This window comes from Chlorocebus sabaeus, chromosome 8 (genome assembly GCF_047675955.1).
Source record: "Chlorocebus sabaeus isolate Y175 chromosome 8, mChlSab1.0.hap1, whole genome shotgun sequence".
Classification (NCBI taxonomy): Eukaryota; Metazoa; Chordata; class Mammalia; order Primates; family Cercopithecidae; genus Chlorocebus; species Chlorocebus sabaeus.
Genome location: NC_132911.1, coordinates 9575093 through 9645578, shown reverse-complemented (window position 1 = coordinate 9645578; position 70486 = coordinate 9575093). Strand labels below are relative to the sequence as shown.

At 52.4% G+C, this 70486-nt stretch overlaps 1 protein-coding gene across 1 annotated transcript; it reads right to left on the bottom strand.

The window, feature by feature from the left end:
• Positions 1-37855: 37855 nt before the first annotated feature.
• Positions 37856-57098, bottom strand: RP1L1 (RP1 like 1). Its single transcript, XM_073018630.1, has 8 exons — positions 56490-57098; positions 48772-48913; positions 42750-45889; positions 42384-42542; positions 40338-41852; positions 39918-40289; positions 39552-39758; positions 37856-39488 (listed from the first exon to the last, which is right to left on the bottom strand). Exons 1-8 carry the CDS (start codon positions 57096-57098, stop codon positions 38343-38345), a joined length of 7290 nt encoding a protein of 2429 aa, XP_072874731.1. The 3' UTR covers positions 37856-38342.
• Positions 57099-70486: the final 13388 nt, after the last annotated feature.

The window sequence follows — 70486 nt, the reverse complement described above, 5'->3', positions numbered from 1 at the left end:
CGTCCTTAGATGTAAAACGGGGATGTTAGAATCTATCAGGGGACTTTCACAGTGGTTGATGAGACAAAGTGAGTAAACTGTGAAGCACAGCTGGAAACAGATGTGGCAGCCCCTCCTTGCTTCCTTGACCTTTCAAGAGGGCAGGTGGACAGCCCAGGACCGCAGAGAGCAGAGCTGGTCTGCAGAGGCCTCTTTGCTCAGCTGTCCCACCCCAAGGCTGGCTCTAATCTGACCCACTGAGGTCTGGGACTAGGAGTAATTAGGGTTATCAGTGTATTTTCTTTTCCATTTTTCAATTCCAGTGGCTGCCAAACTAGCAAAACCCCAGATAAGAGCTAAGAAGGCAGTCAAGGGAAACCTGGACCTTTCTCAGAAGCCACGGTGGGCCGAGGGTCCCACAACCTCACAAAGCCTCACATTCCAGGGACCTGCTCATCCTGCGTCTCCGCTCCCGTCCCGTCTGCTCCTCATTCGCTCACTCCTGCAGGCACTGTTTGAGGAGTCTCTGCACAGAGAACAGGTCCTACCCCAGGCCTTTCCTCCCAGGCTTGACAATCCCTGTGGCCCCTCCCCTTGGCTATAGGCAGCTAAGTAAGGAGGAAGAAAAAGAGACAAAGAGAAATGCCAGCTTTGCTGGGAGCAGTGGCTCATGCCTATAATCCCAGAACTCTGGGAGGCCAAGGCAGGTGGATTACTTGAGGTCAGGAGTTTGAGACCAGCCTGGCCAACATGTCGAAACCCTGTCTCTACTAAAAATTAGCTGGGCATGGTGGTGGGTGCCTGTAATCCCAGTTACTTGTGAGGCTGAGACAGGAGAATCACTGGAACCCGGAAGGCAAGATTGTAGTGAGCTGAGATCATGCCATTGCACTCCAGCCTGGGAGAAAGAGCAAGACTCCAAACAAAAACAAAAACAAAAAACAAACAAACAAAAAAGGCCAGCTTCCTGCAAGCTACTTGCACTGGGGAGGGACTGGTGCACCCAGCAGCCCTGGGGCTCTCCCCATCATTCCCAAAGCACTTCTCCCATCGTGGACTCGGAATCCAAAGGCAACTGAGTCAGGATCCAGACCCAACTGCCCCCAAGGACAGGACCCTCTCCCTGCCAGGAGAAGAAAGGAGAGAACTCATCAACTGTAGGATTATCAAGACCCAGAAGAGAAAGGTGTGGTTTTTCCCTGGAAAATCTATTTCCCATGTTTGGGCAGGGGCGGGACCAAGCCTCTTGCTGTGGTCAAACATGAGACACGCTCTTCTGTGCCCTCTTTTCAGCACAGGCTCCTCCTTGGGCCTCCTTGACTGTCCTTATACAGTTCAGTTTAATTAAGAACCCCGTTAGTCACCCTTGACAGCAGGTCAAATTCCTCCTCCGCCCCATCCCCTCGGTGATGTCTGGTCACCCTGGCCTGCCTTCGGCAAGAATCTGGTAGGTCAGTTTTGCCAGAATCCCTCCCTTTGATATCTCCCCTTAGTGATTTTCCACCTGCTCACCTGCTAACCTGCTCTTTGGTGGTAAGTCCCCATTTATTCTTATGTTCCAAGTTGGGCCAATCTCTTTCCTCTATTGTGACAGTCTTGAAACCTGCCCAGATAGTCCTGAGTAAAGCCTTCCTTACCCTTTAAACACACATCAAAATAATGTTTCCTTTAACAGGTGATATTAGGAGCAAACACAAAGACAAACAAATGCGTATCTGCTCTGGTCGGGTGCTCTGCTGAATACGGCGCTTGCCTATGAGTTGCATAAGCTGTGGAGCTGACTCAGTGACTCGAGGAGCCATTATGGGGCCTTATACCAACACTGAGTTGTGGCAGGTGGAAAACCCAGTTGTGCGGGAGTTCCCTTTCGGGGAGGAGAGTCTGAGCAGCTCCAGGCAGCAGCCCTGGAGGGGAGCCCTAGCAGAGTGCCAGCTACTGCTCTGTTGGTGGTTACCAAGGCTGGATGCCTCTTTATTGAGGGTCTGACTTGAAAATGGAGCCTCTGCTGAAAGCCACCCTCATCCCGGAGACAGTCTCCCAGTATCATGGGATGCTGGCCAGGGTCTGTGTTTCCTGGAGCTGTGGCTGACTCTTGCATGCAGATGAACAACCAGGTTTGTGTCCATGTCTTGCCGAGTGTGTGTGTGTGTGTGTGTGTGTGTTGTGTGTGTGTTGAGACAGGGTCTTGCTCTTTTGCTCAGACTGGAGTACAGGGGGGTGATCATAGCTCGCTTGCAGTCTCAAACTCCCGGGTTCAAGCAATCCTCCCACCTCAGTCTCCTGAGTAGCTGGGTCTACAGGTGCACACCACCACGCCCACCTAATTTTTTTAATTTTATTTTTTGTAGAGACAGATTCTCCCCATGTTTCCCAGGCTGGTCTCAAACTCCTGGGCACAAGCGATCTACCTGCCTCAGTCTCCCAAAGTTCTGGGATTTCAGACAAGGGCCACCGTGCCCAGCTTCCTGTGCTCTGAGTGGAGCTCCTCTCCACGGGCCACATCCCAGCAGAGGATTTCACCCTTCGGTGCACACTCCATGTAATCATTAGCATTTAGGAATCGAAAGAGATGCTAGAGATCTTGCTCACTCCCTCATTTGACAGTTAGGGACTGAACCATTGGGTTAAATCCCTCACTCAATGCCAAACAGAGACTATGTGGGCACGGCCAGGATTGGATCGGGGTGGAGCTGTGGGGAGCTCCCCTCCCAATCAGTGGGATCCCACAGGGTGCCTGAAAGGGACTTCACTTATTTTTCACCCTCAAAGTTGGGACAAAACTACCCATAAAGTTTTCTTTGTGGGAGGAGGAAAAAATAAGAATGGCAACTCAGCAGGGAAAAGATTTTAAAAATAAGTTTTGGGGCTGGTGTGTTTAATGCCCGCCCCATGGGGCTCCTGGGCCCATAACTCAGGAGCACAATGGCCTTTCTTGTTATGAATGAGTGTGAGGTGCCAGCAGAGGAAATAGGAAGCCCCCAATATAGTCTGAATGGACCTGTGAACAGGGATAATAAAAGTTGTCCTGGATTTCCGTCCCCACCAGGTGTTTCCGCCGGGACTTCCATCCATTCAGGCTCGGGATGGCCGCTGGGGCCAAATCATCCCCCGCCCAGCCCCGGCCCCTTGCCCCATGCCCCTGACCTCACCGTGTCCACCAGAGGCTCCTCGGGCCTGGGCTCCCGGGACTCTGTGATGAGCATGGCTTGATCCCTATGGCACCAGCTCTGTGGGATCTCTTCTGAAGGAGATGGTGAGGGATGGGGAAGAGAAGGTGGACACCAGATGACAGCCAGGTCTGCCACCCCCTCATTCTCCATAGGAGACACTCAGGAGAGGGGATCCAGGTGCACATGGAGACAGGTGGCCACAGGTGATGGGAGGCAGAGACACTGGAATCAGGAGGGCCTCGGCAAAGCAGGGAGGACTGGGTTAGAAGCTGAGGAGCATCCATCCCCCTGCAGGAGCTAAGGCACAGCCACTCCAGGGGAACATCACAGCAGTCAGAGACAGGAGCCTGGAGGCTGCCGCCTCTGACTCGCCTTGTGACCTTGAGCTCATCACTTTCCTCACCAAAGCTGGCCCTTAGTTCCCAAACAAGGAGGTAGGGATGGCCTGCTCACCCAGTGCTACCTGAAATGATCCCAAACCAGATTACACACAGGATGCAATCTGTGGAATCGCACACACATCTGTGGAATTGCACACACATCTGTGGAATTGCACACAGTGAAAGGGAGGCTTTGCTCATGTGAACCAGGCAGGACACACAGAGGAGCAAAGTCGACCTGGCACAGACCTTAGGGAGGAATGGGGGCTGTGGGGCACGGGTCCACCACCCTCCTACAGATGTCCACGGTCTGTGTATTGCAACACCACGCAGGCCCCGGAACATATACCTGCCTGCTACCAGGTGAGGGGCCCACTTAGACAGCCTTCCTGTCACTGAATGATGAGGAGGCTGCTGGGGTGTGAAGTCTACGCTATGCTTTCACTGTTTCAGGGGAGCAGATTTGTAGACACGCTGCCCTGTCACTCTGAAAGAGGGAGTTCATTCTCTAGAGGTAGGAAATATCTCATGAATGACTTGGCTCTTTACACAGCAGATGGTTTGCAACACACACTGGCTGAATGGACAAGAGATCTTGGACCAGCCATAGTTCTGACCCGCTCAGGGAACCAGTCACTTATCCCCCATCCCAGGTAAGAAGGTTTACCTCTAGAGAACCTGTCTTGACTGTTCCACCTGGGGTACTCTGCTTCGTGTATATGGACAGCTCACCCCAGTCATAGGAACATTTTATAGGCACACCTCGTTTTATTACACTGCACTTTATGCACTTCACAGCTATTTCATGTTTTTTACAAATTGAAGGTTTGGGGCAACCATGCATCGAACAAGTCTATCAGTGCCATTTTTCCAACAGCATGTGCTTACTTCATTAGCATTTTTAGCAATAAAGTATTTTGAAATTAACGTATGTGCATGGCTTTTTTTGGGCACAATACTATTGCACTCTTAACAGACTACAATGGAACATAACTTTTTTTTTTTTTTTTTTTGAGACAGAGTTTTGCTTTTGTGGCCCAGGCTGGAGTGCAATGGTATGATCTCAGCTCACTGCAACCTCTGCCTCCTGGGTTCAAGCGATTCTCCAGCCTCAGCCTCCCGAGTAACTGGGATTACAGGCGTGCCACCAACATGCCCAGCTAATTTTTGTATTTTTAGTAGAGACCAGGTTTCACCAGGTTGGCAAAGCTGCTCTCGAACTCCTGACCTCAGGTGATCCGCCCGCCTCAGCCCCGCAAAGTGCTGGGATTACAGGCATGAGCCACCATGCCTGGCTGGAAATATAACTTTTATATGTGCTGGGAAACAAACAAACCAAAAAAAGTAGTGTGATTAGCTTTAGCTTGGTAGTCTCTTTATTGCCATGGTCTGGAATGGAGCCCGCAATGTCTCTGAGGCGTGCCTCGGCCTGGAACGGAGCCTGGAACGGAGGCTGCAGTGTCTGGGAGGCGTGCCTCTACCTGGGGTCTGTCTGCTGTTCCAGCTGTTGCAGTATTGCTGGGGCTGGTGGTACAACCTCCAACCGCGAACCCTAAATATAACCACCTCCATGCCCAGCCTCTCTGGGTTCCACCTTCAGAAGAGGTTGGTGAGTCAAGAAATCAGTATTTACAGAAACTACTGGGAGCAGAGCAGTCCTCTCACTGAAATTGTTCCCAGGCCAGGTGCAGTAACTCATGCCTGTAGGCCAAGGTGGGTGGGTCACTTGAGGCCAGGAGTTCAAGACCAGCCTGGCCAGCATGACAAAACCCCGTCTCTACAAAAAATACAAAAATTAGCCGTGTGTGGTGGCACGTGCCTTTAATTCCAGCTACTCAGGAGGCTGAGGCAGGAGAATTGCTTGAACCTGGGAGGCAGAGGTTGCAGTGAGCCGAGATCACACCACTGCACTCCAGCCTGGGTGACAGAGTAAGACTGTCTCAAAAAAAGAAGTTGTTGGAAATACAAGCTCCAACTCGGGCAGTTCAAGTATCTGATCGGTATCCTCATTGGTCCCCTGAGGGCTTTGGTAATCACTAATTAGAGTTGTGCATAACGACATCCAAGATAATGCACATCTTCAGCTTCCCCTGGCCATGATCAGGAGGAGGAGACACAGACCAACAGTTTGAGCTGAAGCAGAGCTATGGACTTTTCATAGCAGACATTTTATTTTTGTTCTAGCAACTAACTGATGTAAGAAAAGTATAGATTATTGTACAGATAAGAACACGGGGGCTCATCGAAGTCAGAAGTCTTGTAACTAATAAGTGGAAGAGACAATCTTTTGTCTTTTCAGCTAAGAAGTCAGGTCTGCAGAGTGCTGCCTAGCACAGTGGCACTGCCCGGAAGATGCCAGGCCAGCTGAATATTGGCCACACTGGGGGAGTCCGTTGGGCTCTGAAACACCATTGGAACTGGACGACTTCAGTTTCTCTTACAACAAGTATGGGAAATTGGCTGTGCCTCTGGGAAGCCAAGTGACCCAGGGCCTCTGCTGGACTCTGCAGGATGCCAGGCTGTCTCTCCTCCATACTGCAGTCTGTAGATGTGTCAGGCTCAGGGCTGCCAGGCGTAAGGCAGATGAAAATTGTGGTAGAAAAAAAAGCCACCAAGCTAGATACCAAAACTCTGTGTCGAATCACGGGACAGCCACAGGACAGCCACTTTCTACCCGCGTGATCTTAACTGAGCGGCACTCAGTCTTACCCGTAAAGTGGAGGAATTCAATTACATTCTCTGTTGTGTTTCCAACCAGTTTTATTATGAGCGATTCTAAAATGGCCCCAGGGCCCTTTGCGGGCCACTTGCACCTTCCAGAAGTCCACCCAGTGGATGCCACTACAATACCATCTTCTTACCTGGAGGAAGAGAGAACTGAGAGCGGGAGGCAGGTGCCATCCCTGAGAGAAGGTTCTCCTCATCTGCTCCAGCTGCCCAAACCCCAGCCATCCTCCAGGTCAAGACCCTGCTCTGAAACACCAGATCCCAGAGCCACAACCCAGCCTTCCTTGACCTGGCACTCCCTGGACCCAGCGCACTCTACCCCCAGGACAGCACCTCCCCTCCCATTCCGCTGCCAAGCCACACCCCTCGCACTTTTGTAATTTCCAAGTTGAGGTCTAAGTCTTACTTTCCAGAATGCCCCAAAGGTGCAAACCAGGAGAGCCCCACCCCCCATCCCTCCCAGGCTCCCCGTGGCCTAGAATTCACCGAACTTTGGGTATGGCTGTGTTGGCTGTGGATGACTTTCTAATCCTCGTATTTTGGGGAAGGGTGTGGAATGGGAGGTGGGGAGAACTGGCTGCCTGGCGTTGCCTTGTGTTGATGCAGATGTTGTGGTTTTGCACCTGGTTTCTGGACTTTGCTTGCGGTTGCTGCCAGGGCTGTGAGGTAAGTGAGCCAGCCACAAAACAACTGTCCCCAGAGCTGAAAATTCTATCCCAGCAGCAAAGGAATCCCTTTGGAAGGAGGACTGGAATATGACCACCAGCAAAGCTACTGCTTTCATGTTCCGGGCAGGGAAAGGGGGAGGCAGGTGGAAGAAACATAGGATGGAGATGTTTATGCCCAGGGCAAATCACCCATGACTCAGGCACAGGCTAGAAAGCTCAGTCCTGACTCCGGCTTGGTGGGAGTGGGGGTGAGGCTCAGATTCAGCAGGGACAAGCTGATACCATCCCCTCCCTCCCTCTCTCTCTCCCATCCCCTACCAAATCTGTTCCTCTTCTCCATATCAGTTATCAGGTTATCACTATCTGCAAGCATCTTGTTTGTTACTTGCTCACCATTTCCCTTTCTGCTTCTTGCCGGGAAGAAAGTAATATCGTTTGAATGTATGTCCCTGCCCAAATCTCAGGTTGAAGTGTAGTCTCCAATGCTGGAGGTGGGGCCTGGTGGGAGGTGTTTGGATCCTGAGGCAGATCCCCCATGAATGGCTTAGGCCATCCCCTTGGTGATAAGTCAGCTCTGGCTCTGAGGTCACATGAGATCTGGTCATTTAAAAGTGTATGGCATCCCCACCCCCCTTTCTCTTTCTCTTGCTCCCGTCCTTACCATGTGACATACCCACTCCCCTTTTGCCTTCGACCATGACTAGAAGCTTCCTGAAGCTGCCCCAGAAGCAGATGCCGCTGTGCTTCCTGTACAGCCTGCAGAACCTTGAGCCAATTAAACCTCTTACAAATTATCCTCCCCAACTTCCTTAGAGCAATGCAAGAACGGCCTAATACACCAAATTAGAGTTAAAGGAAAAGGAGGCTAAGAGAGGTTAAGTTATTTGCCCATGACACACAGCTAGTAACAGAAGCAAGACCTCTTCCCAGGTCTTGGGACCCTCTGGTTAATTGTTTCCTGCATCATATGTGATGTGCCTCATTGTCTCTTGAAAGCAACGACAAGCTCCTCACCTCCTATCCTCCACGCAATGAAGCAATGGGAGTGCCCGCAGGCCATTGCAGGCTTCCACGGTGAACCTTCCCTCCATCCTGTCAATGGCAGCAGAGTGGACCCAGGGAACAAAGTCCCTAGGTCTGGACTTTCACCCCAGCTCCACCACAGGCAAGGGCTAGTGGCTGAAGATTTTTGAACTCCAATTTTGCCAACTGTACTATAGAAATAACACCTCACATGGTTATGAGAACAGGCAGAAGTGTGGGGAAAATGCCGAGCTCTGGCGGGCTTTCTAAGCACCGTGTCTTCCTCTGAATGTGGAAATAATGAGACCTCACGTGAGAGGTGGGGACGGGGATTAGATGGGGCGATGCGCTTAGAGTCAGCAGAGAACTCCAAGGTGGTTAGCACTTGGCAGTTAATACCGAGGTCTTTCCTGGGGGGGCTGCCTGTACCCCCAAAGTGTTCTAGGGGGTGGAGAAGCAGATTCTGAGCTTCCCATCCCTATGTGAGGGGCATGGGGAGCTCACACAGTTGCAGTGCCTCATGTTGGGTAGTGCACTAAAGACACGTCCCCTGTCCTTCCCAAGGAGGCAGGGCTTCGCGGAGAGATGCCGGATTTTGGAGTCCATAAGAGGGAGGAAACATCCAAAAGAGGAAGATCCAACAGATGAAGGAAGCCAGCCCTTCCCTACTAGCTGCAGAACCTCGGGGAGGTTCTTGAAACCTGCCATCCCAATTTCCTCCTTTGCAAAATGGGATCACAAGGGAAGATTTCCTAAAGGAGCAAGCATGTGGGTGGGGCCTGGGAGTGTGGATGAGATCTGGAGGGGTCCAGAGGAGGTGGAGAGGCTGTGGGAGGAAGGTTGCAGGGGAGGAGGGTCAAGAGCAGCTTTGCCCACCTGGGGCATGAGACGAGGGAGCCGAGTCGGGCAGGGCCTCCTCTGAAGCTGAGAGGGGCTGCTGAAGGTGTGGAGCCCGGGAGGCGCCTGCGCTGGGCCTTTGGTCTGTGTCAGAAGCGACCCAGTGGTATCGTGGGGGAGCCGTCTGGGAGGCCAGAGACCAGCACCAGCAAGGGCAGAGAGCATGAGGAGCCTGGGATCCAAGCGTGTCTTTCCCTTAACCCGGCAGGTCTGGGGGGCTTAGATGTGAACTTGGCAGCCTGGGAGTTTTTTCTCATGATTCCCACAATGCCATCCATGCCAAGAAAAGGAGGGAGAGGGAGACAAAGTCACTGACAAGTCCTGCTCCTGAGAAAGTGCGATGAATGGGTAGGAGGAGTGAGCCAGCGGCGTCTCTTAGGATGGAAATATGGGATCTGGTCCTTCTGAGAGGTGGGGACCAGAGGCCAGCAGGGCAGGAGAAGACTGGGCCAGGAGTGTGACTGGAGCTTCACTGGGTCAAGAGGAGGAAGGGCCTAAGACTGCGGGACTCAGGGATGGGGTATCGGGAGACAATGCGTGCAGAAAGGAGCACCAGACCCACGCCTAACAATCCAGAGTCCAGCCTCTGCTGCGGCTGCTGCTCCTCCACGGAGTCAGGGGCACCATCGAGCCGTCGTGAGCTCCGCATTGCATGGGGTCACTTTTGGGCAGTCAGGAGAAGCCTGGGAGATGGTGTGAACTGGCCCAGGTGCCACCCAAGGGAAGTTCTAGGTGCATGTGAGCCAGGTTTGGGAACCACAGGAAGACACAAGACCACAGGGGACACCAGATCAGAGGTCCACAATCAGGGAGACCTAGGAGGGACACAGGTGTGAGGGGCTGGTGCAGCCCAGCCAGGGGTCCTGTTAGGGAAGAAAAAATAGGACCCCAGGAACAAAGCTAAACAGCACATGTTCTCACTCCTATGTGGAAGCTAAGAAAATGATCTTATACAAGTAAAAAGTAGAAGAGGGTATTACTAGAGGCTGGGAAGGATGCGGGGAAGGGAGAGATAAGCAGAGACTTGTTAAAGGATAAAAACTTGGCCAGGTGTGGTGGTCACGCCTGTAATCCCAGCACTTTGGGAGGCCAAGGTGGGAGGATCAGTTGAGCCCAGGAGTTCAAGATCAGCCTGGGCAACATAGTGAGACCCTGTCTCTACAAAAAACCAGAAAAATTAGGCAAGTATGGTAGTGTGCACCTGTAGTCCCAGCTACTTGGGAGGGTGAAGCAGGAGGATCACTTGAGCCTAGGAGTTCGAGGTGGCAGTGAGCCATGATCGTGCCACTGCACTCCAGCCAGGGTGACAGCGAGACCCGGTTTCAAAACAAAGAAAAAAATACAACCCACAAAATCACAACTAGGTAGGTGGAATAAGTTCTAGTGTTCTAGACCACTATAGGGTGGCTATAGGTAATGATAATGTATTATATAGCTTTGAACAGCTAGAAGGAGGATATTGACTGTTTCCAACACAAAGAAATGGTAAATGTCTGAGACGATGGACATGCTAATTGCCCTGATCTGATCACTATATGTTACCTGTATCAAAGCATCACTGCATACTCCACAAATAGGTACAACTAAAAAATGTTTTAATTCAAATTAAAATTTTAAAAAGTAAAGTATAAATTAAAAGAAACACAGACCCCTTGCCCCAAGTCCTGGTTTTGTTAGTCTGGGATAGACCCTGGGCATCATGATTTTTCTTCCTAGAAAACTCTCTGGAGTTTTTGTTGGGATTACAAGGAATTTATAAACTTATATTTGTATTTATTTATAAATTTATAAACTTACAAAGTTAAAGTTTATAACTTTATAAACTTATTTGAGGAGTACTGCCATCTCAGAACGTTTCAAGGGCAGCACCATAAATATGTGATACCTTCCATTTATATAGATTTTCATTTATAGAGATTTATATCGATTTTATATAGAGAGATTTATAGATTTCCATTTATATAGATTTTTTTTTTTTTTTTTTTTTGAGATGAATTCTCGCTCGGTGGCCCAGGCTGGAGTGCAGTGGTGTGATCTCCACTCACTGTAACCCCCGCCTCCCGGGTCCTGATTCAAGCAATTCTCCTCCCTCAGCCTCCCGAGTAGCTGGGATTACAGGCATGTGCCACCACATCCAGCTAATTTTTGTATCTTTAGTAAAGATGCGGTTTCACCATGTTGACCAGGCTGGTCTTGAACTCCTGGACTCAAGTGATCCGCCCGCCTCAGCTCCCAAAGTGCTAGGATTACAGGCATGAGCCACCATGCCCGGCCTCCATTTATATAGATTTTTTTTACAGCTTTATTGAGGTATACTTGATGCACAATAAAAACTACACTTTTTTTTTTTTTTTTTTTTTGAGACAGAGTTTCATTCTGTCACCCAGGCTGGGGCACAGTGGCATGATCTTGGCTCACTGTAGCTTCGACCTCCCAGGCTCAGGTGATTCTCCCACCTCAGCCTCCTGAGTATCTGGGATTACAGGCACATGCCACCAAGGCCGGCTAATTTTTTGTATTTTTAGTAGAGACGATATTTCACCATGTTGACCAGGCTGGTCTCAAACTCCCGACCTCAGGTGATCAGCCTCCCAAAGTGCTGGGATTATAGGCATGAGCCATGGCATCTAGCCAGAACTACACATATTTAACGTAAAAAAAAAAAAAAAAAAAAAAAGGACCATGACTCCCAGTCCCAGGGCAGAAGCTGGTTGCTCTGTCTTCCTAGCTACAGAGCTGATTGTGGTCAAAAAGAAGCAATTCTAGGCCGGGGGCGCTGGCTCACACTTGTAATCCCAGCACTTTGGGAGGCTGAGGTGGGTAGATCACCTGAGGTCAGGAGTTTGAGACCAGCCTGGCCAACATGGTGAAACCCCATCGCTACTAAGAATACAAAAAATTAGCTGGGCTTGGTGGTGTGTGTCTGTAATCCCAGCTACTCGGAAGGCTGAGGCAGGAGAATCGCTTGAACCCAAGAGGTAGAGGTTGCAGTAAGCAGAGATTGTGCCACTGCACTCCAGCCTGGGTGACAGAGTGAGACTCTGTCCCAAACAACGACCCCCCCCCCCCGCCAAAAAAAAAGCAGTCCAGAAAATACTCTGTTTCTGGAGGGAGCTGTATGGACAGGTTTCCTTTCACTCTGGCCTCTTTGCCTAGTCCACATCTTTATTATTACGTGTACGTAATTGAAAGCTAATTTCTTCACCATGGAGAGATGAGGTTCACAGTAAGCCAAGCTCCATTCACCTCATTTGAGAATCAGGGTGGATTTTTTTTTTTTTTTTTTTTTACTTTCAAGAACTTGAGATTCTTGAAATGAACCAGCAGCAGTTGAACAATGGCATTCACCTAAGTTTGAAAGTTATCAGCTATAAACAAAGTAAATGCGCATCCCTCCTGCCACTGAATTCCATGGGTGATGGTTAAGCAGGGGTTTTGTGGAGGTGAGGTTTGGGGAGATTTAGCGGAATGAGCACGGGACTCAATGTCACAGGGCCTGCCTGAAATCCTGGCTATGGAACTCACCAGGTGTGTGGTTTCAGGTAAGTTACTAGCCCTGCGGGTGCTAGTGCTTCTTGTTTGTAAATGGAATAATGGATACTGTGAACATAGGGAAACTGTCAAGGGTGTGTGAACCCAAAAATGCTTTAGACACCTTAACGGGTATGTAGGGCCCCAGAACTGCTTTATGTGCTGTAGAAATAGGAAAGGTTGTAATATGGGGGTCTTAGGATTGATTTTCTTGGCCTGAGTTCCCTCTTGCTCAAAGTTGTAAACCAAAAAGTGCTTGGACAAATCTCGATCAAGCTAAAGGCTTCTTTTGCCAAGGTTGAGGATGCGCTCAGGAAGAAGAAACACAAGTTACTGTAGGATCTGTGGCCTATGCTTTTTTCCAAAGACCGTCTTGAGGACTTCAACATTTAAAGGGGAAAGGATGGGCAAGAGAGGAAGGGGGAAGAAAAGGGGAGGGTAGGAAATGAGTAAGTGGTTCCCTTCCCCCGAGGCTCTGGTTAGCACTCACTGAATCCTTTTTTTTTTTTTTTTTTTTTTTGAGACAGGGTCTCCCTCTGTCACCCAGGTTGCAGACAGGAACAAAGCTAACAGCACATGTTCTTACTTCTTTGTGGAAGCTAAAAATAAAAAATGATCTCATACAAGCAAAAAGTAGAACAGAGTATACTAGACGCTGGGAAGGGCAAGGGGAAGGGAGAGATAAGGGGAGATTTGTTAAGGGATACAAAGTTGGCCCAGCATGGTGATTCATGCCTGTAATCCCAGCACTTTGGGAGGCTAATGTGGATCAGTTGAGCCCAGGAGTTCAAGACCAGCCTGGGCAACATAGTGAGACCCCGTCTCTACAAAAAAAATAGAAAAGTTAGCCAGGTGTGATCTCAGCTCACTGCAACCTCTGCCTCCTGGATTCAAGTTATTCTCATGCCTCAGCCTCCCAAAGTGCTAGGACTACAGGCATGTACCACCACGCCTGGCTAATTTTTGTATTTTTTTGGTAGAGAGGGGTTTTCACATGTTGGCCAGGCTGGTCTTGAACTCCTGACCTCAAGTGATTCACCCACCTCAGCCTCCCTAAGTGCCAGGATTACAGGCATGAGCCACTGTGCCCAGCCGATCCATATTTTACATGTGAAAGTAAATTTACATTTCACATGAGATAAAGTAAGAATGTGCCATTAGAGCTTTGTGTTTGGGAACAAAAGGAAGACTGTTTCTGCGTGACTCAGTTCCTAGCTGAACTTTTCCCTTTAGCATAGTGAGTTTGGTGTCCTGGGATGTGATTTTTTTTTTTTTCCATGTCATCCTTGCTAGCATTCACCATTGTCTCCCTCCTCTCTTTGGACAGTAGGGAAGGCAGAGCGGCCAGGGGTGAGGTCCGGTGGCTGGTCACCGGCTTCTCCTGGTCTGGATGGAGCCTCATTCTCAGGCAGGGATGGAAGGGTGCACCCAGCAAGCCTGCTCTCCTCCTCCCTGTTGAGAGGTTGCCGGGGAGGCCCTGTCCTGTGAGCTCCTAGGAGGCAGGTAGGGCCGGGGATTCAGGGAAGGATGAATGCAGGTACTCCCTGAGCAAGGCGCTGGGTCACGCCTCTCTCTGGGGTTGGGAAGCTGGGAAGCTCTCAGGACATCTGCTGCCATCTCAGGCTCTGCGGGGTGGGAGCTGTGAGGTGTGGAGGGAGGAAGGCCAGACTCGGAAAGTTCAGGCTCCCACCTCTGACCCATCACACTCATGCTGCAATCATGGCGAAGTCACACCCTCCCTCTGAGCCTTAGCATTTAGCCTGGAGTAATCTCTGAGATGTATACTAGCTCTAAAAAGCCAATTCCTGCCCCTTGAACACTCAAAATGTATTATTAGTCCACTCCCATCTGAACTGAATTTTGGGTAGGGATCCATGGGCTTCTAATACTAATCCTTTGTATCTGATTTTTTTTTTGTATTTTGAGCATTTTATTTAACTCTTTTTTGTACTTCCTATCTCTCTGCCGAAATTCACCATCAGGCATGTTGCATACCTTTTCTGGTATATCTTTTAATATAGTAATTATAGTTATTTTTAAAGTTGCTGTATGATAGCTGCAACATCTGGACCATCTCTGAGTCTGGTTCTGTTGATTGCATTACATATTGACAATTTTGTTTGTTTCATCATTTGAATGGCATCTGTCATGTGTAGAAGAAAAATAGAGACTGAGTAAAGTTGTATTTATACCTGGAAAAAAAATGTATTAGTCCACGCTTTTGTGCTTAGATTTCAGAATTTAATGCTACAGGCAAGCACTCACAGACTGATTCTCCCCTCTGACCCCTGAATAATTCTGAGAGTTTCCCAGACCCCAGGCCAACCTCCTCTGTCCCTCCTGCCCCTACAATGTCCTACCCAGGCCCTCTGACTCCCCAGGTCCTGTCTGACACCTGTTGTCTCTTCCCAAACAAAGAGATTGAGGCCCTACATCTCCCTCACAGGCTTATGTCCACCCCAACAGGGCTTTCCTGATACTATGCCCCAACTTGCAATGCACCCCAACCTTTGGTTTAGCCGAAAAGAGTCAAATGCTGGCCACTTGCTTTCAGACAGATGTTGGTAGCTAAAGAAAAGATTCGGGGGTTGTAAGATCTACTCGGACCCTCCAGGCCAGAACACATGGGTGATCAGTGATACCACTGAGGTAGAGGGATTGTGTCATTCTCGGTGTGAATCTGATGCCAAGGGCAGATTAGCCAGCTGGACATGTGTTGACTAAGGGCTTATCAGGGAGCAGGACTCTCTCAGTGTCAGACGGCACAGTTTGGAGGACAGGAGATGGGTCTCGCTGCACTCAGCCTGTCCGAGGCATTTGAAGCAGAGCAACTCCATCTTGAGTAGGGGTTGGGTAAAATGAGGCTCTCAGCCTGTCCAAGGCATTTGAAGCAGAGCAACTCCATCTTGAGTAGGGGTTGGGTAGAATGAGGCTGAGACCTACCAGGCTGCATTCCCAGGAGGTTAAAGCAATTCTTAGTCACAGGATGAGACAGGCGGTTGGCACAAGATACAGGTCACAAATACCCTGCTGATAAGACAGGTTGCAGTGAAGAAGTCAGCCAAAACCCACCAAAACCAAGATGGCCACGAGCGTGACCTGTGGTCATCCTCACTGCTACACTCCTACCAGCGCCATGACAGTTTACAAATGCCATGGCAACGTCAGGAAGTTACCCTATATGGTCTAAAAAGGGGAGGCATGAATAATCCACCTCTTGTTCAGCATATCATCAAGAAACAACCATAAAAAGGGGCAAGCAGAAGTCCCGGGGTCTTCGTCTATGGAGCAGACATTCTTGTATTCCTTTACGTTCTTAATAAACTTGCTTTCACTTCACTGTATGGACTTGCCCTGAACTCTTTCTTGTATGAGATCCAAGAACCTTCTCTTGGGGTCTGGATTCAGACCCCTTTCTAGTAACAAGCTTAGCAACTGGGAAAGGGCCAAGTCCAGAGTTCAGACACTTCCTATAATAAAGCTTCCCCGGCCGTCCTTTCTTCTCTAGTCAAAGGCGTGGCTATGTGTGCAGCCCTCAGAGGAGAGAAAGAAGAAGAGTTGGACACATCGTTAGGGTGCTCCTTCTGCAGATAGGGAAGCTAAGAACGGCATTCAAGGCCTGGCTTGGCCAAGCTCACCCCACAACTGATGGGACCTAGAGTGTTGTCTCCAATCTCAGTGCTGGCAAAGATGGGACACCTGTCCCGACCCAGTACCCTACACAGGCCTTCAGAAGGTCACCCAGAGAGCCAGACACAGGGCTCCCAGGGCGCAGGCCTATAAACAGCATCTGGATCTGGGCATGCACACTCCCGCCCGGCGTACAGGGCGGCGTGCACAATCCCGGGCACAATGAATGGTCCTGTTGGCCAGGAGATGGCTTGTATTCATCTGAATTGCTTGGGTCTGAGCCAGCCCCTTGTCCCCAAGCAATGCCATTTTGGCTATTGTGCCGATGATGGCTGATGATTATCTTGGTTGTTTATCCAGTTGCTGTATAGATTGACTTGCTGAATGTCAGGGTTTGACTGTTTCCATAACAGGAAGCTGCTCACTGTCTCACTGTATTAAGGAACTCTAGTCTACACAATAGAATCCCAACAAAACCCTAAACACTCCATTTGCTGGGGGAGCCTCATTGAATCCAACTCTCATTGTTTCTTTTATAGGCTGAATCCTGTATTTACAGTGAGAGGGGTGTGTGTGGTTGTGTGCGTGTGTGTGTGTGTGTGTGTGTGTGCACGCGCATGCGCATGTGAGTTTAACAAGATATGAAGTCTGGCTTGTCACCTTCCAAGCTCTCCACTTGAACCTAAGCACAGATCAGGGGGCCACGATTCCCCAGACAGAGACCTACTAGGGTGGGAGGGGGTGGGGGACCAGCAGGACCCTGCCCCTGGGGAGTCTCTCTTCAGTCCTCCCAGGGTCACCATGCAGTCAGAGGAAGTTGGAGTTTTTGTTTTCATACCGAGGCACAGTCAAACAGTAGAACAAAACTCCCAAGTCAGCGTTGAACCCAGGCGCCAAGACCCTATGGGGAAACAGAAGATGAAAGGGGAGACATTCGGCGCTGGTTTCTGTCACTGTTATTTATGACCTTCTGGGTGGTTCCATGCTCCTGGGAGTTTCCCAGAAGCTCTCCAGGCACCTGGTTAAATTGCATGGATTCCTTTTTGATTTTTATCTGGCTCTCTCCTCCCATCCTTAGCTGCCAAGGAGCTTAGAGGAGAAACAAATGGAGCATGACTGGAGGAGTCTGATCTCCACGAAGAGCTGCCTGCTTCAGGACAGAGGCTTGGTGCACCCGGCGGGTGGGTAACTAGAGCTGGCCGGGCGCTCCTGGCGGGTGCAGGCCTCCCAGCCTAGTACCTGGCACAGGGCAGGCACCCGATTGCCTAACAACCTGAATGCCAAAAGATGCTTCTGAGCGTGCAGTCCCTTGGGGTGCAAGTCCAGATAGAAAATAAGCCTGGGCTGGGCGCAGTGGCTCACACCTGTAATCCCAGCACTTTGGGAGGCCGAGGCGGGTGGATCACAAGGTCAGGAGTTCAAGATCAGCCTGGCCAACATGGTGAAACCCTGTCTCTACTAAAAATACAAAAAATTAGCCGGGGGTGGTGGTGAGCACCTGTAATCCCAGCCACTCGGGAGGCTGAGGCAGAGAACTGCTTGAACCAGGGAAGGCGGAAGTTGCAGTGAGCTGAGATCGCGCCACTGCACTCCAGCCTGGGTGACAGAGCAAAACTCCATCTCAAAAAAAAAAAAAAAAAAAAAAAAAAAACCAAGAAAGAAAAAAGAAAGAAAGAAAAGAAAAGAAACCTGAATTCTTGGGGTATGAACCCTCCTGCTACTTTTAAGACTTGAAAATATCATAAACTCGGGTGAGTTTTGGCATTTTTGCCTGACGTAACCATTTAAGTCAGTGAAACAACTTGTCAAGTCATCCACAGTGATTAAGTGGAGGTGTGAGATGTGCCTGTCTTCCGCAGCATGGAGGCCATTCCTGAACACCATTCATTCTCATACGGGGAGGGGGAGAGAGCTACTCTACTCAGATGTTAACACACAGATTGTACAGAGGGTAGTGGTGTCCCAGATTGCAGAGGCTACCTGGCGTTAGACGTCCACTACTAGGACCCTTTCTCCCCTTTGCAGTGAGGTGACTGGTCTACCCACAAGGAGGGTGGTGGCAGGCTGGGGGAGAAAGAAGGGGGACTGTTGGTTCTCAGAGGGAGCTGGAAGATACTACAGCCATCATCTAGTTCAATCCATTTTGCAGGACAGAAGAATGAGGCTGAGCAAGTCAAGCAAAGTGCTTGAGGTCAAAGGAGGCTGGCCTGCTCCCTTGGCCTATAGAGAAGGGCCAAAGAGAGAGGTAGCATTCGCCTGAAAAGCCCAGCTAAGAAGGGAGTGACAGCTCTGCCACCCAGGGAACCAAGGAAGCCAGAGAACATGGACACAGGGCTTTTGTCACCAATGACTGAGCCCGGGTTATTTTAAATTACCATGTACATTGTGGCTTCAAGTGTCTTTCAAAGAAAATTCAGGTTTCCCAGGGAGACATTCAAGTTACATAAAGCACAGACGTCCATGCCTTCACCTCTCTTAAATTACGTAAAATTGGAGGTCCTGGAGAGATAGGTGTGCTTGAATCTTGCTTCTTAGAATAAGCTCCGAATTGACAAAGCCTCCCATTCTGTTTGCAAAGACCTGACCTGGGGAGATATAGACACCAGCCAATCCATTAGATCTAAACAGGCAGAAAAGTGTTTTGCTTTGCTTTTTAAATTATCCAACCAAATTCGGAGAGTCTTGCATCCTGGTGCTGACACAGGTAGTCAAACCTCACCCCGATGTTTCACCCTAAATACGTTGCTGAGATGGAAACCTCTGCTTTCACGGAAGGTGCTCCGTGTCTTAAGGATCAAACTCTCATGTGCACCTTGCTCCACTTGCCTTGGAGGGTTCCCTGCAGACAGAGCTCCCATGGGAAAGCTGTGCAGCCCTCCCAGTTGTCATGCTAGCTGTTTAGCAGTAGAGGGCATTGTTTACTTAAAATCCAGGCATGAACCTAGGCCAAGAGAAAGTTAGCGTTCTGACATCTTAAGAGTGGTCATCTGACCAGCTCCCCAGTCTCTCCCAAACCAAGTCCACCCAACCCGATAGATGAGAAGCCCGTAAGTTCACAAAGACCTGTCCTGCCTTACTGAGGAACTCGGTGTGGGTACAGCAGATCCTCCCTATCAAGAAACCCTTCAACCAACCTGCACCCATTGTGTTCCATTTCCTCCCGTTCTGTTCCACTGACTTTGAACCTCAGGTTCACATTGCAGCAGATCAGATTACTTCCCCAAAATGCCTTCCCTCTATTATTCTTGTTTACCGGGCATTCGCTACCATGTTAATGTCTCTAGGGTGGAGGACGGGGTAGGGTTGGAACAGGACAAATTGGGCCTAATTTAAACATTGGCAGATTCAATGTCACATTGTCTGAGAGTTCAGGATAAAGCTTGATCTTATAAATGGTAAATAAAGAGCATTTGATTATTTATTGGGCTTACAAGTAGGAAGCCTGGTTTCTATAAACACATGCAAAAATCAGAGTCACTCTTACCAGGCTATGCTTCTTGGAAAAATGTCCCTAAAACACTTGAAACACTGATAATTCTTTCAATATTAGCCATTTCTTTGTGGCTAATGTTAACATGATTTGTGTTGAGGTTTGGCCTTAGTGTAAGGTGTAGTGTGGGAGGTCTGTGGGTAAAGCTAGCAGAGGGGAAGACTCAAAGCACCCGAGTAACGTGTTCCCACAGCCATCTGTTCATGAAATTTGCAAAAGTAAATTTCATCACAAATTGGTGAAGACTGTTGTTTGTTGTCCCTCTGACTTCCTTTCCATCGTACTTGCCCTATCATTGGGTGGCACTAGAGTGGTCAAGGACATTTTTGAAATCTGCCTAAGGGGATGTTGAGTCGAAGGCTTATTTAGGCGGGTTTAATGGGATCTCATCTGACCATCCATCCATCCATCTATCTATCCATGTATCCCTCATCTATCCGTCTATCTATTGATCTAACCATCTATCTAGCTATCTAATCTATCTCAGTCATCTCTGTAGAATGGTAAACTGTCCTGCTGTGGACATGGCCTGCAGACACTCACTGGGGACCCACCAGTGCCACAAGGTGAAGGTACAAGGCTGGTCACGGGGCCTCTGCGGGAACATGCCTTAGGGCTTCAGTGCATATCCAGTGGAAGAGAAAGAAGATTGGAAATGTGCAGACCCAGAAGGTTGTAAGGATAATTTTTCTGGTTTTGTGATATTTGTGGAGTTTTTTAGCTTTCAAAAATGCACTATTTGGGCAAAACTATAGAGAGAGTATAAAGCTCAGTGGTTGCCAGGGGTTGTGGGGAGGCAGGATGAACACACTGAGCACAGAGGATTTTTAGGGCAGTGAAATGCCTCTGTATTATAATGTAATCAGTGGGTACAGGTTATTATACATTTGCCAAAATTCACAGAATGTTCAACACCAAGGGTGAACCCTAATGTAACGTATGGACTCTGGGTGATGATGAAGTGTCAGTGTAGGTTAATTGATTGTAAAAAATGCACCACTCTGGGGTGGGGGCATGGTGATGATGGTGGGGGAGGTTGTGTGTGTGTGTGGGGGGGGCATATATGGAGATTCTCAGCACCTTCTGCTCAATTGTACTGTGAACCTAAAACTGCTCTAAAATATAAAACCTATTTTAAAATCTGTTATTTGTTGTGATTAACTTCCTCATGCCTAATCAATATGAACTTCTGAGCCTAATTATGCATTCACTGTCTTGGACTCTGCTTCTCCCAGTGTCGAGGTTGTTGGCCACCACAAACCCTGGATCTGTCCTGTGTATGTAGAACATCCTTTCGGTTGCACGGCTGGTGCTGACAACCGAGCCACTTTCCCATTCAGATTGTAGCTGTCTTTTTGCTTGTTTTTTTGAGATGGAATCTTAGCTCTGTCACCCAGACTGGAGTGCAGTGGCGCCATCTCGGCTCACTGCAACCTCTGCCTCCAAGGTGCAAGAGATTCTCATGTCTCAGCCTCCCGAGTAGCTGGGATTACAGGCACGCGCCGCCACGCCTGGCTGATTTTTGTATTTTTAGTAGAGACGGGGTTTCCCCATGTTGGCCAGTCTGGTCTCGAACTCCTGAGCTCTGGTGATCCTCCCGCCTTGGCCTTCCAAAGTGTTGGGATTACAGGCGTGAGCCACTGCGCCAGGCCCAGATTGCAGCTGTCTTGACGGTGAAGCAGTGTCTCTCATTCCAACAATCAGCACAAGGCGGGAACGCGTTCTGCGGCTAGAGGCTGGAGTCGCTGGCCCCTCTCCTCGCACGCCCCGACTTCTCTGCAGGGCTGGTGCCGTCGGGCCTGCCGGGCAGGGTTGGGGAGCTTCGTCCTGAGATCGCTGGTCACTTGGAGGTTTCGGGAGAGGGCGTCCTGCCCTGCCAAGCTGGGTCGCCAGGAGCCAGAAGTTTCCCTCAGTCTGGCCGTGCCCGGTCTGGTGCTTCCATCCTTTTAATGTCTGAGAGGCCTTACTTCCCAGCCTGTTGGGTACGTTTTTGTTTCTAGAAGTTTCTGAGTTTCCTCCTTCTGCAACACAAAATGAATGGGCTTTATATTTTGATATCTCTGAGTTCCTGCTTGGCTAGAGGGAAGAAAATAGTTTTTTTCAGTAACCAAAATTCATGAGGGTGAATTTTTCTTCGCAGAAAAGCTGCCATCCAGGTTGTCCTGGGGGGACGAAGCCCTGTCGTATCCGCACTGGCCAGCAGAGGGCGACACACAGCTGCCTGCAGGGACAGAGCTGGAGAAGGCTCCAGGGATAGGTCCGGGACCAGCGGGGCCACCAGGCAGCGTTCCCTACTGCACCCAGTGCCCCCTGACAAAGTGGCCCCATCTAAGAAGACAGCAAAGGTACCTGGGCCCAAACGTCTGAGTCAGGCTGTGCCGGGGGCGTCAGACTCGGAGCATCCCCTGAGCCCCGGAGAACCAGCCGGGCCCTCAGGTCTCCCCTAAAAAGCCCAGGGAAGGATGCAGGGGAGAAACTCCAGGGAGGAACAGACCCCCCGCCCACCTCCTTCTGCCAGAAAATCCCAAAGACCTCCCTGCAGCGTTCTAGACCCTACACGGGGGTCTTAGAATAGGGTTGCCCAAGAAAATGCAGAACTCCCAATTAAATTTGAATTCCAGATAAAGAACAATTTGTTAGTATGCCTCCACCAAATATTGCACGAAATATGCATATATTTTTAAAAGCAGTCTTTCTTTATCTGGAAATTCAACTTTAACTAGGTGTCTTGTATTTTTTATTTGCTAAGTCATTACCACTCTCGTCGCGAGGCTCCTAGAATATTCTAGTCCAGCACAGACCAAAAGTGGAGTTCCTTCTCCCTTACACCAGCCCGTTCTCCCCAAAACTCCTTGGAGGAGCTTCCATATCAGGCCCGCTCCAATCTAAACCCCTCACTTCAGAAAGGGCAAGGAATAGTGGATGCTATAGGCCACTCGGACCGAGCCGCCCTCATCTCTCCTCTTGTCTGATGGACAGTCCACAAAGACTCGTATTTCCTCGGCCTTCTTTGGTCCTTTCAATAAAGCAACAGGCCTCTGCTTAACAGAGAGGGAAACTGAGGCACAGAGATTCCAACCTGTGCAGGGCATCAACTCAACAGACACACCTCCCAACATCATAGCTGGAAAGTGGGTGCCTGGGCCGGAGTCTCCTTTCCCCCACCCTGAGCACCGAGGTCAGGATCCCACACAGAGAGCCCAGCCATGTGTTCAGTACCCCACTGCCCAGCACACCAGATGGCCGGGACTCAGGGAAAGGCCTGTGAGACTGCCTGTGTGGCTGCCCCCGCCAGCAGGACACCTGGGCCGTCCGTGCAGCCTCGGCGACAGCCCCAGCGGCAGCCTCAGCGGCAGCCTGGCTTTCCTGTACAGCCGCTGCAGGGTGTAGGATGCTGATAACGGGAACAATGCTGCAGAGGAAAAGTGGCAGGAGCAGGACAATGAGCCGGCGGCAGGACTCTCCCAGGCCGGCGGGAGCGAGGAAGGACTCGCGGGTCCCAGGGGCCAGGCTGGAGACTGTGCTGTGGCGGGCGCTTTGGGGACGCCCCAGGCTCCACTCCCCAGGGAGGCAGCCACACATCCCTGTGGGTGGGGCAGGTGCAGACAGGGACTCCTGCCCCTGAGATGGGCCTTTCCTGCCCTCCATGTGCAGAAGGGCAGGTTGCCTGTCGGAGTGAGGAGTGAGCGGCTCCCAGGATAGCCACAGTTCTGACCGCAGGTGATCCAGAAACCTCTCACTCTGTCACTCTCCTGTCCCTCCAACACCCAGCAGGAGGCCTTCTCACTCCCAACCCGTGAGAGCATCTGTGTCCACACAGGACACGAAGGTGGGCCTGCCGGTCACTCAGGTAGGCGGGCCACTGGAGCAGCAGGGAGACAAATAACTCAAGGCTTGGCCCAACATCAGACCATATTGTGGAGATGGCCACATGCCTTGCAGGTGCTGCTGAAACGGTCCCCAAGATGGCCACATGCCTTGCAGGTGCTGCTGAAATGGTCCCCAAGAGCAGCCGTCTCTGCCTTGAGCTGGCTGGTGGCTGAGATGGCAGGAGGGTGGCACGCTCTTTCTATGGCTCATGGTACGCAGTAGGGGTGTGAGTAGGGGTGGATGTGAGTGGCATCTATCATTCCACCCTCCCAGCCGGAATGGGAATCCTCACCAGGGGTGCCCAGGGAGCGAAGGCTAAGCCCCTTTCCTCTGCAGCATTCACAGGGCTGGGGTTGAGACCACGTCTGTGGGTTCACTCCCCAGCTCCACCTCATACTGAAAAGGCCTTAGAGCATCATACAAGATGCAAACAGTATAATGGGATAAAATACATTAATAAGGAACAAAGTTGAGGGGAAAAGAAACACGGAAGGAAGGTAAAATGGAGCCAGGAGTGAGGCGAAGTTCACGAAGGTCACACCATGAAGCCAGCACGGCCAGGTCAGCTGCTAACATAGCAGGAAAGAAAACCACAGCCCGTCGCGGCTGTCCGGGAGGAGGAAGTCCAGGTGTTCTTTTCTGATATTAAACCAAAGGAACTTCTCATGCAAGGTCCTCCTGCAGAGGACGTGGTGTAAACCCGGGAACACCTGCCCTGGGGTCTCACTGTGACCACAGCCTGTCCCTCCCAGGGCTGACTCTGGGAGCTTCTCTCCATGATAGGCAGGGGTAGCACAGGGAGGACCGGTTAGGAACAGAGACAGAGGCTGCTGTCTACCATCCACGTGTCCAGCCCTCTGCTGTGTGGCTTCAGGTTGGGGCAGACTGCCTGCGTCTAGAGAGGTCCTCGCAGTCCTCAGCCTGCCCGTTCCTCAGTGGGCCCTGGCTGGATGTCAGGTAGTCAGAGCTGGAGCCGTTCCTCTGGCCATGCGTGCTCCCAGTCCTTGCAGACCTCCCTGCTGAGCCCTGTGCGCTGGGTGGGGCTGCCACCAGCTTGTGAAAAGCAAGGCGTCTGAGAGGCCATCCAGCCTGTCTCCACCCTGGAGGGCGGGAGGCCAAGGTCTCGCCTGATGAGAGTGCACCTCGTCATGTGGTGGGTCACCTGTCTTCACCTGCCGACCCCAGTCCCCAGAACCTCCCCTGGCGGACACCTGCAGTCACCTCAAAACATCAGCTGTGAAGGGGAACAGCAGGCTCAGCTGGCAGGAGCCAGGGAGGGCAGCTCTTGAGGCCTCCGACTTCACCCCTAGGGGGCCCATAGGCCTCTGCCTGGGTTGGTCAGGTGCATGTTCTATGCCAGGTGCTGCCCCGGGGCCAGTCATGGGTCCCCAGCACGGACCTGCGCAGCTCAGAGGGATTCTAGCACCTTCTCCGGGTGGGGACCAGGAGACTTGCATTTGCTGCCCTGGTCCAGTGGGCCACTGTCTTTCCCTCAGGTACCCAGGGGGACCACACTGGGCCAGGTCCCAGCAGGCCCCTCCCCAACACAATCAAGGCCGTTGCTCCAGAGCTCCTATTACGGTCTGTTTTGTCAGCACTTGGCATGCAATCAACAGTGGTGACACCAATTACTTGTGTCACAGCTTCTAGGGAAGACGGAGATGTATGACACCCAGCATGGGGGCCATCCATCAGGGCCTGAGAGGGACCGAGGGCCTGTCACAGTGACAGGGAGCTGGGTGGCGGTGGGGGTGTGGTGAAGCCAGAGAATCTCAGGACAGCCGGGTGGCAAAGTGCTTTACATCATCAGAATTAGTGTCTGGGCAGGGAGTGAGGCCTGGCTTCCAGGAGCCAGGCATGAGCCAAAATGCTTCCCTCTCCCGCTACAGCTGGGCTCCGGCCAAGCTGGACCCTGGCTGTCTTCCAAGCCTCTGCACTGTGGACACTTCTGTTCCCTGCCCTGGAGTCTCCCCCACCCCAGCTTTTCCTCTTTCTTCAAGGAGCCTTTCCCCATTTATTGCACCCCCAGCCCCATGTGAATGTGCTTTCTTCTTCCTGGCTGAGCAGCAGCAACTTTCAAAACCGGTGAAGCCAATGTCAGCCTGTCACAATAACTAACTGATTAGCTATTCACGATGATGTGTCTGTACCATCTGAATTCCCACAACCACGGATGTAAGTGGGAGGTCAACGTGGAAACTGAGGCACAGAGACATTGCGAACTTTCCCTGAGTCATGCCCTTCGTGAGCAGAGAGTGGCAGAGGGGCAAACTGCAGGCACGGAAGAAGGCGTGACGGGGTCCACCCACTGCACCTTTAGGACCTACAGATGTGCTACTGGGGACCCCAGGCTAGATGAAGGCAGGACAATGGCTGGCTGGATGATCTGGTTCTGGGAGTTCCACCAGCCTCAGGAGGATGTGGGCTTTCAGGGGTGCCTGCCAGGGGAGAGAGAAGCCCGCACCCCCCATCTCTGCTGACTCTCGTGCTCTGCCAGTCTCCGGATTCTCCCCACAAGAGATCCTTCCCCTGGAGGAGCTCTCCAAGTCTCCCATTGATCTTTCTGCATCAGTTTTCTCATCCGTCCAATGGGTCCAGCAAGCCTAGCCTTGGCTCTTCATGGGCCATGTTGAGGGACAGAGGAAATCCAGTTGGGCTTTGTAAAATGTGCAGGGCAACTCACCCGTGAGGTGTTATCTGCTGGGTTCCTCTGATCTGTCTCTGTGGGGCTGGGGAGGGAAGGGCGATGGAACCCTGAGTCGTGGAGAACGTCATGTCTTAGCTATGATTGAAAAAGCCTGAGGCAGGGGCTGGGTGTCAGTGGCTCATACCTGTCATGCCAGAACTTTGGGAGGCCGAGGAGGGCAGATTCCCTGAGCCCAGAGGTTCAAGACCACCCTGAGCAACATGGCGAGACTACATCTCTACCCCAAAAAAGAAAACAAAAAAAATTAGCCGGGAGTGGTGGTGCACACCTGTAGTCCCAGATACTCAGGAGGCTAAAGTGGGAGGATCATCTGAGCCTGGGAGGTAGAGGCTGCAGTGAGCTGTGATTGTGCCACTGAACTCCAGTCTAGGTGACAGAGTGAGACCCTGTCTCAAAAAACAAAAAGAAGCAAAAGGCTGAGGCTGGTGGAGCCCAGGCTCTAAACCAGGACTACGCGAGTCTAGCACATGGCTTTGGTTCTACGCCAGGGAGTGTCGTGGAAATTTAGGGGTGACTCAGCCCTGTGTTTCAGAGCGGAAAAGGACTTCAGCAATGCCATAGGTGAGGAAACAGGCCCAGAAGAGTGAAGGAGCTGGTTCAAGGTTCAAGGTCATCCAGCTTATTACAAAAGAGCTGACATCAGAACCCCCCTCCCCAAGTGGCCAGGAGGGTCCCCCTACAAAGGTCCCCTAGGGGGTCTTCCTAGAAGCCAATAATTGGCGAGTACAGAATTCTGTCTTCAGCCGTGATTCTTCATCACAGAGACGACTTTCACCGCGGCAGTGTTAGGAACTTCTCAATCCACGTCTTCTTCAAGGAATTAACCAAGGAGCGAGGCCCAGGACCTGCAAAGAACTGCACAGAATCGTCTAATAAGTCACCTGCTGTGCTGCTGAGGTGGTTCAGGCCAAAAGGGTGTGACTCGGTCAAAGTCGCACCCCCTGTGCTGGAGAGGAGACCCCGGTGCAGGCCCTGGTTCTGCTCCTGCACTGCCACACCCCCACACCACCCTGCACCTCAGGGCGAGTCACCCACACATAGCGCTACCTGCCAGGAAGGGACTGGCCCAGCCTGGGTCACTGTTCTAGCTGCTCCCTCCTTGATTTTCCTCACTCCTTCCCCAGCTCTTCATTTGCTGCACACCACAGGTCACCTGCAAATGCTCAATAAATGCATCCAGACGCCCAGAGGTGGGGAACCAGGACCCCAGTGCCTGCTGGCTGCCTTGATGCTCCTGTCTTGGGGCTCCTGACTAAGGGCAGGCAAGCCAGGGATGGGAAATGCACAATCAGCACTGCTGTTATTTACGGGGCCCTGTTGCATTAATTAATTAAACAACTTCTGTTTCTGAGAGGCGTCAGAACTGTGCCTGCTTACAGCTGGGGTGCAGGAGGTGGTTGAGACTCCATCCTGTTCCCTGGAAGGAAATGTGGAAACAGAGCCTGGAGTGCCAAGAGAGGGAGTGGGCAGCTCCCCTGTCTCACCCGGCGGCTGCCACCACGCCTGAGTGTAAACGGGATGTAAACCCTGAAAGGCTTTGCGTCCCTGTCTGGGCTCAGCAGGCTGCGCAGAAGGCGCTTCCAGGCTCCGGAGGAACACACTAGAAAGGGGAGGGAAAAAAGGCACAGGGAGGGAACATCACACACCGGGGCCTGTTGGGGAGTTGGGGGCAAGGGGAGGGATAGCATTAGCACAAATATCTAATGAGTGTGGGACTTAAACCCTCGGTTGACAGGTGCAGCAAACCACCATGGCACATGTATACTTATGTAACAAACCTGCACGCTCTGTACACGCATCCCGGAATTTAAAGCAAAATGTTTTTTAAAAAGAATAAAATCAACTGTAATTCCCTCGCCCTACCCCCCACCCCCCTCCTCCCACAAAAAGGACAGCGAAGAAAACACACATCGGCTCAGGGAGCGGCGTAATGGGAAGATTTCAGGGTGATGTATGGTGCTGGGGACGTTATTAATGGTTTGCTGATTTTTACCTTTAAAACCTTTGGGCAGATTATTTATTATGTCCTTGGCATGCCTATGATCTATGGAGAGGCACTAATCTCCGAGCAGGGCCTCTCATGTCCCCCGCTCCTCGACAGCGTCTTAATTAGGCCGGAACGCTGCCCTCCCTGCCCCTGCCCTGTGCCCACCCCCGCGCAGGGAGGTGACGATCTAAAGCTTATGCTCTCAGGGCCATGGAGCCTGCAAACCAGAGAACCTGGTTCCTAGGCCTAACTCGGCATTGACTTGCTGTGTGACCTTAGGCAGGGGCACAACCTCTCTGGGCCTCTATGTTGTTATCTCTCAAATGAGAGCGCTGCACTACTCAAGCCGCAGTGACATGGAGAGACAGCATGGCAGAGCTAAGATGCAGCAGGCGTGTGGCCCTCCAGGTGCCAAAGTCCTGTGCTTCTACGGCATAGAGAATCGGGAAACAGAGGCGGGACTCCAGTGGCTGACTGTCGCAGCCTTAGACACCAAGGGTTTCTGGGTACAGTGGCTGCTAACCACAGGATGGGCCTCTCGAATCCTTGGCTCCCAGAGCTGGGAAGGGGTGGCTGAGCCTCCAGAGACATAAGCATCCTGGGTCATTGTGCTGGTTGGGGACAGAGCCGGCATGAGAAGCCAGGTATAGTAAGGAAGGCCATTCTGACTGGAGAAGTGTGTGACCTCAGGCAGAAACATCTGGAAGAGAGAAAGCCAGACCCCTCATGCTGGCCTGAACACCCTCCCTCAGGAACCCGGGCATCCTGATAGTCCTGGGCTCTCTCTGACACACACAGCCGCGTCCCCTACAAGAAACAAGCCCAACCGACAGTGACCCTCATCTCTCTCAGACTCTCAGCCACTCCTTTCTGGGTCTGTGTTTGGAGGACCTGGTGGCTGCGTGGCCTTCAACCCAGGGACAGGCCTCGAGCTGGCAGCTGGGCTGGCTGAAGCCCCATCCTCACCAAGGCCACAGGCAGGACCTCATAGGCCTGCCCCTCATTAACCAAAGCTCCACATTATTTTTCTGATAGACGTTGAGGAGGTCCCACACTTCCTCCTCCCAACGTCGGCCATTCTAACAACACACTCACACCTTCCAAATGGGTGCCTCTCAGGTCTCCAGCCTGGGGGACATCAGAGTCCTCTCCTCAACTGGGCAGCATTTCTGTCACTCTCAGCTGCCTCTCTTCCCCACACCCACTACCCACAGACCCTTCTGCCCCCCTAATGCATGCACATAACACACATGCACGTGTGCACACATGTGCATGCCATGTAACCTGTCTGTGGTTTCTCGTGATTGGCATCACCCCATCCTAAGGTCCCCTCACCCTCCTAGCCCCAGCTCATGACCACTGGCCATCCTAGCCCAAGCCCTGCCTCCTGGAGAAGCCTCTTACTGCTACTGCCCCCCACCCAGGACCTCACGTGGCACTTGCTGTCCAGGCCACTTCTCTGCATCTCTCCATTTCCTCAGCCACCCTCTGGGTTCGGTGCTGTCACTGTGACCCCTGGGTGCATGGAGTAGGACCGCTGTTCTATTCTGTCACTTATCTGTCAGGAGGGCAGCGCCTGTGACCAACGGACCTCTGAGGAGTAAGAGGTGGCGCACACAGCAGGTGCGCCCAGAAGCGGGGACATGAAGGGGCAGTGCTTTCAGTGCTTTCAGCTCGGCTGCCACATGGCCTGACCCAGAATAGCTGCTCAGACCAGGATGCAGTGGGCACCATCGAGCTTCATAGTAGCGGTGAAGAGTCCTTGACCCAGAAGGGAATGGACTCAGTTTATCCTACAGTTTTCTCTCCTCACCTTCATCTCTTAAATTCAGAACGTTTTGCAGGTTTAATTCCAATGCGCAATTGGGGAGCTCAGGTGTACTTGGAAGCGGAGGTGGGAAATGAGAAAAGGTTCATTGCTACTCGATGGCAGAACAAAAGAGCTGTAAAGCACTGTCTGTACCTCTGGGTCCCCAACACTTTGGGAAGCTGCCTGTCCTGTCGGGATGTGTCTCTCACAAGCCAGGTACAATCTCACGGTGCTGGGGCAGATAGAATGTGGGGCCCAGCTTTTTCCAGGGAGATGAGTCATTTTCCAGCTCCCGCCTTTCCCACCTTTCCACTGCTTAACCCCATGGATGCCTGTCCCTGGCTTTGCCCTTTCTTGGAATTGCTGTGTTTGGCGGAGCTTTGGGAAGTCACCCAGTCCGTGGCTTTGCCTGGAGACAGGGTGCTGCCGAGCCAGGCTGGAGTGTGGGCCGTCTTGCTCCTTCCGGGACACAGTGGGAAGAGTGAGGAATCAGGAGGCGAATGCTCATCCCCTCCTGGCCGTGGGCTCTGGGGCAGGCACGGTGGCCCTGAACGTTAGTCTTTTCAGCTGTAGAGTGGAGCCGTCACTGGGGCATCGGGGGCAAGGCTATTTGTCCTTGTGCGGGACATGCCCATGTACTGCAGGATGTTTGCTACTCCGGCCCCTGCAGGTAAAACAGCTCCGGCGCCCCAAGTCCCTGGGACAAGCAAAAACACTTGACACTGGCTGCCCGTGATTGGAAAACCACAGAATCCCTGTTCCTTAGAAAAGACAGGCCGGTGGAGGGTGTCTGGTCGGGTCCTGGGGTGGGGTTGAGACACAACCCGGGAGAACCTGGGAGGTTCTGTCCTGCAGACCAAGGGCAGGGCTTCAATGTGGCCCAGAGTGTGGCCCAGCAAGGCTCAGCCACAGCAGCGGGGGGCGATGGGGCTTTGAGGAGAGATGATGGGGGTGAAGCCCAGCCCAGGGGGTGCAGGCCAGAGGATTCCTGGCCCAAGGGGTTAGGGCAGGCTGCGTGGAAAAGGGAGCCCCTGCTTGGAGGGAGTGGGGTTTGGGTTCAAATCCTGCCTTCGGCATCTACCTGCTGAATGTCCTTGGAGGAGTTTTTCTGAACCTGTATCTTCATCCAACACAACCTTGCAGGGATGTGGTCAGGATTAAAAGTGACTCTGTACACAAGAGCCTTTGGGGTATACATATTAGGAGTTCAATGAGGGAAAGGAAGTTATACTGGGCAGAGGGAGGAGATTGCATCTTCAAGAACATGGCAAAGCCCCCATGGAAGGAATTCCCAGGCAGAGCTGAGTTCCCCAGGTGAGGACCCAAGCCCAGGGGAAAAGGCAGGTCCAGCTCCCGGAGTGCAGACCTCAGTCAGGCCCCAGATGATCTCAGGGCTGCTTCTATACCTCTGCTCCAAGGACAGGGCTGTCCTGGGCTCCGGAGGTCCCGAGGGCCTCAGCAGTGGGGTCCCGCACACATCCACACACTCTCTGTTCACACACCTTGACCTGTGCCCCTGACTATTCCCTGTTCACCATCCGAGTCCATGCTTGGCCTCTCTGTTTCCACGCTCCTGTGGCCACCTCCATCTGGAACGTCCCCCACCTTTATCTTCCGCATCAAAGCTCATGCCACAAGCTTGGGCCGAGTGCCACTGTCCTACTGCTTTCTGGACCGCCCACTGGGAGGGCTCTGCTGCCTGCAGCGTCCACAGCGTCTACCCACATCCGGCTCCCCTCTCACTGGAGCATATCAGCGTTGGTCTTAGGGGAAGCTCCCCTGCCCCCAAATAAAAATGCCCCAAGTTGCTTTTCTTGGACTGACATACCCAACTCTGCTAGATAAAAAGGACAGAGTGGCCGGGCACGGTGGCTCACCCCATAATCCCAGCACTTTGGGAGGCCGAGGCGGGCAGATCACCTAACGTCAGGAGTCTGAGACCAGCCTAGCCAACACGGTGAAACCCTGTCTCTACTAAAAATACAAAAATTAGCCTGGTGTTGTGGTGCATACCTGTAATCTCAGCTACTCTGGAGGCTGAGGTAGGAGAATTGCTTGAACCCAGGAGGCGGAGGCTGCAGTGAGCTGAGATCTTGCCACTGCACTCCAGCCTGGGTGACAGAGCGAGACTCTGTCTCAAAAAGAAAGAAAAGAAAAGGAACAGAGTGATGACATTTGCCGACAAGGAGCTTCCGTGGTGACCAGGGGCGGCTGATGGCTTAGAAGCCTTGTCTCAGGGCCATCTCAACAGCTCAGTGGGGCGGGGACTATTAATTTCCTCCTTTCCAGATGTAGGCAGTTAAGTGAACGGCAGCTCCTGGCGCAGCAAGGCTGGAACCCCTCGGTGCACCCCAGAGCCTGCCCTCTGCGTCCCCGATGCTGCCTCCAGGACAGGGCCTGGGCAGGATGCGCCTGAGCCACCGTCCTGGGAAAGGGAGTCAGGAGGAAACCTCCTCCTCATCCCTGAGCTTCAGCAAAATATCTTAGTAAAAACACATTTTTTTCCAAGTCATTAACAAGAAGGCTTTTGGTAGGTGTCTGTGATGTGCAGGTCAGCAGGCCGGCAGCAGCAGGGGCCGTGGGCAGCCCTGACCTCCAAGGCAGTGGTGTGGGCCTATGGGCACACTCTGAGCCCAGGAAGGTGCTGGGTGCTCCACAGGGCAAAGGCCCTTTAGTCCAGGCCGGTGTGAGCCCGGGGGTGCTGTGCCCAGGACCGGCATGAAGTACTCCGTAGAGCAAAGGCCCTGCAGGCCCAGGCATCTAATGCTGGAGCGGGGGCTTCCTGTACACAGGGAGCTGCTAGGCTGGGGTAAGAGGAATACGGGTGAAGAGGGAGGGGACAGAGGGCTAGGATCGGGGACCGGCGGGAGGAGAGAGAAGGAGGAGGAGGGGAGGAAGGGAGGTAGGGAAATGGAGTAAGCAGAACCCAGGCTGAGCGCCTGGCCCTGGCTGGGGTGGTGAGAGGCCCTTGGGCAGCTGCAGGCAGAGGCAGCATGGTGAGGTTTCTCTTTTCCAGAGGCAAGTGGTGGCAAGTGGTGAGGACAGAGTGGGGGGCAAGTCTAGATGTGGGGACACCCTGAGGAGGCAGGTGGAGGGGTTGGGACGGCAGGAACTGCTGGGCCTGGGGCAGCTTTGGTAGATTCAGGGCTGGGAGCTGAGGGTGAGGTGGATGAGCCTGGGATGGCTGGGGGCTGGGTCCAGTCATGGGGACAAGAGCAGGATGAGGACGAGGACAGAAGGTGCCTAAGGCTGCTCTGCGTGTGTGGCTCCCAGGCAATGTGGTGGAGGACACTCAGAGAGATCCTGGGCCTGAGCCATGAGCTTGGGAGTCCTCTGCCCAAAACCAGGTGCAGGAACAGCAGAGCACGGATGGGCTCACCTGGGGGACTGAAGGCAGAGGTGGGCGGTGGATGGAGATTGGGGAGACGCCGACGTTCCCCCTTTGAGGTGTCAGAGCTGGGCTAGAGAGAACCCGGAGATGGTCACTGAGCTGGGGTCAGTGTCTTAGGAGTGCTGGCCACCACCATCTAGGGAGATGATGACTGAGAACATCCCAGCCTTTGGAAAATACGATCATAGCCAGCAGTGATTCGGGGCCCAGCGGGTGGTGGGGGCAGTGAGTGGAGAGGGGAGGAGAGGAAGAGGTGATGGAGGAGGCGGGCAGGGCCAGGGGGAGTACGCTCCTCAGCCACAGAGCTGCAGGGCCTCACCCACAATCTGAGTGCCTGGGGCCATGATCACCCCAACTAGGTCTCAAAATATGGGACCCAGGAGGGCACAGGTGGGCTCTGTCAGCCTCTCAGGGTGAGGGTTGAACCAATGGGAGGGTGGAGACCCCTGATCCCTGGAGGAGCACCATAAGGCTGCCGCCCACCCCCTGGATCTGGAGGTTCAGTTCAGACCCCAGGCCAATGACCCCAGGAGGCCAGGCCCCGCTGGCTCCAGTGGAAGTCACGGAACAAGCCAGGGCCACTCTGCCCGGGGTACTTGGTTAGTGAGAGGGAGCGAGCCTTGGTGCCTTTGCAGCCCAGGTGTGTGTCCGTGCAGGCTGAGTCCCGTCTCCATAGACAGGGGCCTGGGCTGCCAGCTGTGCCTGTGGACATGGGGGCAGGAGGGTCAGAGGAGGGAGATGGCTCCGTATCCACCCTAATTGCCTCTCCGGAGAGGGAGACAGAGCGGGAGGTTGACTCTGGCTGACCCCCACTGTCCCTTGGGGAGTCTGCATAATGAGAGCAAGGAAGCAGCCGCCGTCTGTGTGTGCGTGTGTGTGCGTGTGTGTGTCCGTGTGTGTGTGTGTTGGGCCGGGACTGGTGAGAGCCCCTCTGAGGACCACATATCCTGGTGGGAGGGTGGCCCGGCTGTAGAATGCAGGCAGGCGGGGGTTTGTGCCAGCTTTCCTCTGGGTACTTGGTGAAATGCACATTCCTAGGCCTCAGACACACTGGATCAGAATTTCCTAAGTGGAACTGTTCATCCTAAAGCTCCATAGGTGGTTTTCATGTTCATTTCAGTGAAGGAAAAAACCCACAGGCCTGTGAGATCTTTGGAAACCTCAGGAACCTCCCCGTTCCAGGCATGCACTTATGTTGAAGGCTTCCTAAGATTAAGGATGGGTCCCCTTCTCCCCTGGCCAGGCTAGACAGGCCCTTCTGGAGACAGCCTGCCCTCGCGCAGAGACCCCAACGACGCAGGCAGTTTGAAAGGAGAGGAACGGGGGCATGTGGGTGAGGGGACAACTGGTCTGAATGACAAGGGAGTGGCTTTGCTGCCTGCCTGTGTTTCTCTGCAGGGCCTCTCCTAGTTCTGGGATGGGGGATATTGAGTGAGAGATGGGAAAAGGCCTGGAATCTAGTCTGGGCTCAGCCACTCATACAGCTGTGAGATTTTGGACTGAATCAGCCATCAGCCACCTCCACTGAACATCAAACCCCTCCAAGAGCACCGTGCAGGAGCCCTGCCCCAGACTGATAAAGTTAGCATCTCCAGGTGTGGGGCTGGACACGGGTCTTTGGTTCTCAACCCCTAAATGGTGATCCTTTTCTCTGATCCTCACCAACTGGAAAATAGACAGGAGAGAAGGGCTTGGTTCCTTCCCCTTCCCCTTCAAGAAGGAACTCCCCTGGCCAAAAGCTTCTGTGTTATGCTGATACTATGGATGCTTTGTCAGCATTTGAGTGACACATGACATGGGTTTTGATTCGGGGCAGGCTGAGGCTATAGGAATGCCAGCATTTTAAGAGATGCTAGAAGATTGCTGTAGAGAAGGCACAAAAATCCTCTCAGCCATTGGCCCTGAAATTCTTTATCTCCAAGTCAGAAGGAAACAGTGTTGTCCATTAACATTACATTTTTTAAATATAAAGTGCAGACATACTGGGCAGGGGTGGTTTAAAGCGGGTCTGTTTGTAAACTTAAAGGAGAATCCCATGGGCAGATAACTTTTCAGTTTAATGATCAGCTTTATAAACCCAGGTTATCTCTGGCTGCTGATATCTGTACAGAAGTAGAACATTGCTAGAGGCAGAATGTAATCAGTTGAACCAAAAATCCCATTTAATTTACCCCCCTAAATTGTCACTACGTTGCAGTAAAGTCATTCAACAAGGTGTTGGCTACCTTTAGCTAAGGTGTTTATTTACAGGATCTAAATCAAAACAAAGAAAAAATATGATATAATGGAAGATGTGAACTTTGGAGTCTGAAATATCTGAGTTTAAATCCTGGCTTTGTTCCTAACTAGCTGTGTGAGTTTGGGCAAGTCTGTGTCTCTTCTAAGCCTCGGTTTCTCCATCTGTGAAATGGAACACCTACTTGCCTATTTCACAGACGTGTTGAGAAGTTTAAATCTCACAAATGATCATTTATATCAAGAGTCTAGTATGGTACCTGACACATTGTAGGTATTGAATACTTAGCAGTTATAATTAAAATATGGATCCATCCCCAACATGTGTGTAATAAACTTTCATATTATCTATTTCGCAACACTACAATGAGGAAAACATCATTTAGCCCATTTTGCAGATGCTGAAACTGAGTTGGGATCACTGGGACTTGAGCCCAGGTCCTTCAGCTCCAGGTCCCATGCTCTTTTCATTGCATACTCTTAACTAGAGATGGACAGTGCCATTTTAATGAGGTGTCAGGTCAGTAAAGGGGCAGGGCTGGCTGTCACTGGCATTCGGAGGTGGGGGGCAGCAGGGAGGGAAACAAAGGGGTTGGAACATCACTCAGAGAATGAATGAGGACTTCAAATCACAGAAGAGGTGCCCGGTGGATGCTTCATGCCAGCCAGTAGTGACAAGTGCTGCACGCCCCTGCATGTCACCATTTCCAGAACAAGCTCACAGTGCAATCTGTTCCACTGGGGGCTTCTAGCTAAGATGCCAGTTCTGATTGACATGTGACTTGTGAGTGTAATTCTTCACCAGCCCTTCATCCAATATGAAGAAACACTACCCCCCAAATATATCACAGTTTACATATATATAAAATTATGCTTTTATTGTCAACACCTTAAGGAATCACCTTTGCAGAACATTTTTAAAATATGTCTTTTTTTTTTTTTTCTTTTGAGACAGTCTCGCTCTGTCACCCAGGCTGGAGTACAGTGGCACAGTCTGGGCTCACTGCAACTTCCGCCTCCTGGGTTCAAGTGATTCTCCTGCCTCAGCCTCCTGAGTAGCTAGGATTACAGGCACGCACCACCACACCCTGCTAATTTTTGTATTTTTAGTAGAGATGGGGTTTCACCATGTTGGCCAGGCTGGTCTCGAGCTTCTGACTTCAGGTGATCTGCCCGCCTTGGCCTCCCAAAGTGCTGGGATTACAGGTGTGAGCCACCACGCCTGGCACATGTCAAAATGTTTAAATAACATCTCCACTTGTAGACAGAAGACTGCAGACATGTAGAGATAGCAGATACCCAAACTTTGTGTGGATACATTTAGATAATTAGTGGGCAGTACCTGCCATTGTAGCACAGACTCCATTTTAATACATTTGGATGCCACCAAATGCTCTGGTGTATGCAGGAAAGCCAGTAAGAACCAGTCAAAGACATTCTACCCCGTCCAGGAGCTCTCTTACCTGCATGGGGCTCAGTCTAAGCCCTGCTTTTGAAGGGTGTGCAGAGAGGCCATTTTTAAAATCTTACAAATGAGAAATAGAATTTTAAAAAATTATAAAGGACACAGGCAAATCAATTCATTAAAAGAAAAAGCAGCTGGGATCTCAGTAGAAAAATGGGTCAAAAGCATGCACACATCATGTACATTCAAATAGTTTTTTAAAACCCTAGAAAAAATTTTAATTTCATTAGTTATCAAATATATATCTAAGACAGTACTGCATTACAATAAGGTACTATTTTTTTGCCAATAAAATTTCCAAATGATTTTTCAATTTTGATGACAATACCAAACACTGATCATACTGTCATCATGAGTACAGATCTTTAGAAAAAACAATTTGGCTGCAGGATATCAAAAGCCTTAAAAATGTTGATATCCTCAGTAATTCCATGCCTGGGAGTCTATCCTAAGGAATTAATCAAAAGTTCAAGAAAAAAAAAAAAAGTGTTAAGAACAAAAGAAGGGAAACCATGTAAAAGGTTAAAAATAGGAAAATGAGAAAGTATTCAATATACTCATTAACGGCACATTATTCAGGGGTTAAAAATATAGGTTTATGATGATAAATAGAGATAAATAGAGGAAATTCTTACATTTTTAAGTTTTTAAAACGTGTGTGTGTATATATATATAAAGAATCATCTCAACTGTAAAATGGTTAGAAAAGGAGGAGAAGGAAATACATCCAATTGCTAACAGAAGTCTCTGAGTGATGGGATTATTTCTTACTACCTGCTTTTTTGCATTTTCCATTTTTTCATTACAAAAAGTATGAATTGAGGAAAAGCAACTTGGACTTTGGGGCTGAGAACAAACTTTATCCAACGACTCTGAAGTTATCTGCTTTGCCCAAGTATTTCTGCAGAGTCACCAAATACATTCAAGACTAGAAAAACAGTACCTGAAAGTCAAATGAGGTGAGTGCCAACAGAGGCCAAGGAGAAAAGTAACAGAAGATCAATAGGGAGAAGATGGAGAGAAACACTTGCTAGCAGAAAACAAACCCACAAACAAAAGCAAAACTGGAGCCTTTCCAATCAGTTCCATCTTTTGGGCTCTGAAGACAAATGAATGGGAACAGGGCTGGCCTCCGATAACCGGGCAGATCCGCAGACCCCCTTTCTTCACACTGCGTGTGGGACGGGCCACAGAGTTCTCTGAAGCTTCTGGACTTAGAATCCTGGGAGAGCATGGCATAGGCTGTGTCCTTGGCACGTCCTTGGTCTTCGTCCATGTGCTGTGGACATCTCCAGTGGACTGAGCATTGCTCAGTTTTGTAGGAAAAATATGAATGAAAACAGAGCTCCCAAGCTCATGATCATTTTGCAGCTTGATCTTGTCTAGAAATCTAAGTCATCTTGGCCAAAGCCGTCCGCCCTGCCCACTGCCTTGGTGGGGGCGAGATTTCCGAGTGTCTGGTCCTCTTGAGGGTCACAGCCTTCACTGGCCCCCTGCTCTGGAGTCCTTGTGTCTGAAGGGGCCTCTTCTGGCTCAGAAGTGGAACTTTCTGGATACATCCTGGTGGCCTTCCTCTCTGCATGAGGGGCCCCCACGGACTTGGCGTCAGGGCTCCTTGTGTCTCCACATACACGGCCGTCTTCTGAGTCTTTCCGCCAGCTGTCGCCCTGAGAGGATGCTCTGGAGGAGGAGGGGCCTGTTTGGGAGGCTGGCTTTTGGTGGGGAGTGTCTCCACCTGGGGAAGGGGGTGGAGTGGGCCTGTCCTCGGGGACTGGGCTGCTGCTTTCAGAAGCCCCCCCAGACTGGCCATCTCCTAGACTGACCTGAGGGCTCCCCTTTTTCTCACCTTGAGTTTCTCCTTCCGACTCTGGCTGGGCCTCCCCTTCAGCCTCCAGGGCCTCTACACCTTCTGACTCTGGTTGGCCCTCCCCTTCTACCTTTGGGGTCTCTACACCTTCTGACTCTGGCTGGACCTCCCCTTCTGCCTCCTGGGCCTCCCCTTCTGCCTCTGGGGCCTCTACACCTTCTGACTCTGGATGGGCCTCCCCTTCTGCCTCCGGGGCCTCGACACCTTCTGACTCTGGCTGGGCCTCCCCTTCTGCCTCCTGGGCCTCTACACCTTCTGACTCTGGCTGGGCCTCCCCTTCTGCCTCCTGGACCTCTCCTTCTGCCTCCTGGGCCTCCCCTTCTGCCTCTGGGGCCTCTACACCTTCTGACTCTGGCTGGGTCTCTTCTTCAGCCTCCTGGGCCTCTATACCTTCTGACTCTTGCTGGGCCTCCCCTTCAGCCTCCAGGGCCTCGACACCTTCTGACTCTGGCTGGGCCTCCCCTTCTGCCTCCTGGGCCTCGACACCTTCTGACTCTGGCTGGGCCTCCCCTTCTGCCTCCTGGGCCTCCCCTTCAGCCTCCTGGGCCTCCTTTTCTGCCTCCTGGGCTTCCTCTTCTGCCTCCTGGGCCTCTACACTTTCTGACTCTGGCTGGGCCTCCCCTTCAGCCTCCTGGGCCTCCTCTTCTGCCTCCTGGGCTTCCTCTTCTGCTTCTTGGGCCTCTACACCTGCCTCTGGCTGGGCCTCCCCTTCAGCCTCCTGGGCCTCCCCTTCAACCTCTGGGGCCTCTACACCTTCTGACTCTGGCTGGGCCTCCCCTTCTGCCTCCTGCATCTCCCCTTCAATCTCCGGGGCCTGTACAACTTCTGACTCTGGCTGGGCCTCCCCTTCTGCCTCCTGGGCCTCCTCTCCTGCCTCTTGGGCCTCTGCACTTTCTGACTCTGGGGGAGCCTCCCCTTCTGCCTCCTGGGCCTCCCCTTCAGTCTCTGGGGCCTCTACACTTTCTGTCTCTGACTGGGCCTCCTCTTCTGCCTCCTGGGCCTCTACACCTTCTGACTCTGGCTGGGCCTCCCCTTTTGCCTCCTGGGCCTCCCCTTCTGCCTCCTGGGCCTCCCCTTCAACCTCCAGGGCCTCTACACCTTCTGACTCTGGCTGGTCCTCCCCTTCTGCCTCCTGGGCCTCCTCTCCTGCCTCTTGGGCCTCTGCACCTTCTGACTCTGGGGGGGTCTCCCCTTCTGCCTCCTGGGTCTCCCCTTCAGTCTCTGGGGCCTCTACACTTTCTGTCTCTGGTTGGGCCTCCTCTTCTGCCTCCTGGGCCTCTACACCTTCTGACTCTGACTGGGCCTCCCCTTTTGCCTCCTGGGCCTCCCCTTCTGCCTCTGGGGCCTCTACACCTTCTGACTCTGGCTGGGCCTCCCCTTCTGCTTCCTGCATCTCCCCTTCAACCTCCTGGGCCTCTACACCTTCTGACTCTGGCTGGGCCTCCCCTTCAGCCTCCAGGGCCTCCTCTTCTGCCTCTTGGGCCTCTGCACCTTCTGACTCTGGCTGGACCTCCTCTTCTGCCTCCTGGGCCTCTATACCTTCTGACTCTGGCTGGGCCTCCCCTTCAGCCTCCGGGGCCTCTCTGCCTTCTGCCCCATCACTCTGTCCTGGATCTTGGTCACCTCCTGCCACAGCTTCACCCTGCAAGCTGTCCTCATGCCCAGAGCCCTGGCCCCTAGTTTCTCCCCTTTCACTTATGCCCTCTCCCTCCTGCTCGGCTTCCCCCAGCTCGCTGCCCACACTGGTTTCGCTGTTGTGGATTTTCCCTTCCCTCTCCTGAGCCATTGCATCTCCCTCTGCCTCCTCCAGTTTGGGATCTTTGTCTCTGTCGAGTCTCTGGCTTCCCTCGCCATCCTCACCCTGGTCCACTCCAGGCCCATGGCCCAGCCCCGGTCCTGGCCCTCCCTCTGCTCCCTGGACAGTCCTGATGCTCGTGGGGTCTGTGCAGGTCTCGCCAGGGGCCACCTCTGCTGCCTCCCCAACGGTGTGTTCTTCCCTCTTCCTCTGCAGAATCTGCTGCAGGTCAAAGGCCTCTTTGATGGGACCTCTGGTTGCCCCCATTGTGGCCTTGGGGGACGCAGGGCTCACTTTCTTCCTCACACAGGCCTCGCAGGGACAGAACTCCTCGCCCTCCCCCTCCTCACCCAGCTGGCTCCCCAGGGCTGTGCTGAGGGCTGGCTCGTCCTCCAGGGTGAAGGAGAAGGGCCCCAGGCCCAGGGTCCGCTCAGAGAAGGCGGAGAGGTTGCGCAGGCCCCGGAGACGGTGTCTGCGCTGCTGGGTCTGCAGGAGCAGCTCCCCAGTGAGGGCCTCCCTGGGAGGCCCCAGCACCATCCGCCCCGCCCGGCCCTGGAGCTTCTGGAGCTCTCTCTCGGTGCTGTCCTGGAGGCGCTGGGCCACATCCTGCTGCAGCTCAGCCGTCATCTGGTCCAGCAGGTCACTGTCCTGCAGGCCCCAGCGCGCTCGGAGCTCAGCCACTGCGCCGGAAAGGTGGGCCAGGAAGGCCTTCTCCATCTTCTTCAGCAACACGGACACCCAGATGGGGTCGCAGTCCAGAGCCGCTCTGCAGGTCACCGAAGAGCTCCTCTCTGCAGCCCCAAGCAGGGGTTGGGCCTGCGTGTGCTCCTGGCCCATCATGGCGGCTCCGGGCGGCTTTTCCAAGCCAGGCTCAAGCTGGGAGCCACTTTGACTCTCGCTGGCACTTGGGTCCGTCTCGCTGAGATGACTAGCGGGTTCTGTGGGTTCCTCTGTGCCCTCTGGGGGGCACGGCTCTGCAGAGGCTCTTCCTGCTTCCTCCTCCTGGATTGGGTCACCTTCCCAGGAGCCTTCCCCATCCGGAGAGCCGGCCTCTGACAATTCCTGCCGGCCGACGCTTCCTTCTTCTGGAAGCCCTTCCTCTTTGAGACCCTCTTCAAGAGCCTCTTCTTGCAGTCCTCCTTCTGGTCCTTCTTTAACTTCCTCTAACTGCGCCCCCTCTTCTTGCAGCCCTTCTCCTCCTGTTTCTTCTTTAATTTCCTCTAACTGCGGCTCTTCTTCTTGCTGTCCTCCTTCTGTTCCTTTAGTTTCCTCTGACTGCGCCCCCTCTTCTTGATGCCCTTCCTCTTCTGTTCCTTTAGTCCCCTCTAACTGCACCCCCTCTTCTTGCAGCCCTTCTGTTTCTTTAGTTCCCTCTAACTGCACCCCCTCTTCTTGTGGTCCTTCTCCTTCTGTTTCTTCTTTAATTTCCTCTAACTGCGCCTCTTCTTCTTGCTGTCCTTCTTCTGTTCCTTTAGTTTCCTCTAACTGCGCCCCCTCTTCTTGATGCCCTTCTCCTTCTGTTCCTTTAGTCCCCTCTAACTGCACCCCCTCTTCTTGCAGCCCTTCTTCTCCTGTTTCTTCTTTAATTTCCTCTAACTGCGCCTCTTCTTCTTGCTGTTCTTCTCCTTCTGTTCCGTTAGTTTCCTCTAACTGCACTCCCTCTTCTTGCAGCCCTTCTTCTGTTTTAGTTTCCTCTAACTGCACCCCCTCCTCTTGCAGCCCTTCTCCTCCTGTTTCTTCTTTAATTTCCTCTAACTGCACCTCTTCTTCTTGCTGTCCTTCTCCTTCTGTTCCATTAGTTTCCTCTAACTGCACCCCCTCTTCTTGCAGCCCTTCTTCTGTTTTAGTTTCCTCTAACTGCACCCCCTCTTCTTGCAGCCCTTCTCCTCCTGTTTCTTCTTTAATTTCCTCTAACTGCATCTCTTCTTCTTGCCGTCCTTCTCCTTCTGTTCCATTAGTTTCCTCTAACGGGACCCCCTCTTCTTGCAGCCCTTCTTCTGTTTTAGTTTCCTCTAACTGCACCCCCTCTTCTTGCAGCCCTTCTGTTTCTTTAGTTCCCTCTAACTGCAGCCCCTCTTCTTGCAGCCCTCCTCCCTCTGTTTCTTCTTTACTTTCCTCTAATTGCACCTCTTCTTCTTGCATTGTGTTTTCAGCTAACTGCTCCAGGTTCGAGCTCGCCCTCTGCTCCTCACTGTCTCTTTCTGCTTCATCCTCATTGGTGGCACAAGCACAGGCTCGGGAGTTCAGGAAGGCTGGGGAACAACACTGCTGTTGGTTTTCCAGATCCCCTGGGTTCTCAGAAGTTCTGGAATCAGACCTCTGGTTGGAGGTTTTCAGGGGCAGCTCTGTCCCCTCAGGGACCAGGGCACCATCCATGGCACAGGGTACGCTGCTCTCCCCTGAGCCTCCGGAGCCACTGCTGATGTCCACACCAGAGGAGGAGGTGGGTGTGAAGTTCTCCGTCACGGCATGGGACCCAAGGTCTGGCAGAGCCTCGTTCCATGTGAGCTCCCAGAGGCCTGAGTCTAACTGGTCTTCCCCAAGGTCGCATCCTGGCCACAGGTCCTTCGAGATGCTGAGCAGCTCCTGGTACCGAGGGGAGTCTTTGAACCTCACTTTGCTGGCAGGAGACCCAAGGTCTTCATCAAAGAACTGAAGACTGGCCAGACAAGTAATGAGGGCCCCGGCTGAGCGGCTGAGTCTCCTGGCCATGGGCCTAGACACTTCGGGCATGCTGCTGGGCCGGCCCTGCTTGGAGCCCATCAGCGCCCTCATCATCTGCGTGGAGGCAGACACCCGACCAGGAAGTGCCCGCAGGCTCACCCCGCAGCTGGCTGGGTCCTCTCTGTCCGCTCCGGCCTCTGCAGGGGCCTCGGAAACTCCCTCTGGAGCTGCCCCTTGGGGAACACCCTCTCCTGATTGGGGACCAGCATCACTACTCCCTGGGAGGGCTCCCTCTGGCTCCGGGTCCTGGCTGGGGTCCCCTTCCAGGGGCTGTTGTCCGGCCAGAGCTGGCTCCCCCAAGCCTTCTAGAGAATGGTCATCCCCAGGGTCCACCTCGGGGCCTCTCAGGCCACCCCCTGCTGCACCTGTGGTCTCGTCCACCATCTCATATGTCATGAGTACGGGCTCTTCTGGAATGTTGTCCAGCCATTCACGGACCACAGCCTCTGGAGACGAGCGGGGCAGAGAGCTGGGTGACACACTGCTGGCCTCCTCCTGCCCCTGCGGGCCTCCCCAACTCCTCGAGGTCTCCTCCTGGGACAGCCCCCCAGATCCCACATCCTGGCTGGCACTGCTTCTCCTCGATGCCCCTGAACTGGGCCCCAGGGACAGTGTGGGGCCTGCCTGGTATGTCCCCTCCCTCTGCTGGCTCCCACCTGGCCTCCGGGCAGCACTTCGGTGGCTGCTACCGGTGCTCCCACAGCTGGAAGAGCGCCTCTGAGGGCAGGGCCGCCCCCTGGGCGGGGTGGGACAGTACCTGCCACACAGCCAGTGGGCCTCAGGGGAGGGTCCCCGCTGGGCCTCTTCGGCCTGTGAGTGGCAGCAGCTTTGGTGGGGGCCCACCGCCCCTTGCTCAGGCCGTCCAACCTGCAGAACCAAGGGCGAGGAGGGTTGGGGGGTGTCCCTGGCCTGTTCCCCCAGGCTGGCAGCCCCAGATTTTGAGCAGGAGTCGGATGTGTGGGGTGGTGTGGGGTCCGGCGAGCATGTCCTGGACCCCGTGTCCCCTGCCCACCCGACAGAGGGAGCGTTGTTGGGGGAGACCCCAGAAGCACAATCTGAGTGTCCTGCAGGGGTGACAGTGGCACTGCTGATTCCCAGAAGGTCCTGGGAAGGAAGAGATCCCAAAGAGGGAGGTCTCAGGTTCCCGGAGGCCTGTGTCCTGGTGCTCAATGAGCTTCCAGAAGATCGTGGCACTGAGCCATCCCGGCAGGCCCTTCGCCGCTCAGGAGGCCTCGGCACTTGCTTGGTTACAGAGGAGTCCAGCGGGCTGTGGGTGTCCTTGCAGTAGCGACACTGCCTGGGATGGCCTCTCGGGGCCACTCGGCCAAGGCCAGGGCTGCTGGGTGAGGACGTTGCACTGGCCCGGCTTCTGTGGCTTCTCCGCTCCTGCTGGGATGAAGCGGAGGTGGAAGGGGTAGAAGAGGCTCCTTCCGAGTCCCAGGAGCCAGAAAGGCCAGGAACCAGAGGCTCCCTCTTCACAGACGCCCCCCTGGCCTGTTCAGTGCCCCGTCCTTGCATCTCTGCCTGCAGGTCCTCACTCCTTAAAGATGAAAGACTTGGAGCTGGAGAACCAGGGTTGCCTCCCTTGGTGGCCTCCTGCTGAGAGGTCTCAGCCCTTGCCTTGCCTGGGCAGCCCCGGGGCCGCCCGCCCCATTCGCTGGATCCCTCGTGAGACCCGGTGCTGGCCGACGAGTCCGAAGAAGCCCCTTCCTCACTCCGGGCCCTGGGTGTCAGGCGGCCGCCTTGCTCTGGGCTGCCCAGCCCGGCTCCATCTGTGCATAGGCTGGGGTCCTCACCCGGGCTCCCTCCAGCTTCCTGCTCAGCCCCTCTCTGGGCAGAGGGGCTGCCGCTGTCCACCCTGTCTTGCGGGGTCCTGGGGCAGCAGGAGGAGTCTGGCTCTGAGCCCTCGGGGTGGCCAGTGCTGGAGGCTGGGCTGGCACTGTCCAGGCTGCATCTCTCCCTCCCGGCAGCCCCGTGGCCCCACAGGCCACTGCAGCGGACGTGCTGGGCCAGCCCCCACCTCTTCCGAGTCGCCACTCTCTCCTCCTGGGAGGCATGCAGGGGGTTCGTCCAGATTTCATACTTGGGCCCTGGCTGCCCGCCTCGGCCAAAGGCTTCCCCGCATCTCACCCTGCAGGGCCGGGGTCCCCACACCCCAGGCTCCGAGAAGCCCCAAGGGTAGCCCTCCCACACACAGCAGAGGGGGTCCACCTCCCCCAGAATGGGGTCTTCCCCGCTGGCTGCCGTGAGGGCGCTGGCCCTGCCCATCCTCCGGGACCACAGGAGTGTGTCCTCGCCGACCAGATGGAAGCGTACTTTCATCTCCACGGACAGGCTGCCGTCCTCATTCATGCGGACCTTCTTCTTCATGTCATCGCCGGCCACCAGCGGGCCTGGCTGCGCTGGCGTGTCCTGAGGGTGCCTGTCAGGAACAGGGCCCACCGGGGGGTTGCTAGGAACAGGCCTCTCTGGCAGCTGCGGCCTGCTGCCTGGCCGGGACCGCGAATGGATCACACTCGGCTTGGTCTTTGGCCCCCAGCTCCCTGGCACGCAGTGAAGAGGAAAAGAAAAGAGGAAAAGATTGTGAGCCATGGGGACAGCATCAGGCTAAAGGAATAAAATAGTCATGAGCCTCCCATGACCTGAACACCACCACTGCCTCCAAAATGCACGGTAACGGCTGGGCATGGTGGCTCAGGCCTGTAATCCAAGCACTTTGGGAGGCCGAGGCGGGAGGACTGCCTGAGCTCAGGGTTTCAAGACCAGCCTGGGCAACTTAGTGAGACACCATCTCTACAAAAAAAAAAAAAAAAAAAAAAAAACAAATTAAAAAATAATTAGCTAAGCACAGTAGTATGCCCTTACAGTCCTAGCTTCCTGGCTACTCGGAAGGCTGAGGCAGGAGAATCCCCTGAGTCCCCGAGTTCGAGGCTGCAATGAACTCTGCCACTGCACTCCAGCCTAGATGACAGAGCAAGACCATTAAAAAAAGAAAAGAAAAAAAAAAGCATGATAAGGGCAGAGCTATTCTAGAATGACAGTCCACAGAGCTACCAGTCTGTGAACTGGCATCGTCTAGCAAGGAGAACTTGAGTCTGAATTCAGTCTCAACTCTGCCACTTACTAGCTGCATAGTTTTTGGCAGAGCCTGTTTTCTGAACCATAAAATAAGCATAATAATATTGATTGGTTCAGTTCGTATTGATGCATGGCTATGCATAGAAAACTTCCTCTCTAGTTGCTAGCACACAGTAGGCTCTCAAGAGATGGCAGACTTGGCAGGCAGAGTGGCAGTGCCGAGAGCTTGCTCTTGGCCCTCCTCATGCCCACACCCAGCACAGTAGGTGAAATCAATAAACTGCTGCATATGACCCTGATTGTAAACTGTTATATGCTCTGTGATTACTGGTGGTGATTTTTCACCCTCATCAAGCTCCTGGGTTGATAAATGACTTCAGGGAAGGACCTGGGCTCACGATATCAGGTCCTGCTAGTCAAGCCTGCACCGCAGCCATGAAAAAGAGAAGAAGAAAGGGCTGCTGGGGATGCAAAGGAGTTGTTCTAAGAAAAAATGAGCCAGGCGCGGTGGCTCACGCCTGTAATTCCAGCACTTTGGGAGGCCAAGGCAGGCGGATCACCTGAGGTCAGGAGTTCAAGACCAGCCTGGGCAACATGGGGAAACCCTGTCTCTACTAAAAACACAAAAAATTAGCTGGGCGTGGTGGTGGGTGACTGTAATCCCAGCTACTCAGGAGGCTGAGGCATGAAAATCACTTGAACCCCGGAGGGGGAGGTTGCAGTGAACCTAGATCACATCACTGCACTCCAGCCTGGGTGACAGAGCAAGACTCTGTCTCAACAACAACAACAACAACAACAACAACAAAAAAAAAAAAAAAAGGAAGAAAGAAAGAAAAAGAAAAAGAATAAATGAATGAAGCCCCTAAGTGCTTTCAAATTCCATCTCCTGAGCCAACATGTGGCAAGAGGGTAGGGCTAGCTGACAGAGGCTGAGCTGATGACCAGCAAAAGAACAGACCCCAGGTGCACATCTGGGCAGAAGATGACTTTACCCAGTCCTGCCCCTCCACAGGGACCAAACACGACTGGAGACTCCTCCAGGGAGGGGCCCAGAGTAAACTGTCCTTGTGCCTCCAGTGCCTGGCCTACAGTGATCACCGAGCCTGTCCTTGTTGGTGTTTCTGAGCTTTTCACAAAGGATAGTACTTTGTTTACTCACCAAATTTTTCCATTGTCAGACTGCATTTGTTAATTGTGCTTTTAAAAATAAGTGTGTGGTTTTAGAAAATAACATAGTCCAGACTGTGGCTGTTTGGCTGGGTATATGGTTGGTTGGATGGACGGATGGATGGATGATCCGTGGTCATGGTTAGTGTTAGTCCTTTTGACCTCCGTGCCGGCCACCACTGTTGTCTGAGACCATCGTGACCCTGAAAGGATGCAGCGCCACACACAGGGACCATTGCTGCCATGATGTCATGGCCACTGTAGTTGTTTCTTTTTTGAGACAGGGTTTCTGTTCCCAGGCTGGAGAGCAGTGGCACGATCGTGACTCACTGAAGTCCCAAACTCCTGGGCTCAAATCATCCTGCCGCCTCAGCCTCCTGAGTAGCTGGGACCACAGGCATGTGCCACCATGCCTGGGTAATTTGTTCATTTACTTATTTATGTTTGTGGTAGAGGCAGGGTCTTGCTCTGTTGTCTAGGCTTGTCTTGAACTCCTGGGCTCAAGTGATCCTCCTGTCCTGGCCTCTCAAATTGCTGGGAATACAGGTGTGAGCCTCTGCACCTGTGGTTCTTAATAAAATTTATTTTAGATTCTAGAAACTTCAAGTTCAAGATAGCTTAACCCTGTTCCATTATTTATTTATTTATTTATTTTGAGACATGATCTTGCTCTGTCACCCAGGCTGCAGTGAAGTGGTGTGATCACAGCTCATTGCAGCCTCAACCTCCTGGGCTCGAGTGATCCTCCCACCTCAGCCTCCCAAGTAGCTGGAGCTATAGGCATGTGCCATTATGCCTGGCTTATTTTTTTGTATTTTTTTTTAGAGACAGTGTCTCATTATGTTGCCCAGGCTGGTGTCCAACTCCTAAACTCAAGCAATCCTCTCGCTTTGGCCCCCCAAACTGCTGCAATTACAGACATGAGCCACCGTGCCCAACCTCTGTTCCTTTTATATACCAAACACTGCCCTCTCCTATCTTGGTCAAATGTTCAACCCAAGTAAGGTTGACAGTACTGAGAAGGAGGAAGAGGCAAGAGACATCCCAAAATTACTGGGATACCCGAGATTTGGGGCCAAAGGGAAGTTTCCTGAATTACCTGGAAGGGTATCCACTCAACCCTACTGAACCACCATCCAGTGAAAATCAGATGAGGGAAACCCAAAAACCAACTCACTGTTTTTGTTTCTTGAAGTCAGCCCAGATAAAGTTTCAGCTTCACTTCTCCTGGCATTTTCCATGGCTGGGGGTCTGAAGGCCTCATGCCCGGCACACACCAGCACAGAAGGGCTGTGCAGCAGGGCCTGCAGCGAGTCCACCTGAGAGAGGAGCGGGTGGGGTCAGGAGGCCTGGGCTGCAGAAACCCCTCTACCCTGAGGCCTTGGGGGGGAAGAATCCAGTCTCACCAGCCGTGTCCTGATTTCTGCACATCTCACTCCAGACTCCTGGTCCAAGGAGGGGTCTTATCCACTCCCCATAACACCTCCATCACTAGCTGGAGGCTGAGGTCCCACCACCACGATCTCCCGCTCTACCTACACCCCTCCTTCCACCAGGTGTGAGGCCTGTGATCAAAGGGCACTCTGGATGCCCCTGCTGCAAAAGACTTCTGTAGGCTGCATTTCTGCTCACATGTCCACCCTCCAGAATATGTATTCCCTGAAGCAACTGGAGCAGCACGCCCTCCAGCTCCCACAGCGGGGCCCGATTCACTCTCTCACCCTTTTCCCAAATGGAGGAGCCTCTGTGCTGCCTGACCTGTGTTTTCTGGTACAATCTGAGTCTGTTGCCTCTGTCTCTGCCTCTGCCCAAGTGGAGGCGACAGGGGCTAGGCACCACTCTTCCTACAGGGACCCCTTCCCTTCCAGACTCCCGCAATGGTCTCTGGGCTCCTGACCCTCCCCAGATCCATCAGAATGTCCCCTGCCCACTCCTGGGCTCAGGGCAGGCTCAGGGCAGGATTCCATTCCGGGAAACAGGTCCCTGGACCCAGAGACGCCTGCAGATCTGAGGGTTTGCACTACTGATGGGATTACATTGTAATTAGCAATGCTGGGGAATGTACTCCATCTTTAAAGCACAGAGCACGTTCTTTTGCATTCTCTAAAATTATAAGGATATGCTCATTAACAAAAAAATGAAAAAAAGAGGGAATATTACATTCTCTTCCCCAAAAAATGTCATAGAAGTTTGTTGTGCACCAGATCTTTCAGCCTAGGTAATTAGAAGTTTGTTTTAAATGACGAGGTCCATTTCTTCTTTGATTTAGATTCCTAGTCCATCAAAAATTTCAAACATGACCCAAGTCTATCAATTCATGGATGTAGTCATGCTTCTAGGGAATCAAACTCTCCAAGGAAGAAGAAAAAATTGAAGACTAAATGATGCTCCCATTCCTAGGGAGAGGTAGAAGTCTAAAATCTACAGGAAAAGGAGCATTTTCAAGAATGACTATCCAGGAGGGAACCTGAAAGTTGATAATCATGTCGCAGTCCTTCCTGGGGAGAAATGAGGTCATTATATTTACACAAACTCTCACAGCTCTGCAATAAGTCTAGATGAAAATATCCGAAGTCTTTTTTCTCCAGTTCACTCATGTTATACCAGCTCTCTTCCCATCACCGCACCCACTAAACTACAGCTAACTGAAGGTGGGGACCTCGTCTTATTTGTCTGTTTATGCGGCACATGCTAGTCCACGGTAATGCACACTAACTCAAAAGCATCCTTGCATTACATTGTAATTAGCAATGCTTGGGGATGTATTTCCATCTTTAAAGCAGAGAGCTTGTTCTTTTTCATTTTCCAAGCATTAATGTTGGCTCTATCATTGGCCAGCTATGCAACTAGGAGCAAATTACTTAACCTCTGTGCCTCACTTTTCTTATCTGTCCCAAGGGGATAATAATATCAGCTACCAGATGCAGTGGCTCACGCTTGTAATCTCAGCACTTTGGGAGGCTGAGACGGGTAGATCCCTTGAGCCCAGGAGTTTGAGATTAGCCTGGGCATCATGGTAAAACCCCATCTCTACTAAAAAGACCAAAAAAAAAAAAAAATTAGCCGGGTGTGGTGGTGGGTGCCTGTAATCCCAGCTGCTCAGGAGGCTGAGGCAGAGAAGTGCTTCAACCCAGGAGGCAGAGGATGCAGTGAGCCGAGATCGCACCGCTGCACTCCAGCCTGGGTGACAGAGTGAAACTCCATCTCAAAAACAAAAACAAAAAAATGAACAAAAAAGCCCAATAAAATTAGCCAGGCTTAGTGGCATGTGCCTGTAGTACCAGTTGCTTGGAAGGCTGAGATGGGAGGCTCACTTGAGCCCAGGAGGTTGAGGCTGCAATGAGCTGAGATTGTGCCACTGCACTCACACCTGGGCAACAGAACCGGACCCTGAATCAAATATTAGTAATAGTAATTAATAAATTAATAATAGTAATATCAGCTACCTCATGAGTTTGTGTGGTGCATGCTATGCCCCAGACCAGCTGCTTCTATCCCACTCTCTTTCTGGTGTGCGTTCCAGTACTGCACAGGTTTCTTTCTTTGTTTTGGTTTCGGTGGGTTTTTTTTTTTTTTTTTTTTTTGGTATGCTTGTTTGTTTTTTGAGATGGAGCCTTGCTGTGTCACCCAGGCTGTAGTGCAGTGGTGCAACCTCCACCTCTCGGGTTCAACCTCCACCTCCCGGGTTCAAGTGATTTTCCTGCCTTAGTTTTCCCAGCTACTGGGACTGCAGGCACACACCACCATGCCCGGCTAATTTTGAATTTTTAGTAGAGACGGGGTTTCCCCATGTTGGCCAGGCTGGTCTGGAACTCCTGACTTCAAGTGATCCACCTGCCTCAGCCTCCCAAAGTGCTGGGATTACAGGTGTGAGCCACCGCACCTAGCCCAGTACTGCAGTTTAGAAAGCTGCCAGCCCATTTCCTGAACGTGCTTGCAGCTTAGGATCTAAATGCGAAATAAGTCCCACGAACTGATGCACTTGCACAGGGCATGAACACGGCAGTGAAGCAGGGGCCATCTTCCTTTTGTTCCTGACTCTTGCCACAAGCAAAAGGAAGTCAAAGATGCAGAGAGGTGTGTGCTCCTGAGATATCAAAAGATGCCCTCGTTGTTCTAGTACCCAACATCTTCCCATCTGGGATCCCAGCAATGGTGGGGTAATTCAGAGCTCAGTCATTCCAGAGGCAACTCCCCCAGCCCACTTTCCTCATTTCCTAGACATCCCGGACAGGTCGGTCTGTGACATTCTGGGAATCTTTTCCAGGAATCCAGCCTGTGCTCCTCTAGCCTTTCACTGAATCTCTAGGCATCAAACCCTCTGAGTGTAATTCCTTCCTGCTTAAGATGCCAAGAGAGGGCTGGGCACAGTGGCTCACACCTGTAATCCCAACACTTTGGGCTGCCAAGGTGGACAGATCATCTGAGGTCAAGAGTTCAAGACCAGCATGGCCAACATGGTGAAACCTCACCTCTACTAAAAATACAAAAGAAAAAAAAACAAAAAACAAAAAAAACATTAGCTGGGCATGTTGGCAGGTGCCTGTAGTCCCAGCTACTTGGGGAGGCTGAGGCAGGAGAATTGCTTGAACCCAGGGGGCAGAGGTTGCAGTAAGCCAAGATCATGCCACTGCACTCCAGCCTGGGTGACAAAGGGAGACTCCATCTCAAAAAAAAAAAAAAAAAAAAAAAAAAAAAAAAAAAAGATGCTGGAAAGGATTCTGTTTCCTGTACTGAAGCATGGATGATACAGTGTATCACATCAGAGGTGGCTGCAGGCAATGAACCTTCAAGGATAGGAATCTGGGATTCGTGTTCTCATCTGGTTGAAGGTGGTGATAAACTGGTGACAATGGGACATTCATAGCGCATGGCACACAGTGACAAAATAGTTCTTAGGTGGTCCCCTCTCATAGTAGAAAGTAGTGCTTCCTGAGAGCAGGACTTTGACCCTCCACTGGCTGCCGGGATAGCCTCTCACAATGAGAGTAAGAGCTGCAAGGGCTATGAAGGGGGCCGGCTGCTTCTGACTTTTGAAAAATGGCAAGCTCAAGATCTAAGCCCTGGTTCAAGGACGACCAGAGGACTTGGGGGCTTCTGCAACTGCTGTCAAAGAGTCTTTTTTCTCTTGTCAAAACTCAGACGCAGAACTGCTTCTGCTGGTGGCTGAAAGACAACTGAACTGGGTGTTAGCTGTTCCATCAAGCCATAAAGCAGGGGTGGTGTGCAGAAGTGGTCCCTGATCACCAGGTGGAGATGACGTGCACTAGATCAGGCTCAAGAAGCTTGACTGAGGCCTCAGTTAAGTTGCTCGAGCAGGTGGCTCACACCCCAGCTCATCTCCTCCTGCTGCATTCCCATCTCTCCTCAGCACACACCTATGACTTCCTGGGAAATTCCCCCTCCCAGCTAACTGAAGAAGAAAAGATTCAATTCCGGCTTTCAGACGGTTGCACAGAGTATGTTGACATGACCCAGAGTTGACTGCTGCATGACAGACCCGGTTTGGCCATGAAGGGCAGTGGGGAAGGAAAACCCAGGAGACAGTGTGATTTGGTGACTACTCAGAAGAAGCAATGGCAAGAGGTTCTAGAGCAATTTATGGGCAATGGTTAGCAGTTAAATCTGACAATCAAGGGGCTGGAAAGGAAGGGGACTGGAGGATGGGTGACAGGAAGTCCAGAGAAGGACCTGTGAATGGATCGTTGAGAACTGGCCTAGAGGGTAAGAACATTGGTGTCCCATGTGGTTGTTTACCAAAAAGTGAAAATCCTGAGGATGCATTGACCAGCTCTGTAGAGTCAATCATCCTCTTCCTTCAGCCACCCCAGGGCATGCTCAGGCAGTTCCTGAACACAGTGGCACAGAAGCATCAACTAGCAGCAGACGCTCCACTCCATTCAAGCAAACGTGGCTGCCACCTTTGCTCGGGGCCTGATCTGCTAAAAGCAGAGACCAGTGATTCGTATCAGACCTTGAGGGACACAGCCAGACCCCTAGTGGAAAGAACCCCTCTGATTTGGTGGCATTCAGCAATCTGTGCCAACTGTAATCCTGCTTCACAGGTAGATTTTGCACCTGGCCATCATCCTTCTCCACCCTCCATGGACTCACTGAATGCCTTGCTCATCCTTGCCAAAACCTATGAAGATTATTTCCACCCAAAGGACTGATTTTACAGCAAAGATTTGAGAAGATGGACTAACACCCATGAATCTCACGGTGTGGCCACGTACCCCATCATACAAAGTAGCTCTAACTTATAGAACAATGGAATATTCTACGGAAGATCCAGTTTGGACAGCATCTAGAAGACATCACTTTATGATGTTGGGCTGTTGTCTTACAGAATGTGATATGTGCTCTGAACTGGCTGATACATAGTGCCGTTTCTCTGGCGACTAGGACACCTGTGTCTTAGTCTACTACACCTGTGACCTCACTGCAAACATTCTGCTTTCCATCCTAGCAGTTTCAGTCTCTGCAAGCTATACAGTGAATTCCATGGGTGTTAGTCCACTGTCTCACTTCTTTTGCTACAAAATTAGTTCTTTGGATAGAAGTAAGTTGCATGGGTTATGGCGTGGGTTTGGAGGTCTCAGGACCCAAGGGAGTATGTTCCCCCTTAGAAGACACAACAGTGGGCTGGGCACGGTGGCTCATGCCTGTAGTCTCAGCACTTTGGGAGGCCGAGGCAGGTGGATCACCTGAGGTCAGGAGTTCGAGACCAGCCTGGCCAGCATGGTGAAACTCCATCTCTACTAAAAATACAAAAATTAGCTGGGCATAGTGGTGGATGCCTATAATCCCAAGGAGGCTGAGGCAGGAGAATTGCTTGAATCCAGGAGGCAGAGGTGGCAGTGAGCTGAGATTGCGCCACTGCACTCCAGCCTGGGCGACAAGAGTGAGACTCTGTCTCAAAAAAAAAAAAAAAAAAAAGGAAGACACAACAGTGGCCCCATGGAGCTAAAGCTGAGATGGTCACCTGGTACGTACAAGGCTTCTCATGACAATGAACCAGTAGGTAACAAGGAGGTTCTGTGTTGGATGGGGTGGTTGGTTCTGATTGTCCAAGGGGGAAATAGGGCTACTATTACACAATGGGACAGGGAGGAAGTCATCTATTCCCCACGCAGCCCATTGGCTGTCATGTCCAGGGATAAACATGAATAGAAGACCATGGCAGCCCCATGTAGTGAGGAACCCCAAAGGCTCAGACCCCTGAGGAATATGGTTTGATCACTCTGCCAAGTACATAACCATAATCAGCTGAGGTGTTGGTGGGAGACAGAGGAACAGGGAGTGGAGAGTGGAAAGAAGCTTTAAACACCAACGATGGCCTTGCAGTAGATAGTCTAATTTTTTTCACAACTCTGCTAGGTATACATATTAATCCATTTCCCTTTTCTTTGCTCTTTATTTCCTATACTACTTAACATAGGGTACTTTGATGGTGCTGAACTACATAAGTAGACCTTGAGACAGATGATATCAAGGTGAGGTTGTCACAGAATAGAAGGGTCCAGTGATAATGTGGTTGTGGGGAGAAGGTGAATGTGTTTTTTATTGTCGGAGGGAGAGCTCTATTACTACATGAGTGCATGTTGCTGTGGCTGATGTTTATAATGAAGTTTTTGTAATGATGCTATGATTTTTTTTTGAGACGGAGTCTGGCTCTGTCACCCAGGCTGGAGTGCTGTGCACGACCTTGGCTCACTGCAGCCTCTGCCTCCCAGGTTCCAGTGATTCTCCTGCCTCAACCTCTTGAGTAGCTGGGATTACAGGTGTGTGCCACCACACCTGGCTAATTTTTGTATTTTTAGTAGATATGGGGTTTTGCCATGTTGGCCAGGCTGGTCTCGAACTCCTGACCTCAGGGGATCTGCCTGCCTCAGCCTCCCAAAGTGCTGGGATTACAGGCATGAGCCACCGTGCCCAGTGATACGATGTTTAAGAAGTATTGATGGAGTGGTGCATACAGATGTTAAGTAGCAACAGGACTGAATCTTGAGGAGACTGTGAATTAGATCAGTCAACCTCCATCCTCTGCTCTGCCCACCTTTGGTGGAAATTCATGTTCTGCAGAACCTGGAAAGGCAAAAATTACATTCACGAGTGTCCTTAAACTCAATAATCATAGCAGCTTCCAGCAGAGGTAGTAGCTTCCTGCACGTGCTGGGAGCCATTCCTGCAGACCCAGCTTCCAATTCACTCTCTGGCTTCCCACAGATGAAGCCCTCCAATGCCCTGTATTAAATCACTTTCTGCTTGAAGTACCTTGAGTAGTTTGTTTCCTGCACTGAACTCCTGCGATAATAGGTTACTGGATAAGACAACAATAAGAGTACACAAGGCTGCTGGGTGCAGTGGCTCACGACTGTAATCCCCAGCACTTTGGGAGGCCGAAGCCGGTGGATCACCTGAGGTTGGGAGTTTGAGACCAGCCTGACCAACATGGAGAAACCCTGTCTCTACTAAAACTACAAAATTAGCTGGGCATAGTGGGACATGCCTGTAATCCCAGCTACTTGGAGGCTGAGGCAGGAGAATCACTGGAACCCGGAAGGCAGAGGTTGCAGTGAGCCGAGATCGCGACATTGTCCTCCAGCCTGGGCGACAAGAGTTAAACTCCGTCTCAAAAAAAAAGAGTATGCAAGGCACAATGCCTGCCACTTACCACATGCCCACATGCTCTCTAAATGTACCTAAAAACGTGAATTACAGCTGCTTGTTGATTAATTGACTTGACTGAGTGTCTCCATGCTATTCACCTTTAATTAGTAGCAGGGCAATCAAATGCCTCTTTTTAAGGAATAATCTCCCTCTTCCACGTGAGTATTTTTACCTGAGGTCTAAAGAACTTTTTCAAGGAACTGTCAGACCCCGACAGCCTACCTTTTTCCCGCTGGTTGTGTACAGCTGCTTCACAGGGAAGCGCAGGAGATCTGAGGCTTTGCTGAGAAAGGCGGCCAGGTTCCTAGTATTCCTGTGACTGAGAACCACTGTCTGCTGGAGGCGTGGGTCCATGTTCTTAACCAGCAGTATCCTCCGGGGGGTTTTAAGACTCTTCCGGGAGGAGGAGGTTCCTGGGGCTTCACGCCGGCCTTGGATATCCCGCAGCTGCTGAGCAGTGGGGCTTCTCCCCTGTGGCCGGCCTGGCCCACTGGGGGTCTTGGGGTGTTTCTTATCAGAGCAGAAGTAGCAGCCACCATCTTCCAGCTGCTCCAGGGCGCTGAGGCTGTGCAGGCCCCGGGGTGTGGTGACGGAGCGCACCCCAAAGGAGAGAGGCACGCGCTGGGAGAGCTCGTCCATGAGGGCGCTGAAGGTCTTAAAGGCGCGCTGGTGAACGGCCAGGCGGACCCCAGCAAACTGCGGATCCCCTCGCTTGAGGAAGGTGATCTTCTTGGCTGGTGTGACCTTGGTGACTGAGGGGGTGCGAGCCACAGAGGGCAGGAGGCACTCACGGTGGCGCGGGGCCTGGGCATCCCTCGGGGTGCTGTTCATGGTGTGGGGGCTCCAGCAGCTGTAACAGGTCAGAGGAAGAGGGGTCAGAGAGCAGCCTGGGGGACTGACATTTCCTGTCTCTCCCCATCTTTATAGAGGTGCTTCCTGCCCACCCCGAATGTGCTCCACACCACTTAGGAGAGGCAGGCGAATCTATTTGGATGGAACAGAAGGAAAGACAAAAGCTGGGCATGGGACAGATCTGAGTTCAAATTCCAGCCCCGTGGATCCCTTGAGCTCAGGAGTTCGAGACCAGTTGGGCAACGTGGCAAAACCCCATCTCTACAAAAATACAAAAATTAGCCAGATGGTGTGCACCTGCGGTCCCAACTACTTGGGAGGCTGAGGTGGGAGGATGGTTGGAGCCTGGCAAGTTAAGGCTGCAATGAGCCATGATCATGCCACTGCACTCTAGCCTGGGCAATAGAGCAAGACCCTGTCTCAAAAACAAAAAAAAACAAAAAAACAAAAAACTCCATCTCCACCACCTACTCCTGTGTGGCCCAGGTGAAGGATGCAATCTGGATTTTGGTGGCCCCCCATCTGTAAAACGCAGCCATAGCCACACTGCATAGTGGTTATGATCATTAGATGAGTCTAGACATGAAAGCACCTGGCACTGAGCAAGTATTAATTGTTTTTGAGACAGACTCTCACTCTGTTGCCCAGGCTGGAGTGCAGTGGTGCACTCTCAGCTCACCGCAACCTCTATCTCCTGGGCTTAAGCGATTTTCATGCCTCAGCCTCCCGAGTAGCTGGGATCACAGGTGTACGCCACCACACCCAGCTATTTTTGTATTTTTGTAGAGACGGAGTTTTGCCATAATGACCAGGCTGGTCTCAAACTCCTGACCTCAGGTTATCCACCCACCTTGGCCTCCCAAAGTGCTGGGATTACAGGCATGAGCCACCACACCCGGCAATAAATCTTTATTTATTTCCTTCCTCTTGTTTCTCTTGCTCACTTCCACCAACCTTGAACCTTTTTGAATAGTATTTCGGTGGTTTGTCTCTAAGGAGGTGGGCAAATAAGGAGAGGACCATGAAACACACAGGTACAAAGGCTGGACGGAGACTCGGGAGGCTCGGGCAGCATACCCCTGCTCATGAGGTCTCCCTGTGTGGCCCCTGGGGGTTCTCGCCTCCTTGGACTCCCCCTCTCCAGGGGTGAGATGTTGGGTGAGAGGGCTGGAGGGGAAGGCATGGGTTTCAAGCCACACAGGGACGGGGTACAGACAGGGAGGCTTGGAGCTCTGTGTCCTTAACCCAAAGGGGGTGCCACTGTTTGAAGCTGTGTGCCTTCTTCATTATATGTTGAGGTTTGCTTTCATAGAAACATGCTGCCTCTCACATTCTCCTGAAGACTGTGCAAGGTGCATGATAAACCCTACAGGTGAATATCCCAGCCACGGCTGCCATCATTGGAGAGGGGGGCTCAGAGCTGCTGTCCGAGGCTAAGGCCAGTCTCCCACAGTCCATTCCTGCTCCCACTGTCCCCCGGAGAGGAGCCTCACATAGGGCTGCACAGGCTTTCTATGCTTTTCTGTGTTCTTCCCAGCTCAGGAGGCCACGCCTGCTCTGGGCACCTCACCTCCTGCTTCTTGCTCACATGGGAATCCACCATTCCCCCCAGGCTGCCTGGCTCCAAGGGTTTCCTGCAGGGTGGCCCCAGCCCTGTAGCCCTGGCCTGGCTTTCCTCTTTTGAAGAGTTTTACTCAGCCCCCAAAGCCTGGGGAGCCCCCATCTTCAGTGCAGCTTCTCCGACAGTTCCCACCCCTGGGCCTGCGTCCTTTCTGGCCAACTCCACCAGGGCCCAGGAGGCAGAACCTGTCTGTGCTCCCCGGGGCTCCAGCCCCATGTTCCGCACAGAGTCGGGCTGAGAAATGCACACAGATGAGTCAAGCGGATGCTTCCTAGAGCCAGGCCTGTTGGAAGTTGGCCCCGAGCACTTACCAGAGGCAAGGAGTCGTCCCAGCTTACAGGTGGCTCAGCCCAGGACCCCCGTTAGTGTACAGGCCATGGGCAGCCACGGTCCTCCCTGGCTGTGGCCACTGTGCCCATTTCTGGGGTAGCTGGGGCCCCCATCTTCCCTTCTCACCCTCCTCTCCACGTAGCCCCATCTGTCCCAAGAGATAGAACTCTTCTCTCTTTTTCAAAATCGTGGTGCAGAGAAAGACCTGTTAATCTGACCTCATCTCTGACACAAGCTTTATAATTAGCTGGGCTGCCTCCTCCCACCCAGCATTTAATCCCTCGAAGCTGTTCTTCCCAGCCCTCGGCTCACCTTCCTGCAGAGCTGGAGCACTTCCCCCAGACACTGCTGTGGGACAGCCCTTCTTCCAACATCTTTTCATTTGCACCTGCCACTGTGAGCCCACCTTGCCCCCAGTGTCGCTGTGTCTCTCAGCATCATGTCCCAGCATTATTGTATCATCCAGCTTCATTGCCCCTAGAATCACTATATCCCCAGCAGCACCATGTTGCCAACACCCTCATGTCCCTAGTGTCATCATGTCCCTCAGCATCATGATGTCTTCAGCATCACTGTGTTCCCAGCATTAAATGTCCCAAGCATCGCCATGTGCCATGTGCCCAGCACCACAATTACGTACCAGCACCGCCGTGTTCTCACCATCACAATGTCATCAGCACTTCCATGGTCCAACATTACCATGTGCCCAGTACCACCATGTCTTCAGTGTCACCATGTCCCCGAGCATCGCCATGTCCCCAAAATGACCATGTCCTCTAGCATTACCATGTCCCCAGGACCTCCATGTCCCCAGTACCTCAATGTCCTCAGCACTTCCATGTCCCCAGAATCATCGTGTCCCCAGCATTGCCGTGTCCCCAGCAAAGCCATGTCCGTAGCACCTTCATGTTCCCAGGACCTCCATGTCCCCAGCATTACCATGTCCCTAGAATCACATGTCCTTAGAGTCACCATGTCCCCAGCATCACTGTGTCCCCAGCACGGCATCACATGTCCCCAGCATCGATATGACTCATTGTCACCCTGTCCCCCAGCATCACCATGGCACTAAAATGACCATGTATATCCCCAGCACCACTATGTCCCCAGTACCTCCATGTCCCCGGCATCACCATGTCCCCAGCACCTCCATGTCCCCAGTATCACCATGTCCTCAGCACCCCCATGTCCCCAGCATCACCATGTCCCCAGCACCTCCATGTCCCCGGCATGACCCTGTCCCCAGCACCTCCATATCCCTGCATCACCATGTCCCCAGCACCTCCATATCCCTGCATCACCGTGTCCCCAGCACCTCCATATCCCTGCATCACTGTGTCCCCAGCACCTCCATATCCCTGCATCACTGTGTCCCCAGCACCTCCATGTCCCTGCATCACTGTGTCCCCAGCACCTCCATGTCCCTGCATCACTGTGTCCCCAGCACCTCCATGTCCCTGCATCACTGTGTCCCCAGCACCTCCATGTCCCTGCATCACTGTGTCCCCAGCACCTCCATGACCCTGCATCACTGTGTCCCCAGCACCTCCATGTCCCCGGCATGACCCTGTCCCCAGCACCTCCATATCCCCGGCATCACCGTGTCCCCGGCACCTCCATATCCCCGGCATCACTGTGTCCCCAGTACCTCCATGTCCCTGCATCACTGTGTCCCCAGCACCTCCATGACCCTGCATCACTGTGTCCCCAGCACCTCCATATCCCTGCATCACTGTGTCCCCAGCACCTCCATATCCCTGCATCACTGTGTCCCCAGCACCTCCATGTCCCTGCATCACTGTGTCCCCAGCACCTCCATGTCCCTGCATCACTGTGTCCCCAGCACCTCCATATCCCTGCATCACTGTGTCCCCAGCACCTCCATATCCCTGCATCACTGTGTCCCCAGCACCTCCATGTCCCTGCATCACTGTGTCTTCAGCACTGTCTTGTCCCCCGTATGACCTTATTTTGCAGCCATGGGGAAGGAAGTTGCAAACGTGGAAGGTTTTCTTCTTGGGAGAGGTGTCACCTTCCAGGCCTCACTCTCAGAATACCCATCACATTCTCCACACATTGTCACTCATGACTCACTCTCTCATGTATCCAACAAAGATTTCTGAGCCTCTATTGTATCAGGCTCTGCATGGTATCCTGAGATGCAAACACGAGTAGGACATGGCACCGATCTTCAGAAACTTCACATTCCAGTGTGGCAAACAGACATGCTCCTACACACAGTAATAAATGTTCTGATGTGTATATGTGTACATACACACACACTCACACATACACCACAATATACACTGGGTGTGACTGAATGCAGAGTAAAAGGAATGGCCGTGCAGGTCAAGGAAGGCCTCCTAGAGGAGGTGATGCAGAGACTCCTGAGCTGAAGCCTAAAAACAACTTAGGGATTAGCCTCTCTGGCCCTAGGAAGAAGTTAGGACCACAGCAAACAGATATGGCCCTGTCACCTTCTCTGGCCAGCTGGGTGGTGTTGGAAGGCTGGGGGGGAAGGTCGGAGGCTTCTCAAAAGCTGGGATCGGCTGCCGTAGAGTCAGGGTGGAGCAGGGCCATTCTGGGTGCTGGACACCTGCCATCCCTGCATCGGGGTGTTCAAAACCTGGCCTGGAAAACTGGGCTTTTCAGTTCCATGAGCTGACAGTTGTCTCCTTGGCTGAGTGAGTTTAAGTTGGGGTTTCTGTCTTGTAGAGCAGGAAGAGCCCAACTGAGATGTGGGCCCCAGAGAGTGACAAAAGCAAGCACCTCGCCTTCAGTGACTCTGAAGCTGAGTTTCTGAGTTAAGAAGAAGCCTGGGTGGGGAAGGAAGCCGAGGCTCCTGTCAGATCCCCCAATTTGTCCAGTGGATGACAGGGGACAATCACTGCATTCCTACATTTCAGACCGGCCTTCAGAAGCTGGACCGAGGGTGAACCATCAGCTGATACGCAGAGTCGCATATCACTTTTCCCTTGCTGGTTTCCTCCTTTCAAAATCATGAGGTTTCTCCTCCAAGCAGGAGCAGGGGAAGAACTGACCTCTTAACAAAACATGCTGGGTGGGTACCAGGCCAGGCCCGGGGAGAGGTCGCCCTACCTACACCAAGCAACTCTCCACCATCTCAGGAATCAGGCCTCCTACAGGGTCACAGAAGCTCCTAAGAGGGAGAAGATTCTTCCTCCAGTGCGGCTCACCTGTTGTGAGAGTCCAGGAACCTGGGCCTTCAGGGTGCGAGGAAATACTGGGAGGAAGGACAAAGGGAAGAGCAGGCCAGGCTGGAGGACGGGTGTGGGGTGTGGTCCCCGCTCTCCACTCCATGCCCAACTGGGGGTCAAGTGGGGAACCCCGGGCGGCGGGATGGGGGGGTGGGAGGGGAGCATCTAGATGAGGTATGAGATGCTCCATAGGCGGAGGGCTTCTGCCCAGCCAAGCCTCGTGACTGAGCGATAAAGGCGCCCCCCAACCCACCTCCCACACAGGGCAGGGCCTCATCAGGTGTGGGCAGGTAGAATGCTTTAGAGGAGGCTCCGACATTTCACTTCTGAACCATCCAGGCACCCCAGGCTGCCGACAGGACCATGCAGGAGCAGAGGATCTGGCAGGAAGCGGGGAGCTGTGGTGCGTGATCTCGGCGAGCACAGAGACCGAGGGATCCACCCCTGGGGCTGATTAGGTCCCCAGCAAACCCCAGGGCCCACTTGCACCTATCAGAGCCAGGGGAGGCTGAGTCAGTGCAGGTGGGGGGTGGGCGGGGGGGGCAGCACTGTGGGATGGAAAAGGAGGGGGTGGTGCCGGGGATTTCGGGAGGAAGCAGGGAAGGAAAGCAGAGGCCTTCCAGCTGTGTGTGGGAGGGGGCAGAGGGAGCAGAGGGAGCAAGGAAAAACAGATTACGGGGCAAAAGGAGAAAAAATAGAAGTCACAGGAAATGCTCCAAGAGTTGACAGCCCCTGCGGAGGAATGGGCAGGGCGGACCTGCGGGGAGGAAACCGTTTTCTTGGCAGCCCTGGGAGCAGGAGCGGGCTAGGCTGGGTAAGGGGCTGGCAGCGGGCACCGGCAGCAGGAGCAGTGGATTCAGGAACAGAGTGAATAGTGGGAGGATGGGGGAGGCTGGGCTTTGCAGAAAAGAATGCCAGTGGCAGGAACCCAAGCTAGGCCCCAGAGGGCTGAGCAGGAAGGGGGACAGGGCTGCCACGAGAGCTTGAAGGGCTGATCAATATCACACACAGGTCGCTGAAAGAAGCCGAGCATGATAGGAATATGTCCCCAGAGAAAAACACTTGGGGCACGCAGCCCCCAGAGAGAACAAGAGCTGCAGGCACGCAGCAGGGAGCTGGGTCCTTTGCAGGCTCTCCACCACCGCAGGGGTCCACACGGGCCGCATGGGGTCAGGCAGCCGTTTTCAGCACCACCTTCCAGTGGCTCGCACTTGCCATCGGTCATAAGAGCACTGGTATTTTACAAACCAATAAGAAAAGAAGAATGAAAAAAAGAAACAATGACAAACGAAGACAAAGACAAGACATTCATTGCAAAGATGCATCTTGGCTTCAGATATATTAACACATGGAAAAAAACCCAAATCTGCGTATGCGTATTAAAGTTCGGGAAAGACAGAATGACAAAAAGCCAAGCACAAGTTGCTCACATATCCATGAGAAAGCCACAGATTTCAATTGATTCCTGGTGCTGAGAGCATCAGGACAGGTCAGGCCTAGCAGGTAGGTGAACATGACTCGTGAAAAAAAGGAGGGACTACAACGAAATGCTGCTTCACACCATTAGAACGGCTACTGTAAAAAAACAGAAAACAAGTGTTGGCATGGATGGGGAGAAGATGGAACATTGCTGGTGGGAAGGTCAAATGATGTGGTTGCTGTAGAAAACAGTATGGCGGGTCCTCAAAAATGGAACCATCGAATTGCCACATGATCCAGAAATCCCATTTGTGGGTATCTCCCCAAAAGAACTGAAAGCAGGGCTCAAAGGGATATGTGTAAACCCACGTTCATTGCAGCTTTATTCACAGTAGTCAAAGGGTAGAAACAACCCAAACAATCATCCGTAGATGAATGGATTAGCAAAATGCGATACCAACAAACAAAGGAGAACTACTCAGCCTTAAAAGGTAGGAAAAGCTGGCCCATACTGCAACATGGATGAACCTTGAAGACATTACATGAAGAGAAATGAGCCAGTTGCAAAAGACAAATGCTGTATAATTCCACTTGTATGAGGTCCCTAAAGCAGTCAAATTTATAGAAACAGAAAGTAGAATGGGGGACGCCAGGGCTGGAAGGAGGTGGGAGTAGGGAGTCAGTGTTTCAGAGGTGCAGAGCTTTGCCCTGGGGAGTTCTGGGGATGGGTGGTGGTAGTGGTTGCACACCAATGGCACAGGACTGTATGCTTACAAATGGTTAAGATGGCCAATTCTATGTTATGTGTATTTTATCACAATACAAAATATAAAATAACATAAAAAAAAGTAAAAGGAGGGGGTGGGATGAATTACCCTTTAAGAAGGTAATTTGGTGGAGGACATCTTCCCTAAGCCAATTCCTAAACTAGTGAGAGTTTAGGGAAACATCACACCGTTCCACACAACAGAACTCTCTGGCACCCCAGGCTCCGGGCAGTACATTCAGATGGAGAGTAACAGAGCAAGTAGGGAAAAAGGGCTTCACAAGGGTAGTTAGTACTTCTGATGAACAGACACAAAGCAATCCAGCAGCAAAGGATGACCACCTATTGTGTGCCAGACTTTAGACACAGAGACTGAGGCACGGCTTGGGGAGGCAGGCTCATGCCTCCCGGAACTTGTAATCCAGGAAAGAATACAGACAGCACCAAGGTCCTCACTCTTTAGTGGATGAGCAACCCAGCTGCTTCTGGTGGGCTCCAGGTTCATGGGCCCAACTTGGCTCTGCCAGTGACAAGCTGATGGCTTTGAGTGACCTACTTGAGTTGTCTGTGCTTCCATCGTCTGAGCCATAAACAGGCTAAACCACAGGATCACTAGGGTTACGCTAGGAGTTTGTAGGGAAAGTTAGCACATGAGGCTGTGCTGTCTCCCAATCTGAGAGACAATTACCAAAGGCGTTCATTCTTAAAATTGTCTAGGTAGTAGCCTCCCTCCCTTTCAAAATGATGGTGAAAACCATGAACAGCAGCAATGCCCCTCCTGAAAAACAAGCACATTCCCATAAACACAAAATACTGCACACAATTGCAAGAGCATGGGCTCCTGCAGTTCATCATAGATGCACCCCCCACTCCCAGCCCCAGAGATCCAGGAAGCCCAGGCTAAGAACCTGTGATCTAATCCTTGGTGATGAGAAAAAAACAAGGAGAGGAGAAACAACAGTGAGAGTGACAGTGGAGCTTTGGGCTGGCCATGGAGCCCTGATGGTGTGACTTCAAAAGAAGAAAAGAAATCACATTCCTGAAGATAGACACTCTTGTCCAACCTGTAGTCACTGGGAAAATTTTCCCAATGATAGTTCCCGTTCTGTCTGGTAATAAAAGAGGGACACATCCATGACAACTCAGGATAAAAGACTTCGGACTGGAAGAAACCTGATATTGACACGGGAAGTAGAATCCTTGGAAACTGTCAAGAAACAAAACAAAAACAAGTACTAGAGTATCTTCCTGTCCACCCCCCACAAACACACACTTGCTAATAGTCTCTAGGCCACTTATCAGCAAGGGAAGTAGGTTAATGAGATGGCCTGGATTTGCAGAGCTTACAACACCAAGCGGGATGTGCAGCCTCATCAGAGCTCCCTTGAAGGCAGGAAGTGGGTCTGGTGCACCTCTGGCCCTGTGCTTGGCACATCACAAGTGCTGGACAAATGCTTGAAGAATAAATAATGCTTGGCGAGCTGAGCAGGGAAGAGAATGGAGTGAGAAGTACAGTAAGCACAGAACAGGATGATAATTAAACACAGGACAAGTAGAAAGCTCTCTTGCCCGATCATGGAGCAAGTGCATGGAGGAAACATATAAACAGCCAAGGAACAAGCAAATCCAGGGCTGGAGGTAGCCGCCAAGGGTCTGGAAAGTGCATGGACAGAGCACGCGTCCTGCCTGGGGCTACCCGTGGCCCTGAGCAAGTGAGAAGGTGACTAAGAGGGCCTGGGAGCCAACGAACAGTCACAGATAGAGCAAAGAACATCAAGACGAAAAGTAAACGGGAAGGAATAGGGAGGAGCTGGAGAGGAGGAAGGGACTAGATTTCTTTGGGGTGGTCCTGGTGGAACTGGGAGTTAGGATTGGCCAGGCTTTCCTCAGACTCTGAGGCAGATCTCAGCTCAACTTAGCAAACAACTTTAAACCACAGATGTGGTCCCAAGGCAGCTTGGGCGACTGTGCAACCAAATGCAATCAGGAATTGCATTTTATTGTCAGCAACAGAGACCCTCCCCACGAATGACTTAAACCAGGTAGAGGTTGATTTTCTTCTCATATAGAACTAGTCTAGAGATGGCCGCTCACACGCTGGCATGGGAGCTGTATGGTGCCACCCATGTCCCCGGCCTCTGTCTTTCCACCCTGCTGTCCTTACCACTTATTCCCTCCTCAAGATGCCTCACAGTCACAGGAAGGCTGCTGGGGGCCCTGCAGTTTGACTGAGATCCCATTCTGCCTGGCATTAGTGGTCTGTCCCCAAGTCTCTGTGCTCACCAAAACCACTTCTCCCCTGTTCCTGCGTGGCCCTGTCACCACCACATAGGCATCAAGGTGGCTCAGGGAGTCAAAGGTCAGAGTCTTCTGCACTCTGTTTTGCCTTTAACATGCCTTGCTGAGGCCCCATCCTGAGTGGGAGTCAGGTTGGTGGGGGATCTCCTTTAGAGCTCAGTCATGGGGCTTAGCTGGGCAAAGGCCCTCTGTCCTCGGAGCATCTATCTCCATGCCTGAATGGTCCTCCCTTGACCCACAGCTGGGAGTGCAGTGGAGTGGGGACCAGACCGAATCTTGCGGTCTTCCGTCCCTGACGTTTCTTCTCTCTGCCACCCCATCCACACACCAGGTAGGAGGATGGGCAGAGGTAAAGGTACGAACTGAGTTAGCCTCGTATGAGGTTCACCTGACCTCTCCATCTAACAAGTCCTGCCTCCGCCCCACTGCAGAGCTGAGTTCCAGGACTGTCCCTACACGTGCAGAGAGCCGGGAGGAAGGGACGGCAGGGATGTCACTCTCAGCCAGCCTGAGCCTTTCAAGTGAGAAAAGAGAAAGGGGCGTAAAGTTTGAGAGCTGTCAAGCACCGGTTGAAAGAAAATGTCAAGACAAACTCTGCAGAGTGGAGGGTTTTGCTTTCACTTTCTGTTGCCCAGCCTGTAGGGGAGCTGGGGTCCGAGAAGGGAGCTTTGCGCCTCTGCGTAGGCAGCCTCCTGCCTGGACTCTGCGTCCCTAGATAACCATAGGCAAATTGCCCTCTCTTGCTGGGACTCAAGTTCATAGTGACCTCTAAATTCACTTCTTGCACAAAGAAGTGAATTTTTTCATTTTAAAAAATCTGTCCAGGTGATTCTCAGCTAGTGTTGAAATTCACTGAGCTAAAACTCTGGACATGTAGGAATGACAACTGCATGCCAACTCATGTGATGTTAAGTCTACAACAGAGATTCATAGGAGACCGGTCATCGTAGTGGGAGAATTTGGATGAGACTTCCCAGCTGGGATTGTGGGGGCTGGGAGGTGTGCACCGGCAGAGTGGGGCTAAGCGCGGCCCCTTTGCAGGTGGGGTCTTGCCTGAGTGGAGTGAACGCCTGGCTCTCTGGGGGAATGGCTTTGCTGGGTTTGTGGAGAGGAGGTTTGTTTACGGCCGCCACAGTTGGGAGCCGTGGTCAGCTTCGGAGCAGGGCATGATGTTGTGAAAGCAGTGATCACCCAAGATCAACCAGCAGGATATTTTGGAGGGCCCCGGCGAGAATGTTGTCATGGCAACAGCACCTGCAAACACACACGCACACACACGCACACACGTGCACACACACATGCACACACACTCTGGGTAGGGAGCACTTCTTCAAATATGTAATGACATGTGTGAAGCTCTTTTCCGTTTATAGCGGGATTATATATACACATAAACATTATCTCAACTGTTCCTACAGTTACCTAGAGAGATGGCCGGGAAATCCCACTGAACAAAGGAGACATCCAAGGCTTGGCAAAGTTCCACAGTTTGTCCCTGTCCCCCCTCCTCCACTTCCGAGACAACCGCAGCAAGGCTGGAGCCAGCTCTCAAACCCCAAGTGCTGGGTTCTCTCTGCCAGCGCCGCCCAAGCCTGTGGACAAGGGCCGGTTGGAGGCCGAAGGGAAGCGGCCCACCCTGAGCAGACGCAGACCAAGGGCGATGGGTCCTGGGGGGCTCTCCACGGGGGGGAAGACACTGCCAGGCAAGGTCTGGATGCAAAAACAGGAAGGGGGAAGCCAGCACGGGGCGGATTTGGAGTCAGGCCACGGACGTGAGCAAATCACTCCCAGACCTGCTTTCTCTGACACTCGCGGTGGCCCCAGGAACAGAGCAGCTCATTTCCTTGAGAATGTTTTTGCCATTTTGTCATCGTGCTTCACACGGTGGGCAGTGGAGGAGGGAGGCTTCAAGGGCCACCGGAGGACAGGTCCTTTCAAGGAAGCAGAGAGCACAAAGATGGGGCGACCCTGGCCCGGAGGAGGCTTCGGGTGAAGGCAGGAGTGTGGTTTTGCAGTCCTGCCCTGGTTCCAACAAACAAAGGGAAGCAACCAGGGGCACCAACGTCCGATTGTGGGAAATCCCCATTGTCCCTGCTTAGATTTAGCTATACTCTGTGATCCTAGAGTTGGGTTGGTGCTATCTAGAACGTTCTAGAACATTCCTCCTCAGCCTTTTCTCCTCTGGAAATGGAGGCAGCATGTCTGAGATGGTGCTTATAAAGCACCTTTCACGTATTTTCATTTAACGTAACAATCAGTTCCTGGCTATGCAATCCAATTTATTAACGTACACAGATATCTCCACCTAAAATCCTGGGGAGAGACCTCCATCTCATCCTGACTTTTTCCTTTCCCCCTACACGCCTGCAGTCCCTTGTCTCCACTCTTCTCATTCTCCTGCCAACTCACGGCCTGTAGAATCCCGTGTGTGTACACGCCTTATTTCTCCCGCTAGACCAAGGGTGAGGATGAGGCCGCTGACTTCGGCTCACCAGTGCGCAGCACAGTGCACGGCACCTTGTAGGTGCTCTGGAACTGTTTGTTGAGTGACTGAACGAGTAAACGGATCAACATTCATCCGACACAGGGGTCCCCTGATTCCCAGTCTGAGGTTGACCTGATATAGGATGGACGAGGTCAAGATGAGGAGTTGGAAGTCTTTGAGGACCCCTTGATGGCTCTGACACAACTCAGAGCCAAGAATGAGCTACCCCTTTAAGGATGCTCAGCCCATCCTTTAGCACCATCCACATCCACTCTTCTCTCCTTGGGCGGAGGCTGCAACATGAGATGCGTGCTTCCTCACTCACTGCTGGGGGCACAGGAGCACCAATGCCTTGGGGGTCACTTTGAAAGTGAGGGTCTGCATTGTGGGGTTTATGGAAGAGACATGGGCAGAGTGTCCAACGCTCTGCATCCAACAGGGCACAGCAACGTTCCCAGGAGATGGCAGCAGCGATGACTGCATCTTTGGCGGGACGGATGAGAGGAGGCTGCTGGCCAGTGGGAGCTAGAGCTGCACAGCAGCTGCCCCAGGGCTGTGAGCAGGGAATGCTGGCCTCGCAAAGCCGCAGCCAGGTCAGGGATGGGGAAGCAGAGATGCTGACCTCTCCCCCTCTGCCCTCTGATCTCCCGCTGGTGCCCCCATTGACCAAATCCAACCCAAAATCAGAGGGCAAGAACCCTGACAAGGCCACCCAGAGAGGTCAGACCCTTAGGTCAAAGGACAAAGGGTAGATCTGGGGGCTGGGGCAGACAGGGATGTAATAATCCCAAATCCCAAATCACGTCAGCTTCCAGCCAAACAAAACCCTGGGCAAGCACACAAGTCCCATCCCTGCAACCTGGAGTGCCCTTCAGCCCCACAAACACTCTCCATGGCTCTACTGTGTGCCAGGCACAGGGGAGGCCCAGGAAATCGCAAGCCCACTCAGAGGAGTGCAGTGTCCCGCACAGGAGGCAGAACAACTGCTGTTCTGTGGTCATCGTTTGAGTCCGCCATTCACCCAGAGCCACTAGGAGGACTCCAAGCCTCTGGGGCATGACCCAAGTTGCCCTGGAACATTCTCCAGACCTTTGTGCAGACTACACGAGCTTCAGCAACCACTGCTTCATGGCAAGGCATATTCCAATTATTGTAGAGAATCTCCACATAGTTCCATGAGGGACGCATGAATTATATCCCTTTCCAGCCTCCCTGATTTTTTTCAGCTGA

Excerpts from the sequence above, each read along its gene's own strand:
- RP1L1 (XM_073018630.1), bottom strand. The coding sequence starts at position 57,098 with ATGAACAGCACCCCGAGGGATGCCCAGGCCCCGCGCCACCGTGAGTGC. Across the intron at positions 40,290-40,337 it reads CCCAGGAGGCAGAAGAGGAG|GCCCTGGAGGCTGAAGGGGA; the intron begins GTCCAGCCAGAG and ends GCAGAAGAGGAG. Across the intron at positions 39,759-39,917 it reads CAGAGTCAGAAGGTGTAGAG|GCCCAGGAGGCAGAAGGGGA; the intron begins GCCCTGGAGGTT and ends ACTGAAGGGGAG.